We start from the raw sequence: 61880 nt of genomic DNA, 5'->3' as shown, positions 1-61880 counted from the left end.
CTGTTACTCGTCCCAGCTTCTGCCAACCTAGCAGTTCGAAAGCATGTAAAAATGCAAGTAGAAAAATAGGGACCACTACAGTGGGAAGGTAACAGCGTTCCGTGCGCCTTTGGCGTCTAGTCATGCCAGCCACATGACCCCAGATATATGGGAAAAATATAGGGAACTGGTGTTAAATTGTGTTATTATTTAAGAGATAGGTTTTACAAATGATGTATTGGTGGTATATAATCATCTAAAATGTAAAAAGGAACATGAAAACATAGTTGGAAATATGAAAAGGAAAAAGGGACTTTTTAGCATGCATAGTAGATTTGTGAAAAAAGTAAAGAAATGTTAAATACAAATTTATACAATGATGCAAAAGATGCAATGATGCAAATTTCTGGAGGAATATTTAAACTAAACAGCGGGGACAGTGAGTTAATTGATACAGAACATCCCTGTGCCCGGCAATCTAAAAATTATAAGGCTATCAGTGCATGTAACATGAATGAAGAACCTTTATTATCAAAGTACAACATGTATACAGTGAGATTGGCTGAGCCTCCCTTCGTGCCCCCCCACCACAACTCACAGTGACAACAAACCCACCATCTTGTTACACATGTGAGCTAATTGCACAACACACCAGCCTCACAAGTAAATCATACATAGAATTATTTCCCATTCATAGATGTGTGTGTGGATAAGAATATCAATCTCAATATCTGCTTGCAGTCAAGCAGAATCAAGCTTTTAATAGCGAGTGCCACACAAAGTGTACTAACCAAATAGGTGGTAAGAAAATAGGGAAACTCAGGCACCACACAGGTTATGTAGAAAGTAAACACAGGGTCAGTCATAAAAGACTCATGTCTATACATCAATGCACAGAGTACGAACAGCAAACAGGGTGAATTAGAAATTCAGGTTAATGAGGGCAGATATGATATTGTTGCCATTACAGAAACATGGTGGAATGAAACTCACAAATGGAACACACAGCTAGAGGGATTTAAATTATTGAAAGAAACAGACCAAATAAAAGAGGAGGTGGTTGCTCTCTCTATAAAAAAATAACTACACCTCTACAGAAATAGAGCACAACAATGATGAACACTGTCTTGAATGCATTTGGGTCAATATAAAAGGGGAGGGACATTGCCATAGGTGTATACTATAGGCCACCCAACCAAACAGGAAATAGATGAAATTTTTGCTAGTCAGCTAACTAAGGAATGTAGGAAGCACATCACAATAGTAATGGGGGACTTTAAGTACCCTGACATCAACTGGGAGACAAACTCTGCACCAAGTGGAAGATCAAACAGATTCCTGACAAACCTAGCAGACAACTTTCTCTCCCAAAAAGTAGAGAAGGGAACTAGGAGATCAGCTATATTGGATCTAAATCTCAGTAACAGAGATGAAATGATAGAAGGTGTTGAAGCCACAGGAACCTTGGGAGGAAGTGATCATGCAATATTGGAATTCAACATTCTGGAAGCACAAGCAGTAGAACACAGTCAAACTAGAGTCTTGGATTTGAGAGACCTAATTTCAATAAACTTAGAGAGGGCTTGGGAAGGATTCCATGGATGAGAATCCTCAAGGGGAAAACAACTCAATAAGCTTGGGAAATTTTGAAAAGTGAGATAATAAAAGGCCAGTCTAGCACAATACCAACAAAGAAGAAAAATAACAGCTCTCAAAAGAAAGCAGCATGGCTGCATAAAGAACTCTGATAAATTGAAAGATAAAAAGGACAAGTATAAAAAATGGAAAGGGGCACATAACTAAGGCAGAATATCAGCAAATAGCCTGAGCCTGCAAAGATGAAGTCAGGAAAGCTAAGGCTTGCGACCAAAGTAAAAAAATAACAAAAAAACTTCTTTCAACATGTAAAAACCAAGAAAAAGGTGAAGGAAATGATTGGTCCATTAGTGGGGGAAAGTGGCAAGAAGGTGACAAGCAACAGGGAGAAAGCAGAACTATTTAACTTGTTTTTTGCATCTGTCTTTACACAAAGGGAAAAAACAGTCCAACCTACCAAAACCAGTGCCATAAAAAACAGAATAGAAACACAAGTTAAGATAGGCAAGAAAATGGTAAGTGAACACCTGTCCAGCCTAGATGAGTTCAAATTACCAGGACCAGATGGATTACACCCCAGGGTTCTCAAGGAACTGGCAGATGTGATCTCAGAACCACTGAACTATATTTTTCAAACGTCCTGGAGCACTGGGGAACTACCAGAGGACTGGAAGAGAGCTGATGCAGTTCCCATCTTCAAAAAAGGAAAAAAAATGGATCCAGGAAATTACAGACCTATCAGCCTGACCTCAATACCTGGGAAGATTCTGGAAAAGATAATCAAACAACAAATCAGCAAGCACCTTGATGCAAACAAAGTCATCACTAAAAGTCAACATGGGTTTGTCAAAAACAGATCATGCCAGACAAATCTTATTGCATTCTTTGACCAAGTGACAAAATTAGTGGACCAGAAGAATGCTGTAGATACAATTTACTTGGACTTCAGTAAGGCATTTGATAAACTAGATCACAACCTACTACTTGATAAGATAGAAAAATGTGGGTTAGACAGCATCACCACCAGATGGATTCGTAGCTGGCTGACAGGCCGTACTCAGCGTATGGTCCTCAATGGAACCGCATCTACATGGAAGGAAGTGTGTAGTGGGGTGCCCCAGGGGTCTATTCTGGCCCAGTGCTCTTCAACATCTTCATCAACAATTTGGATGAGGGGATAGATGGGGAACTCATCAAATTTGCAGACAACACCAAGCTGGCAAGAATAGCCAATACTCCAGAAGATAGACTTAAAATACAGGAGGATCTGGACAGACTTGAACATTGGGCACTATCTAACAAAATGAAATTCAATGGTGAAAAAAGTAAGGTTCTACATTTAGGCAGGAAAAATCAAATGCACAGGTATAGTATAGGTGGTACCTTGCTCAATAGTAGTAACTGTGAGAGGGATCTCGGAGTCCTGGTAGACAATCACTTAAATATAAGCCAGCAGTGTGCTGCAGCCAACACAGTGCTAGGCTGCATTAACAGAGGGATAGAATTAAGATCACGTGAAGTACTAATACCACTTTACAATGCCTTGGTAAGGCCACACCTGGAATACTGCATCCGGTTTTGGTCACCACGATGTAAAAAAGATGTTGAGACTTTAGAAAGGGTACAGAGAAGAACAACAAAGATGATTGGGGGACTGGAGGCTAAAACATATAGGGAACGGTTGCTGGAATTGGGTATGTGTAGTTTAACAAAGAGAAGGGTGAGGGGTGACATGATAGCAGTGTTCCAATATCTCAGGGGCTGCCACAAAGAAGAGGGAGTCAAGCTATTCTCCGAAGTACCTGAAAGCAGGACAAGAAGCAATGAATGGAAACTAGTCAAGGAGAGAAGCAACCTAGAACTAAGGAGAAACTTCCTGACAGAACAATTAACCCAGACATGTCAAACACAAGGCCCGGGGGCCAGATCCGGCCCACAAAGTGGTTTCATGAGGCCCGCGAAGCCATCCTGGAAACAGTGAGGGAACGGCCCCCACAGCCTTGGCCCTGGCCCAGGTCTTCTGCCAAAGACCCTCAGATCTGTCCCACTCCTGCCCAGGCCCTCATAGGCACCCTTGATGCGAATGATGTAGAGCTGGCCATGCCCACCCAGTAGGCCACGCCCACCCTGGCCATACCCACCCGGCCCACTGAGGGCAACCGCAATGCTGATGCGGCCCTCAATGAAATTGAGTTTGACACCCCTGAATTAACCAGTAGAACAACCTGCCTCCAGAAGTGGTGAATGCTCCAACACTGGAAGTTTTTAAGAAGAGACTGGACAGCCATTTGCCTGAAATGGTATAAGGTTTCCTGCCTGAGCAGAGGGTTGGACTAGATGACCTCCAATGACCCTTCCATCATCATCATCATCATCATCATCATCATCATCATCATTATTATTATTATTATTATTATTATTATTATTATTATTATTACTCTCCCTGCTGCCATAGTCTGCTACAACAATAACCCCTTGAAGACAATAGCGGTGGGGGGGTGTTTCACTGATGGTAACTGATGATATGCTTGAACTTAATACCACCATGGTACATGAGAAAAGCAATTATTTTGCTCTTGCTTTTAATAGCTTCTTTGACTAACCTGCAGCTGCCATCAGATATTCCTCTTGTATTAACTGTATTTTGATTCACTTTTTTATGTACACATTCAGCAATTCTGGATATACGTGGAGGGCTAGAGTCACAAAAGAGGTTATTTGACAAATAACCCACAGATGCTTGTTTCTTCAAAACTGCCAACTATTTTGCACTTTTTTAAAAAAATTATTATTATTATTATTATTATTAAATTTTTATACCGCCCTTCTCCCGAAGGACTCAGGGCGGTGTACAGGGCAATAAATATTAAAAACGAAGTACAAAAGTTAAAAAACAATTAAATATTATGCCCAATATAAACAGTAATTAAAAAACCATATTAAAACCCCAACCCTTAACCCATCAAACCAGGCTGATTGCGACAGTTCAGGTTATACACTAACTTTGTTTGCACAACGGACGTAATTGAGTCAAACATTTAGACTAACTTTTATTGTTACCTTGGGACATTTCATTTCAACCTCCAAAAATGTTTTAATTCAGTGACTAATGAAGTATGCCTATGAATCTGATCATACTATGTAAGATGCTAAATATCTCTTCTTGTGTGTTTTCAGCAAGGAGCAGATACTACTAGATTGTGAGCAGAAGACTTTGATTTTTGAAACATTGTTTCAAATTTTCTGAATTAGAAATGAGTTTCTGGAGGCTATGAATCTTTGACATTGTTGCTTGTCTACCTCTTCTTATGCTTTCTTCCCAAACATTAAGGTTAGCTTTACAAATGCAGCAGCTCACTTTTTGCTTGGCATAAACACATCACACTTCAGCACCCACAAGATCCCATGCTTTCTTCAAAATGATACAAGCATCACTGCATAGATGCAACTTCCACCCCTGTGATATGCCAGTGGGGTGTCTTTTGTGATTTTCCCCTGCTGTCCACCAGAATAAGGATATTACTGCTAGTGTATGCTGAGCAATAAAGGCAGGGCTCTTTTTCTCATAGAACGCTCAGAACGGAGTTCCGGCACCTTTTTTGGATGGAACCTTGTAGGGTAGGCAAAGCGGGTTGTATGACATGTGTGAGTTCTGGCACCTTTTTCTTTTACAAAAAAAGCACTGAATAAAGGTACCACCGTTATCTGACTTCCCACAATTGGCTGGTATACAAACCACAATGGGGATACTAACAAGTCTAAGACTTGTGTTTTCATGCTAGGGGTCATGGGGCACATCTGATGACATCACTTGGTGTCTGGGGCTAAGTCTTTTTAATGCTGGAGGGCAATCACAGAGATTATGCATGCTTCATGTTTAGCAATAAAAATACTTCAATACCCTCTTTCCAAAATTAAGGTTTGGATAGGGAGCAAGAGGTTCTAAATGAAACATTCCCTATGGCAGGATGGTGATTTTTTAAAGAATGGAGTGGGGAGGGGAGGGGATAAGACTGATAAAGGGAGCAGATTTGTTCTCAAAGGTCTTTTGGTCTTGTTCTTACTCAGATTAAAAAAAAACCAGACCAGTGCCTCCTTGAGCCTTCTGGAAAGTTGGAAGACTTAACTTTGACCCCCAAACCCTCAAATAATGGCCATTCCTGTGATGGATGCTAAAGCAAATTGCAATGCTTAATGAAAATGAACAACCCAAACCACAGCTTGATTCACCCAGTATGATGGACTGGGCAAAATAGGGTGAATTGCCCAGTAGTGGAATTCAAATATGTGAACAACTGGTCCTCTGTGTGGATGCCGCTTCTGGAAGTTTGAGCAACAAAAAATTAGCTACTGGTTTTGCTGAAGTGGTGCGAACAGGCTGAATCCCATCACTGGAATAGCTTATGGTTCGGCATATTATTGGAATCCAAGCTTCATACCACATGAATTAATCCATAAGATTAAGCCATTATACAGTTAGGTTTTGGGAGCATAGCATGTTTCCAAATTAACATTAACATTAATTCCCACGTTAACACAATTCCCCTGAGCATGCTCTCTGACTTCTTAGTTCCCTTTTTCCATTTCTATTGATCTCTATAGTAATACTTTCTTCCAGAAGAGGTCAGACTAGCATCATCTTTCCAAGCCAGGCTTTAATTTATTCAGCCAGATCCTGCCAATCAGTTCAGGAAAACACCAAGCTGAATGGATTGCATCCCTTGGTTCAGATAGCAATCTTTCAAACTATTTCTAAAAATCTCAGACTGAATTTGGAACATGACTGAACCCTGAGATCTGGGCTGCAAAAATACATAGAACGGCTATGTGGCAACAAAAAGTTGGAGTTTATAGAATTTTTGCTGATCTCAAGAAGCTAAGCATGTTTAGAATTTGAAAAACAACAGAGGTGTAGTGTAAGACGAGTATTTGAGGTTTTTTTTCTCTAAGGTGGGTGCTATTTTGAGGATTAGTTTCCAAAGAAAGAAATTTTGAAAATGTCAGTAATCAATTGCCACCATATGCTAAGCGTGAGAAGAGCAAAATGTATCTTGCTTGGGAAAATGCATTGAGTTCAATTCAGAAGAAATTGACTGTTTCACATGACTTCAGTCTTCATAAATAAAAAAGGATTCCGTCCAGCAGTCAACATTCAAATAAGGGGGGATCAGATCAAGACAAATGATCAAGCAGAAAATAATATTTTAATCTAGGAAACTCCAAGGAGAAAACCACACCTCCATCAACACTGGTGGACAGGCTACTGAAGGTAAACAGGCAGTGAATTCCATATTTATTTGCACTAATGATGTTACCTAATTGGTTAACTAAACTTCTGCAAGCAGACAACCAAGTTCAGAGAGCACCAAGAACTCCGTAGTAAGGCTTGTGTACAAGCCGTGTCATGCCAAGTACATGGGAAGCTTCACCCAAGCTTAAAGGGAGGAAACCTGACATATCATCCAGGTTTATTCTGTGTCCACATAAGATACAATGTAGTCTGTTGCGTAGTCGGTTCTTGCAGGCATTGAGCGAGACGGAGGGTTTAAACAGCAACAAGCTTTATTGAAGATCAGAACATAACAGAAGCAACTAGGAGCTGCTGCACAGCTATTTATATGGTTGGCTGGTAGGTGGCGACCAATAGTTTCAGAGCAACAGTTTCCCGCCGAAAACCTACTTAACCGGCTGGAGACAGCCAGTCTAGACCGGCCCAGGAACCGTTACAAAACATACATGTGAATTAAGCAATTAACAAACAGTACAACACAAGCAAACACAGCATATAAAAGGCCAGTACATTACATAGTCCTTTCTGGAATTTTGGATTTTAGAGCTTGTATGGTCCATTGCATCCCACGTTCCTTTCTCTGATGGTAGTTCTGCATAAAACCATGATAATGTTCCAAAGCTATTTCTGGGCAACATCAGATAATTCCATAAGATTTCAAATTGTACTGGTAATCCTTGGTTAACAACCATTTGTTTAGTGACCTTTCAAAATAAAAATATTGAAAAAAGTTACTTACAACCGATCCTCGCACTTACAACCATTGTGGCATTCCCATGATCGCCCAGTGTCCCAGGTAATGTGATCACCATTTGCAATCTTTTCAGCTAATTTCTGAGATGCAGAATCAATGGGAAAACTGATTCATTTAATAATTAACTGCAGTGATCCGCTTAACAACCTTGGCAAAAAAAGTTCTAAAATCGGGCATGACTCACTTAACAACTGTCTTGCTTAGCAACAGATCTCTGATCTGTCTGATCTCAATTGCAGTTGTATATTGAGGACTATGTGAATATTATTGTACTCTTTGAAGCTCAGCCAGAAATGACAAAACAGGTGTCCTTCTGATTCCCCCCACCTTACTATTAATCTGACATCATTTCTGATATGATGGGTGACAAAGTACAACAGCTTCTGTGGCTGTCATGAGGATCTTGACTTACAGGGGCTTGTTAAGCAACCTGAACAGTGGAACAGCTAAGGATGACTTGAGCCAGTGTGACCTGTGGGTCAGAACAAGCTAAAGTCAACGTCATTGGGAACAAACAATGTTCCCAAGGTTAGGCAGAAGTGGGAAAAGTGCCCAATATATTGGGCAAACCCAGCCAGTCTTTTCAGTGTATAGTTCAGTGTGTTTTGCAAATCCAGATGATTGGGCTAATTCAATCATTCATAGCTCAGTTTACCACAGGTTAATGTATTGTGAGAAATTGGTGCAAAAATATTCCAAATGTTCCAAATATTCCATCTGTGGCTGCTTGTATAGTTACTTTGGTTTGCACCTCCCTCCATCTGTAGCACATCACTCAGATCTGTCTTATCTCCTGACCGGTTTAGTTTCCCATCTCAATGTAAACATCTTTCCTACTTCCAGTCCTCCCATCGCCAGCGTCTCTTCTCCACCCAGCCTTGCAGTCTTATTTCATTCCCAGAAAAATCAAATACACCATCTGGCAGGCTCTTGGCAAGCTTCCCCAACAGCCCTTGGCACTGGCTGTTGAGATCCATCCCAAGTGGGGAAAAGAGAGTTTCTGTTCCACTAACATGTGTTTATCTTCAGCAACATTTTCTGGCCTGGCCCAGGCAAACATGTCTTTTTAGGCAGCTGGGATGCCTTGATGCCTCAGCAGGATGTGCTTACTAGAAAAGAAAAAAAGAAACTAGGTTGCTTGACATGAACCAAACTTTTGTGGGGAGACAACAAACAATGGTGGGGAGACCACTCAAGAGGCATAGAATGAGAGTTGGCCTGTTCAACAGCAAAAGAGAGCAGAGGAATTGAGGGTCGATTCCTTATCTGTAGTTTTTGACTTTACAACCATTGTAAGCAGGTGGTCCTTGACTTACAACTGTTGTCCCCAAATTTGGATCTGAGCCTGGTGCCGAAGCTGAAGAAGACACCAAATATTTTCTTTTATTGAAGGACTTCAGCAAACGGGGTCCCAGCCAGCAAAATGCCAGGACCTAGAACAAAGGATTTAACAAGCTTTTTATACAGTTTCTCAAGGCAGGATACAGAAATATTGTTTAATAGGTACTTCAGGAATTATCTAACAGGCACTCTACTGACTCAGCTCCAACTCTACACTTTATCTTAACCTTATAGGCATTTGAGTTACTATCTAGCAGACCTTCTATTAGTGTAGAGTCAACTCCATACCTTATCTCTGTAAATGATACAGTATACCAGGCATCTGGCTTTTGCTATCAGCTTTTGACCCATTAGCGTTTAGGCAGGCTTTGCATGTATATATCTCTTCCTTCTTTCTGTTTGTGCCTATGCCAGAACAATGAAGGCCTGAATCATCGCAACTGGGCCTCACACCTACACACACACCGCATTAGCACAGTCAATAATAAAAATTGCAGTGCTTGGCAACTGACAAGCATCTGGCAACTATGGTTGTAATGTCCCAGGGTCATGTTCCCCCTTTGTGACCTTTCCAGCTACCTTCTGAGAAGCTAAGTCAATGGAAGAAACTGGATTCACTTAACAACCCTGTAATTCATTTAACAATTGCAGTGATTTACTTAGCAACTGTGATGAGAAATCAGGTGCAACTCGGTTAACAATCACCTTGCTTAGCAATAAAAATTCTGGTCATAATTGTGATTGTAAGTTCAGAAACACTGTCTTGAAGTCTGAAGGAGGTTGATCAGATGTTTTGAGTTATGATGTTATAGCTCAGAGGTCCCCAACCTTTCTGGCTTGGTGGCCTGGAAGGAAAGGGAACAGCAGAGAAACGTATGCGCACATGGCTCTGTGCACGCATGTGCAAATGGGCAAGTGCATGATGGTGGCACCAGGGTGTGCACACATGCACAAATGGGCCACGTGCACCTATGGTGTATGAGCTGGCACCTATACACAGGTGCAATGGGTCACATGTGCCACGGCTTGCATGCTGGTATGCATGTGCATGTGCAAATGGGGCTCCCGCACCCACGTGACATTGGCAGAGGTGCTAGCATCCCCGTGCATATGCAAATGGGGCTGCTAGTGCCTGTGCAGCGGTGCTAACGCAAGTGGGGTGGGGCTCAACAACTATTCCCGAGGCCCAATGGCTGCGGCCTGGTACTAGGCCATAGCTCATTCCCAATCTGACATCCTCCAGAGGTGGTAAATTGCAATCTGCAACCTCTCCAGACTACAGGAGATCAATAGAAGTTGCAGTTCATCATATTTAGGCTATATGAGGAAAAAAAATATGAAAAGGTCTACAATTGTATAGATGTGGAGAGTGTGTAGAGGTGACTAGTGGAGCAAGAAATACATTTTCCAATATTTTGTTTTGACAACTAATTATGGATGTCATTTTGCATTAGCTTTTACTCAGTGGTTCCTTGACATAGAAAGAGATAGAGTGAGAATATTGTTTCTTTGTGTGCTTGCTTGTTTAACCACACAATAAATGTAAACCACACAATAAATGAAAAGCCCACTGAAATCATAATATGGCGACCAGACTAAAATATACTGTAATTCAACAATTGGGACTCTTCTCTTTCAGATCCAAAGATGTGGTGAACAAGCCAATGTAATAAAATGTAGTAGTAGTAGTAGTAGTAGTAGTAGTAGTAGTAGTAAGGAAGTGGATTTCCAGGAGAGAGGGATTGCATTCCAGAGGAGTAAGAGGCAACTCAGTTCAGAGATTACATGTGAGAGAAAGAGAGCTCCCTAATAGTTCATTGACTATATGATAGATGCAGATAGTAGAAGACTCAGTCTGGCAAGATTTTGTGTATGGATGTGAAATAATAAAGAACTCAGCTTGGAAGAACGACCAGATGGCATTCTTGGTTTGGGGTCTGACATTAGGTCTTGACTGTCTCTCTAAAGACCATTTGGACCAATTGTATATTGGGAGTGCCTAAATTAGCCATTTCTATAACAACAAATCTATCTAATCTGTAAAACCTAAAATCAAACTTTCATTTTTTCCATCTCAAATACAAAGTCCAGAAACAGTTTCCAAGTAAAAACAAAAATAACTGCCATCTCTGCTAACTCCATCAACTTTTGCATCCATTCGTCCATTGTGGGAATTGAAATGTCCTTCCATTTTTGTGCATAAGGTAATCATGCTGTCCTTAACATACATGACATCAAAGTTCCAAATTCTTTTTCCAAGTCTTTTTCCATCAAACCCCAAAGGTAAAAAGTAAAGGTTCCCCTGCACATGCGTGCTAGTCATTTCCAACTCTAGGGGCCGGTGCTCATCTCCGTTTCAAAGCCAAAAAGCCAGTGTTTGTCCGAGGACGTCTCCGTGGTCATGTGGCCAGCATGACTAGACACCAAAGGCGCACGGAACGCTGTTACCTTCCCACCGCAGTGGTCTCTATTTTTCTACTTGCATTTTTACATGCTTTCGAACTGCTAGGTTGGCAGAAGCTGGGACAGGCACTCACTCTGCTACGTGGCACTCAGGATTCAACCCGCCAAACTGCCAATCTTCTGATCGACAAGCTCAGTGTCCTAACCCACTGAGCAACCGCGTCCCTATTAAACCCCAAAGAAAAGTTAAAAATTGAGGTTTGATGTTACGATCTTATTCTACTGCACCAAAGGGAGTCAGACATCAAAACCTTTTCTTTCTTTTTCCCTTCTTTTCTATACTTTTCCCTTCCCTTTTCCCTCACCCCTTTTTCCTATTATTTCAGACAAATGGTTGCCCAATCTCTTCTTAAAAACTTCCAGTGCTGGAGTATTCACAACTTTTGGAGACAAGTTGTTTCACTGATTAATTGTTCTGTCAGGAAATTTCTCCTTAATTCTAGGTTCCTTGTCTCCTTGATTAGTTTCCATCCTTTGCTTCTTGTCCTTAGGTACTTTGGAGAATAGCTTGACTCCCTCTTCTCTGTGGCAACCCCTGAGATGTTGGAGCACTGCTATCATGTCACCCCCTAGCCCTTCTCTTCATTAAACTAGACACATATGTTTTAGCCTCCAGTCCCCTGTTCATCTTTGTTGCTCTTCTCTGCACTCTTTCTAGAGTCTCAACATCTTTTTACATCGTGGTGGATGTAAAACAGGCTGCAGTATTCCAAGTGTGGTCTTACCAAGGCATAATTTGCTTTGTATTTTTTGTATTTTATATTATAAACTAATAAAAAGGAAATAAGTTACCCAATTGTATATTGGGAGGGCAAATCACTCCAAAAAGCAGAGGGCTACTACCAAAAAGGTATACCTCAAAGGTCTCATAAGCTGGCTTTCTCTCAGAAAGGAAACCTGTTAAAATATGTGGGCCTGACAGAGATCCTATGAACAGGTGGTTCTGCAAATAGCCTGGTCCAATGCCATGTGCAGGGAGATTTTTTTTCCTAGCTGTATTTGCTATCATTGTTGTTCCTCCCCCCTCCCCTCTGTTCAGTCTCCAACATAGCTTTGGTTCTCTTTATTTATTCACTTCCTGGCTGTCACACTCATCTTGTCTAGTTGTGGTTCTGCTTTACCCGACTATTCCTGGGCCATGAAATCACTGGCTGCTCTTGAAATCTCATCCTTTTTCCCCCAGCCCCGAGGGATGCAGTTGAGAATCTTATGTGCTTGCCCCACACACTATTTCCTCCCCCTCTTGTTTCTGACCCATCCTTGATAAGCATTAGCTGAAGACAGAGAGTACTTTAACGTTTCAATTAACAAAATCATGATTCTGTCAGAAGCAAGAAATGATCTGAAGCGATGGAGCTGAGTTGTTGCGGTGGGGTTAAGGGAGAGAGAGGAGATGGGGCCAGCACAAACCAAGGAAGGACAAAAATGGAAGCAAGGGATATGCCAGGGCCCCATTTCTTAGGGGTGCAGCACAGTGCTTCTGTGTTGCAAAGGGGTCAGAAGGAAGCTTTATTTCCAATACATAACTAGATTAGAGAGGGGAATATTGGGGTCTCTGGAGGTCTTGACAATCTTGGATCTGCAGTGGTTTACTTTTGCTTTTAAAAAGTGGGACAGGCACATTGCTAAACCTCTTCAGTTATGTAGAACCTACAGGCATCACCCTGCTTGTCACCTTCTTCCCTCCCCATCATGTCTTGCTGGAGTGATAGATGAAGCCTGACATTGCCTGGCTCCCCCCCCTCCCCCCCAAGCCCCTTCCACATGAGTCAATCTGCTTTGCATTTTTAATTGATGGCTCTGGCAGCAACAGAAATATGTACTTAGCCTCAGCCCCTCTGCCTCTGAAGTCATGTGGATACTCTTACCTCTTCACAAAGATGTTAAGGTACAGACCACGGCCTCTACTAGACTTTCTAAGAACTCCTATTTCCCTGTCTCCACACTTTTAACAGAGCAATTTTTGCCAAAAATGTCTATCAGTAGACACTTAGTTGAAGAGCAGAAAAAAACAGAGTTGGAAGGGACCGTAGAGGTCTTCTAATCCAACCCTTCTCTCCCACAGGAGACCCTAGACCATTTCAGACTAATGGTTGTCCAATCTTTTCTTAAAGACCTTCAGTGTTGGACCCACAACCTCTGGACAGTTTTAACAAAACAAGTTTTGTCAAAATGCCTATCGATAGACTCTTAGTTGTGACCAGAGGACTTCTCCATCCTTCCCTGCCCTGCCCTGCCATGCCATACCTTGCATTAGAACTTCTGTTTTCTTTCATTTAAGCCACAGGTAAATCTGCAGCCACTAGTAGATCTCAGATTGGTTTGCACTAGATCCATGAGGATTTCTGATTCCCAACTCTTATAATCATTGCAGCAGCAACAGGTTACGGAAATATCCTTTCCTCATAGAACTAGACTGTTGTAATAAAGCCAGCTTGGGATACCTGGGAATTTTAGTGGGAAATTGTTAGCTTTATTAATAAAGCTAATGAGTCAGTTCTTGGATTCATATATTTAATTCTGCATGGACTCATTTTTTTATCTCAGCTCCACTGGGCTTTAGATTGCTACAAAAAAACACAAAGTTCTATAAATCTGAAGTCTAACTTGGAATCACCCTATGATACTTATATCCAGTCCCCCCACCCCACCAAACCAGATTGCCTGATGGGAATTCTTTAGAGGCTCTGTTAACCATATATGCTTTATTTCATACGAGTTGGTAGATTCTGTCCAAGTTTTCGTGATTAGAATATTGGATTAGATGGGTGAGATCCTGATTTACGCAGTCACAAAAGTCACTAAATATCCTTGAGTCAGTCCTCAGCTAACACTTTATAAAATTTTTGTAAGGATAACCTGTATGGCACTTAAAATATTTGGAAGAAAAATTGTTTCTACATTAAATAAAGGAAGAGGGAAAAAACCCACTGTGTTTTGTTTTCTTTTTCTGCTTTTTTTTGAAACCAGTGGCAGATTACTCATAAATGCCCATACTTAGAGAGAATATATTACATAAAGTCAATTGCAATGGGAATTTCTGTTGCCTTTAACTACAGATTTTGCAGAGGCATCTAATCAGCTATTTATTGTCTGTTTTAGCAGAGTTTGTTTTGCCTTCCTCTCTTTCAATATACTCTCCAGTCTATGGCTCATAGCTCCAGTCTGCAAAACTTTAGAGGAACTCTAGATGGCAACAGATATGCAAACAATTACAGAATATCCTTGCTGCTATCTAGTTATAGCTGATTTTTTTTTTTTTGGTAATCTAGCTCAAGGAGCCTTATGCAGATTTTCCGTACAGGACCAACTTCTCCCATGTGAACCTACAAGAACCAAAATAAAATAAATAAGGACAAATCATATGTTAACAATAATTTGAACAAAACTCATTCAGCAGCTTAATGAAATGCCGCACAGAAAGCTCCAGAGGATAAATGCACCATTATTTCGAGGTACCATCTGATAACAAATTCAGTGGAATAGGGGACTCTACTTGCTAGCTGTCCCTCTACCACTTGTGTAAAAGCATCCCCCCGTCAAGCTAATTGTTTGTAATCTATTCAAACGTACTGTATTTCCCTCAGGTTGAGTTGCCCTATAGCAAATAGCTCCATTTTAATTGCTTCTGATCAAGGTCATCTCCTCATTGTTTTACCCTAAATCACCCTAAGGCACCATGATGCCCATTCTCAGCTTTTTGGTGGGAGAGCGTGACTTGGGGAATGGAAATCCTAAGGGAGATACAATAAAAACTGGTTTCATTCACGACATCTGAAAGGAAGACTGGGCAAGTATACATGCCAGGCATTGAAAATCAATAATCTGAGTTGCTGTAGTGGGAACTTAGATGTTCTAAGCAGAATTCAGGCTGAAGACTCCTTGGCTTTTTTAGATGAGCCTTTGGGGCCTCTTTGGTTAAAAAGGGAGAGACCTGACAGTGCTTAAAGACAGGAGCTAAGCGGGAAAGATGGGAAAGGCTGGAAGAAGATGGGAAGGGAAGACGGGAAGATGGGAAGGGCTAGAAAAAGCATATTGGTTTCTCTTCTGTCCCTGCAGCCATTTGTACAAGGTACATCTCATGCCTGTCTGTGGCATCTGTCCCATTTCCCCCCTCCCTTTCCTCACCATACCCTCTAGCCCTGACCAGCTCTGACAGGCTCCTTCTCTATGATTTCTGTAAGCAACAATACATGGCTATATAACTGGGGACATCTCTCTCTCTCTCTCTGCTCTACCACCTCCCACCCTTGATCCATTGGAGGGAATTAAGTTCAAATCTGACACGACAACTTAGCACAAATGTCATAGCAGTATTGCATTCCCCCCCAGCGCATCCCAGCCTCCCCCCACCTCAGTTTCCAGAAATGATATTTATTCCTGAACAATGCCCGCCCCAAAGTCATTCATAGCACAGAGTAAGAGTGAGTGGGTATGAACAGTAGGCACGCAAGGGGCAACGATTCTGTTTTGGGGGAGCCCACTTTGGGTGAGCACCCGGAGACAGTGGGCAAAACTTGAGGGGATGATAAGATCTCTATAATGCTGTTGCAAAGAAAGGATGTGTGTTTGAAAGGGAGTGTTGAACAAAAAGGCAAGATGCTAAAGTGTTAATAGGGTGAAAGTGTTAACAGTATTGGTGAAGATAGCATGAGAGCGGGGATATAAACTGGGCATCCCTGAGTGAATGTGTAAGAGAAACCAGGCACTCACCAAGGCACAACACGGTGGGCATTGTCTAGGGGAAAGGGAGGTTGAAAATCAGCTTTCCAAGGAAGGTTGGCAAAAGCACAGAAATTTACAAACTGGGGAAAGGAAAAAAAGAACTCCAAGGCGGGGCACATCAAGAAGTGCCACCAAGGAAGCAAAATTAAAACTGGGCAGCAGGCAAGTTAAACAAAGGATTGAAAAAGTTATGCCGGCACAAGACTACTTGACTTCGAGTAAACTGGTAGGTACACAGCTTGGGACTGAGAAACATAAGATGGGTGAGGAAGAGAGATGGGTGTGGAACAATACTGGGATTGGAAATCCGTTGTTTTAGGACTGTATTTCACACAAAAAAATTGAATGAATAATTACAAATGGTTTTGGATTTATATATATGTTTCTTTCTTTCTTTCTTTCTCATTTTCCTTATTGACCCCTTTCCCTTCCTGCCCTCATGTTAAGTTTTGGTTAATATATTTGGACACAATATTGCACATATTTGTATAAGTAGCCTCACTTGCATTTAACACTGGATTCTTTGAGAATATTCTTTTTCTACTTCTCCTCTCTTCCCTGGATAACATAATATTTTCAATCATTGCAGATGGATCAAACCTACTTCATACATAGCTAATTTACCCAATTACTGCCTCAGCATCACTTTTACTCAAGCATTGTCCTGCTCCGTTTAACTGCAAATTTCAGTATCAGAGGATTCCAGGTAATTATGATTATAATAATTCTGCTAATATGTATGTTATATGAAACAATGCAAAGAGAAGGAAGACAGCAAAGAAATAGAATGGAGTGAGGTGGGTTTTTTAGTTATTAAGAGACAAATGCATCCTCAGAGTTTGTGAAACTGAGTATGCCTCAGTTGTATGTATGCCTGCATAAGGGTTACCGGATTATGGAGTGAGATGTGGTTTCAATCTAAATAACTGATTGCGGAGAACAGAATTCACCCCAGCCAGTGAAAAGAAAGATTCATTTATGGGAAATTTGTTCAGGGGAATTATTGCCATCCAAATTTTCTTTGGAGCAGATACATGTGTGTGCAATTTACTTGTTATATAACCTCAAGTGCTTCACTTTGTTAAAAAATATTGTTATAGTATGATTTCTGAACCTTTACTTCTGTTCCTTTGCTACTTTTCTTTTCAACTCATAAGTTGTGATTTCCCTGCCAAAGGTCCATCATTCATGAGTTCTGCAGCAGAAACAGGGAAGGCAGCCATTTTGGGTTGAGGTGTTTATTGGCTTAAGAGTGATGTGGCATCTTCCCTTTCTGGTTTTCAATCTTGCGGTTGACTTAGTTTATGTGCATGTGGGATGGCTGAATTCAAAATGAATTGCAGGGCTATCAGGTTGAAGAAATATGAAAATATGGAGTTTTATGGTGTTCTTATGAAGTGTGACTGCTGAGATTTGTGGAGGAGGGAAGATTCCTAGTGGTGGAAGAATAACCTTCAAAAGCTTTGTTTTAAACATCTTCATTATTGGAAAATGGTGTACAGTGGATAAGATTTTCAGTATGATTTTATCTATTTCCTCTAATCTGATGTCCTCTAAAAGTGTTGGGCTATAAAATGCATAATCTCCTGCCTTCATATCAACACTGACTGTACCTTTGAGGAAAGCCCAATTAGGTGGTTTATACATTCTTATAGGGAAAGATGCATGATACATATCCAAAATGTGGCATAGTTCATACAGTGCATTGGCGTTGCTTGAATACCCACTTTCAGAGTAATGTTGACTGTGTTTGTAAATAATAATATTCTACATTTATCATAAAGAGCCTTGGTGGAGCAGTGGGCTAATGCCTCCTTAAGTAACACCAGCTGCCTGCAATTAGTGCAGGTTCGCATCTCACCAGACTCAAGGTTGACTCAGCCTTCCATCCTTCCAAGGTAGGTAAAATGAGGACCCAGATTGTTGGGGGCAATAAGCTGACTTTATAATAATGCCGCTTGGGGCCCCCCAAAAGCCCAAATAAGCAGGCATATACATAGAATGAAGGCTATTGCTAAGCACATTGATTTGTGCTTTAAATTGTAAGCCGCCCTGAGTCTTCGGAGAAGGGCGGGATATAAATGGGATTAATAAAAAAAAATAAAAAATAAAAAGACAGATGCAGTGGTGATACATGTACATGGTGTTTCTAAGCAAAGATATTGTATATTTATGAGAGAGAGAGAGAGAGAGAGAGAGAGAGAGAGAGAGAGAGAGAGAGAGAGAGAGAGAGAGAGAGAGAGAGAGAGAGTTTTTTCTACATGTGTTTATAAAACATCCGATACTGTTTGTGATGGGTGCTATGCAGGTGAACCTAAATACTTTAATATCCATTATATTGCATTATATAATATATAATATAAGAGGCAATATTTCTGAATGTGTGAGAGTAATAATTCTGGTAAGGTACCTCTGTGGTTTTTTTTAATCTATCAATCACATGGTTTACCTTTTCTAATGAGTTCATTCAGACATATATTTGATCTCGACTCACTTTGAAAGTGCTTTAGCATCAGAATATACTCAGACTATTTAACGCTTCATTGAGAACTTTGCTTGTGTGCAAGGTCCTCAGATATGTAAAAATGATTAGTTTTGTGTCCTTTTTTGCATCTTGTGCCTTGAAAGAGGCCAAAGAAAGATCAGCAGATTTTCTATGCACATCAAGTATGTGTCTGCTCATATATAGATCTTACTTTTAAGCAGGGCTTTTTTTCTCATAGAACGCTCAGAATGGAGTTCCGGCACCTTTTTTGGATGAAACCTTGTAGGGTAGGCAAGGCGGGTTGTATGACATGTGTGAGTTCCAGCACCTTTTTCTTTTACAAAAAAAGAACTGCTTTTAAGTACATGGACAATGGACAGAGGAGACAGGAAAAGGGTAATCCCAAAATTGGTCTGAAAGTCTATGATAGAAATCTATTTTAAATTTAAACAGGTTGGCATAGCCAGTATTCAGGTAGGAAACTGGCTGGGAAGCCCATCTCTGCTTGAAATGCTTGGACATTGGGTCTGGCATGGATCTAAGGCTGGCCTCGGGTGCCAAAGTTTAGAGGATATCAATTTTTTCTTTCCTTCCAAATCATCCTAAAAATGCACATCTTTGCTTCAAAAATGTGGCCTGGAGTAGTGCATATCTTGGAGACATAGCAAGTTAAATAAATATGGCAACAATAAGTATTTCTAGAGGGCTACTTGCTTTTCCTCCCCCTCTCCCCATGTATAAATACAAAACAAAACAGCAGAACTGCAAAACCTATGAATACTATATATTGTACTATAGGGCTACTGGGTGTTCATGTTCTCTCTCTGCTGTTTCTTCAGTTAACATTTCCCAATCTGTGTCCCTTAGATACATTGCTTTTGTGTTCAAATTATTCCCAGCTAAGATTATTTGGTCATGCTGGTTTTAAGTTACAGCAATTTAATTTGTTTATTTATTTATATTTATTATTTTTTACAAATAACTCAAGTAGCCAACATACATAAACTCTTTCCTCCTTCTATTTTCCCCACAATAACCTTGTGAGAGAGAGTGGTTCGCCTGAAGTCACCCAGCCAGTTCTCATGCCCAAGGTGACACTAGAATTCACAGACTCCTGGTTTCTAGCCTGGTGCTTTAATTCAAGCCCAGGTAGAGTGTCCAGATTTGGAAATATTAATTGATTAGACTTTAATCTGTGCTTACGGATAAAGCGGTGTCCTTGCTTGTGCAGATGTGGTAAATATCTTCATGGGATATTCTCACTCTCCCATGATTGGAGGCAGCAGCACATTTTGTTCAAGAAAGGTTAAATGAAAGATCTTGTTATGGCACAGACAGACAGTCAACTTAACATGCTCTCTTACAGTCCTTGAGATAGAATGAAAAGAATGCTGGCACAATTTGCTGTGTTCCAACAATACATCTCCATTCTCAATTAAGATGGTGAGGGAGTTGTCCTTACAATTTCAATGCAAAGGAGAACATCTTCAAGGATGCTGTGAGGAATACCCAAGGATAAAGTTGCTCGGATTCACTTGGAATTAACTGTAACTGGGAAAGTCCAGTTGAATTGACTGAATCACAATCTTGTCTTATCTAGGAAGTTTTATTCCTATAAGACATGGCTTATAACCAGAATTGAGACCAGATTTTCCATTGCTAAGCAAGGGGGTTGTTAAATGAGTTCAGTTTGATTTTGTAACTTTTTTTTTTGCCATGGATGTTGAGCAAACCATTGCAGATGTTAGGTAAATCATGCAGCTTTAAATGAATCTGACTTTCATCATTGACTTTTATTTGTAAGAAGCTTGGGAAGATTGCAAATGGCAATCACATGACCCCAGGATAATACAAGCATTGTAAATAGCTGCCAGTTGCAAGCAGCCAAATTTTGATCATGTGACTATAGGGATGCTGTGATAGTTGTAAGTGGAAGAGCCAGCCATACATCACTTTTTTCAGTACTATTGTAACTTTGAACAATCACTAAATGAATAGCTGTAAGTCGAGGCCCTTAAAGACCTCCAGGAAGTTAAACTGGTCCAGAATGTGAGGAATTATAGGCACATATTGGTATACCCATTTAACACCTATGCTACACAAGCTGCACAGGTGACCAATGGATGCACTTATGGATGCAATTCAAGCTATTAGCCATCATGTGAAGATTTGTTTGTTTGTTTGTTTATTAAATTTATACAGCCACCCATCTCCCAATAAGTGATTCCATGGCATAGGGCAGACAAACGCTGTGTGATGGAAATGTATCCTTGACGAATGACTAGCAAGATATCTTCAAATTACAAATAAAGGAATTTGTGGAGGGCTCTTAGTCCAGCATTTGCTCAAAGAGCAAGACAGCATAGCAAAAGTCTAGTCCTGATTTATACTCAGGTTCTGTCATTTAGTATCATTAGCAACTCTGAATCCAGGGGGTATCATACAACCTTCAGAACTAATTGCTTCATTCATTAGACATGAATTTGCTAATCTGCTTTTCAAGCCACTTAATTTGTTGGCCATCAAAATGTTTTCTGGGGTCTTCAAATCTATATGCTAAGCTTTTCCTAGTTCAAGGAAGGAAGGAAGTGGGTGAAGGTAACATCTTCAGCAGAATTTAGGGGATGTCAGTATCCGTGTTTTTTGTTTGCAAGAGCTTCATGTGATCAGTAGGTCTTGTGATGGTGAGGTCACATCAGGTCAGGGACTCATCAGGTCAGAGTCTTGTGATGGGTCAGGTGTGGGTGTGTCAAGTGAGGGTCTTGTGATGGGTCACCTGTGCGAGTCTTATGATGGGTCTTGTCCACAGGTAGGGTCCACTGAAGATGTTACCTAGTCTGGTAACAAAAAGTTTAGAAACCAACCCACAAGCCCAGAGAACAAACCTCCACCCTCATCCTCCACCCGAGTTACAGAGATTGGCCACTATTGTAAACCTTCATGGTTGTGCAATGTTTAAACTTGCCCACTGCTAGAAAACATTCACTGAAAGACAGTTGTCAAATTGCAAACAGCTGTACTTTCTCCATGAATGCCTCCACAAACAAACAACCCCCCAAAGCATACATTACTGACCACTGATCAGCCACCCACAAGCATGGAAGCTGGGCTTCCGAAATGGATGCAACATGCTTCAATTCATGATAACTAATGCCCACAACTGCCTGGAAAAGTACCAACACACCAATGATGAACAAAAAACTACATGTCTCAATTCCATCAGACAAGACCTGACAGATCCCTTAGAACAGGGCTTTTCAACCTTTTCACCCACTGTACCACTTTTAGGATATGGCAACATTCGAGTACTACCAGTCGTCTAGCAAGGTGTCAAAAACTTGATGACCAAAAAAAAAAAAAGGAAAAAAGTGATGAAGTACAAGTAGTCCTCAACTTACAACAGTTTGCTTAGTGACTGTTCAAAGTTACAATGGCACTGAAAAAGTGCCCCCCAAGCCACAGCCGAGCAAGACACCTGCCTGCCCGCCTGGCAGTGGTCTTCCTCCTGTCCAAGGTTTTCATTGTTGTGAGCATTTCTGTTGAGGATTGGCAGCAGGGGTGGGGTGGGTGGGGATGTTTGGTTTTTATTCCCCCCATCTGCTGGGTGGTTGCAGCAGGGTTTGGTCACTTCACATGACCCTGGGACACTGTGACCGTCATAAATATGAATCAGTTGCCAAGCATCTGAATGTACATCACAAGACTCTGGAGATGCTGCAACATTCCAGCTGATTGATGCTTCTTCTGGGCTCAGAAGCGCCAGGATCAGTGCCGAGCTCCAGCTGGAGCCTGGCCCTTCCACTGAGCCCTGACAGCCCTGCAGCTCTAGCTATCTCTTGCTCAGGCTTGTGCGGTGCTGCCACTGGTTCAGCTCCTTCCCCTCCCCTGCTACCACTTTTCTAGGTTGGTCGCGTACCACCTGCAAGGTGTCAATGTACCACAGGTGGTACCTGTGCCACTAGTTGAAAAGTCCTGCCTTAGAAGTCCCAATCCACAGGAGTGCCAACAAAATGCAAACCCAAAAATGTAACTCACCACAAGAGAAACTCAATACCATCATCCCGAAACCACAAGATGACAACTCAGAACTCTGTATCAGAAATCTATCCAGCAGACCTCTATCTGACGACGAAGAGACCGTCCTCACACAGAGCCTTAATTTCAACCAAAAAGATACTGACCTTATTGAATTCCTTGCCAATCTCAAATCCATTCTAAAAACCCACCGCCTGGACCAAGAAACACAAGAAGACATCAGACAAGGAATCAGCCCCAATGTGCAACCCAACAGACAAAATGAAACACTCAGCCAAAAGGCGACCTACCCAATAATCCACAATGATCCAACAAAACAGCTAGAGAACAAAATAAAAGACACCTTAAGAAAAATGGAAAAAGAAAAACAGTTAACATCACTACAGAGAAAGCACATGCAACCACAAGACTCCTCCATACCCAGGTTTTACGGACTCTCCACAATACACAAGAATGGGATCCCCTTACACCCAATTGTGTTTCTACCTGAAATACCGATGTACTAGCAAAAACCCTGCAAAGGAAATTCAGACACCTGGTCAATGACTCAACCCACTCAATAAACTCCCCAGAACAATTTCTCCAATGCAAGAAGCACACCAAGATCAACAAGGAAGAAATCGACTCTTCCTCTTCACCTCGATTGACATTGACCTGATTAAACCAACCATACATCACCTACTCACTAAATACTATACCCACAAAGGTGATGCCACCACAGAACACTCCATGACCACAGAAATCATCATGAAACTTCTGGATCTATGCTTCAACACATACTTCAAGTTCAACAGGAAAATCTATAAGGAAGTACAAGATACCCAGATGGGATGACTCATATCAGGCCTAATAGCAGAAGCAATAAGTCATGCAATGATTCAAATCCATAGCTCTATCCACCATCTAACCAAAATTCTGGTCACACAACATAAATGACACCTTCATAAACATTAAACACTCCCAAACTGAAGAAACACATCACCTACTCAATAACATATTCTCTGGGATCAAATTCACATGCATCCCATTCCTTGACATTGACATAAGGAGACTGGACAACAGAGAATCAGAAACCTACAAATCCACACCCAGAGACTAGATCCTCAGCTTCACAAACATCCACCCCACTGCACACAAAAGAAGCTGTTTCCAGACTCTCTTCAGAAGGGCCAAGGCACACTGCAGCACCACAACACTAAAAAAAGTGAAAGAAAAATGGCTGCTTGACATCTTTCTCTGTAATGGCTATCCAAAAACTTTGTATTCCAACACACAGCACCCAAACCATAACACACCACACAGCCAACCACTATGCAAAAACTAACTCTACTATACACAAAAGGGGTGTCAGAAATGACAGCCAGAATTCTCCAACCTCTAGGAATAGCAATAGCTCACAAACCCAGTCACACTCCACCAGTAATTATCCACAACCAAAGAAAAGATACAGAAGAATGAAAGAAACAGTGTCGAGTACAAAATCAACTGTAACCATTGCAACCAATTCTATGTGAGACAAACATCACATCAATTAAAAGCCACAAACACTGGCTGGCAGTCAAACGCCACAATCCTAAATCCTTAATCTCTACCCACCCCAACACCAAACAGCACCAGTTCAATTGAAGCAATACAAAAATCATCAGAGACGCTACCACCCACCATGCTTGTGAGTTCATTGAAGCCTGGCACTCCATAAGCAATTCCATCAGCAGACCTATAACCAGCCTACAAAACCCTCAGAGTCCAAATAAACCGCACAACCAACCAGAAACAGCACCAATCCTCAACCAACCTACATAAGCTCCCCTCAACCAGCACTTCACCTGCAAATGAACCACACCTGATGTTACCTCCCCATCATAAGACTCTCACTGGTGACTCACACCTGACCCATCACAAGATCCATCACAAGATTCTGACCTGATGGGACCTTAACCTGACGTGACCACACCATCACAAAACCCACTGACCACATGAAGCCCTTATAAATAGAAGAACACTGACATTAACATCCCCTAAACTCCACTGAAGATGTTACCCAGCCTGGTAATGAAACATTTGGAAACCAACCCACAAGCTCTTGAGAACGAACCTTCACCCTCATCCTATGCCCAAGCTACAGATATTCACCACTATTGCAAAGGAAGGAAGTATCTGGCAGCTGGTGGTATAGATCAGTGCTTTCCAACTTTTTCACCAATTGTACCATTTTTAGGATATGGCAATATATGAGTACCACCAGTCGCCTAGCAAGGTATCAAAAACTGCCAACCTTCTGATCGACAAGCTCAGTGTCCTAACCCATTGAGCCACCATGTCCCTTTTTTGGTAGGTTTAGCATGCGGTTATTCAAACTATAACAAGCAGTTATGGCTTGTAAAGCAGTTTTCTGGGAGAGCACTTATAACGAAGCAGTCAATTAGTGGCTCATTTGGCAAACCATGATTAAGTAAGATACAGCTTCAAATGATGTTTGAATGTGCATCTTATTCTTTGGAATGATGTTTTGCAAGGCTGCTGTTGTATACAAGGCAGAGCATTACAGACTTGGACTCCAAAATCTGGTTGATCATCAGGTGGTAGAAAAGCGAATCAGAAAATGCTGATTCTGACTTATAAAAAGAAAAAAAGATAATGCTAACTTCTTCACTGCTTACATCTAATGGTCATCCAGATTTTTTGCAGGCCAAAAAGAGGAGGATTGATACAACACTTTTTGTATTTAATTACATCTTACATGATTTTTGCAATTATGCAGTAGAATGAAATTTGAAAAAACGGTCATGGTGCTACAAAATTTAAGGTTTCCATTTTAAAAAATTCTTTTTGAGATATTTGGAAGTAAAGCATATTTCATAATAGGACTAAAACTTATTTTATGCAAGGGGGAAAAAGTGATAAAGTATAGGTAGTCCTTGACTTACAACAGTCCTCTTAGTGACTGTTCGAAGTTACAACGGCACTGAAAAAAGTGACATGGCCATTTTTCACACACATGACTGCTGTAGCATCCCCAGGGTCATGTGATTTACATTCAGATGCTTGGCAACCGATTCACGTTTATGATGGTTGTTGAGTCCCAGGGTCGCGTGATCCCCTTTTGCAACCTTCAGACAAGTAAAGTCAATGGGGAAACCAGATTTACAAATGTGTTACTAATTTAACAACTGCAGTGATTCACTTAACAAATATGGCGAGAAAAGTCGTAAAATGGGACAAAACTCATTTAACAAATTTCTCACTTAGCAACATAAATTTTGGGGTCAATTGTGGTCGTAGGTTGAGAACTATCTGTACACCCAATTACCATAGTTTTAATGGGAAAGTTGTGCCTGTTTCTCTGACTTTAATCTTTGCACTGTTCTATCCCCTTCTCTCCTTCTTCTTGTCTCAAAGAAGCCTCTTCTCCTCTCCGTCTCTCTTTCCTCATCCCCATCTCCGTCCCCTCTCCTTTTCCCACTGAAATCTCCTCCTTTTATATCATCTCCTCTCTCCCCGTCCTCCTCCTTTTCTTTTTGGTGCAGCTCCAGATGACTCCTCTATCCAAGGCTTTGTGCTGCTCCCAGTCAGCTGGAGCGACCTGCCGATCCTGTGCACTCAGCAGAGTCCCGGCAACACCATAGCTCCAGCTGACTCTCCCATAGGCCTGTGTGGTGCTGCCGCCACTTCAGCTCATCCCCCTGCTACACTTTTTTTTACCCTTTTTTACAGTGCTTTTCAACCCGTCATATGCGTATCACCTGCCAGGTGCCGAAATGCCACCAGTGGTAAGAGTACCACAGATTGAAAAGTACTGGTACAGACAGATAGGCAATAAGTGAGGCATCTCGATCCAGTGAAATGGTTTAAATTAACATGAGCTGAATAGATTTGGCAAAAAATAAATCCTTCTGAAAGATTAATGGCGTTTAATTTCAAACCAGATTTCTGGATACACGTGGTGGTATTTTGAAATATTAAGAAATAACAGTGGTTGGATGCTACATGGACATACAGTGAAATGATTCATGTAAGAATTTGATTATCTGGGGAAGCAGAATAAAATCCAGTCTCTGGGGAATCTCATTTCTGTACCCTAAACTTCTCATATATAGTCCCCTGAAGCAGAATATCATTTGGTAGGTTTAAGGTAAAGGTAAAGGTTCCCCCGCACATGCATGCTAGTCGTTTCCAACTCTAGGGGCCGGTGCTCATCTCCGTTTCAAAGCTGAAGAGCCAGCGCTTGTCTGAGGATGTCTCCGTGGTCATGTGGCCGGCATGACTAGACGCCAAAGGCACACGGAATGCTGTTACGTTCCCACCGTAGTGGTCCCTATTTTTCTACTTCCATTTTTACGTGCTTTCGAACTGCTAGGTTGGCAGAAGCTGGGACGAGTAACAGGCGCTCACTCTCTTACGTGGCACTCGGGATTCGACCCGCCAAACTGCCAACCTTCTGATCGACAAGCTCAGTGTCCTAACCCATTGAGCCACCACGTCCCTTTTTTGGTAGGTTTAGCATGCGGTTATTCAAACTATAACAAGCAGTTATGGCTTGTAAGCAGTTTTCTGGGAGAGCACTTATAACGAAGCAGTCAATTAGTGGCTCATTTGGCAAACCATGATTAAGTAAGATACAGCTTCAAATGATGTTTGAATGTGCATCTTATTCTTTGGAATGATGTTTTGCAAGGCTGCTGTTGTATACAAGGCAGAGCATTACAGACTTGGACTCCAAAATCTGATTGATCATCAGGTGGTAGAAATCAGAAAATGCTGATTCTGACTTATAAAAAGAAAAAAAGATAATGCTAACTTCTTCACTGCTTACATCTAATGGTCATCCAGATTTTTTGCAGGCCAAAAAGAGGAGGATTGATACAACACTTTTTGTATTTAATTACATCTTACATGATTTTTGCAATTATGCAGTAGAATGAAATTTGAAAAACCGGTCATGGTGCTACAAAATTTAAGGTTTCCATTTTAAAAATTCTTTTTGAGATATTTGGAAGTAAAGCATATTTCATAATAGGACTAAAACTTCGTATTTCATTTTCTTACAAGGCTCATAGGAACATTTTTGTGATAAAATTGAAGGTCCCATATTCATGTGTGTTCCTCTTTTTGTTAATCTGATTTTTTTTGTCTTTTATCCTTTTTTAAGATGTGGTTTAAATTATTTGCATATCCACTTTACAGTGATGCTGTTTCTCTGCTTCGCTGAATTGCTTGTTCACAAGTGCATGCTGCAAAATTCCAATATATTTCTTATGACCTTGTTAAAATGCTTTTGGTTTCTAATGAACAACTTACAGTATCATTCAAAAAGTTGTAGCTGGATCTCCATTTTTTTTAAGTTAAGAGCGACTAAAAAGAGAGCTCTTACTGATTAAGAGCACAGATTTTCAGATGGCTCCCATCTGCTTTTCCCCCCCCAGTTGAGCAAAAGAATGTGAAACAAAAACTTTAATACGTTTTCCCAATTGTGATTTTAATCAAGTGCTGCATGCCGCCGAAAATCACTCGGTTGTGAGATAGGTGGGTATTTTTAAAAATAAAATACTGGAGGAGAAATGACAACACTAAGGCTCTAAAGATCTGCTGCCGTTCAATATTTTATTTATAAAATTTATATGCTGAATTGCAGGAGGCAACTTCCATTGAGTGGTTTCAGAAAAGAGTCTCGTAGTGCTAATGAGTCACTGCTTTTCCCTTGTAAGCAGAGTCACAATTGATTTCCATTATTATCCAGTATACAAGACTTTTATTTTATTTTTATCCCATTCTACTCTATCTATGCCAATTAGTTTGTAGCATAACTAGTGGCTGGAGGATGAAGGAAGACCTTTGATGTGATCTTTGCCATCACTCAACATGAAAACTGTTCCCTTCCCCAGGAAGTTAGTTCCAGGAATTTACTGTTGCTCCTTGAAAAATATGAGCCCTCAAGAGCTTATTTTAATAATCTTTTCTTTCTTAATTAACACATTTAACTTCACATGGAAGATAGACTCACTCCAAGTGTCCAGAGGCTTCCCTTCTGGAAAGGTATGTAAAAGTGACATTGTCAAATGTAGCATTGCTTTAGGGCACAGATTCGTTGTTCTGTTGTCACATTAGGTCAAACTAGTTTCTCATCTGCCTGTAGAGTTTGTGACTTAGGATTATAAATCAAGAATTTTTTTAAAAAAAATCACATTGGGAGTATCAAGTTTTTAAAAATCATGGCAAAGAGCTACAGTACAGTGGATTTTTAAAAGCTTGTTATAAATGATATTATTCAATGCCTAAGTAAGTAAACATGGATGCCCAGGAGAAATCAATAAGATCTCAGAATATCTATGTGATATATGTTTGAGTCCTGCATTCATGTTTTACAAAAATTTCATTCATATGCAGTTTTGTTCCATTTGCTCTTTCTTACTTATCCACTAATTTTATCCAGCCACGTATGCTTGGACCAATTTCCTTCCTTTCTTAAGTATCCTGCCCCAAGCTTCTACTCCAATGTCCAGAGAGCTTGGCAAACTAGGATGGGGGTGGGAATTGAGTGTTAACAGTGTTTGTGTGAGTGTGTGATTATGTGTGCTTGCAAGTGCCTGGCTATGCCTTGACTAACACTCAGAACTTCCAAAGGCAAAAATGTTGGCCCATTAAACAGCATAACATAGGCCAGGGTGGGGTTATCAGGATGAAAGACCAAGCATCAATCCTCCCCACCCATGTACCTAACTATAGCTATTACCTGGATCTCAAGATTCCCCAAACAGCTCTTCATGGATGAGAAGTGAAATGTCTTCAAGGAAAAATAAAGTCCAGTTGCCTTTTGAAAAAGCATGAGTTGGATGACTGAGAATCTCCACAGACATACCAATTAGAATAAATAATAAGGTAAAGGTAAAGGTTCCCCCGCACATGCGTGCTAGTCATTTCCAACTCTAGGGGCTGGTGCTCATCTCCGTTTCAAAGCCAAAGAGCCAGCGCTTGTCCGAGGACGTCTCCATGGTCATGTGGCTGGCATGACTAGACGCCAAAGGCGCACAGAACACTGTTACCTTCAGACCATTGGCCTACCTTCTGCCACTCTTTCTCAAGTTGGACTTTCTTTCAAACAGTTCGAGCAGCCCACATCTTTCTCTTCTCAGAAATCATGTAATTTACATAATGGTGTCAGGTATTATTAAACTGATATAACATAATGTAACCAGTGCACACTTAAGTGATGCTTTGAGTCTTCATAATTCTAGAGTAATTCTTACATGCTCACAGAGTTACAGGCCCATTGCAAATATGAAGAACTATTAAAAATAGTAACATTTTCTTAGTGAAACCTCCTTCCTTCCTTCCTTCCTTCCTTCCTTCCTTCCTTCCTTCCTTCCTTCCTTCTTTCCTTCCTTCCTTCCTACAGGTTTATCCACAGCAGGGTGTGCAACTGCAGCTTGCAACCCTCCAGGTGGGGGACTTCTATAGACTCCACCAGCCTTCTTCTTGTCCCTCTGATCTTCAGCCCCATCCCATGGGGTTGGATGGCATGTATGAGAAGAGCAGAATGCTGAATATACAAAACAGCACATGGAGTAGTCGTCAGGAGTGGTACCAAGACAATTTGGTGACAGGACAACTCAACCCTGGTATGAAATCCCCCTGTATATATATGTTTATACGTGTACTGACAAACATATACGTGTTTTGCCCATTTCCCTTGAGTTTCTTAGAAGTTACATAGTTCAGTATGTCCAACTTTGAATCTGGGAATGTAGTGGGGCAAAGCAGAAGGGAATTTTTCTGTTGCTCCAATCTGCTTTTCCTGGGTTATGTCTACTTTAGCTTCCAAATAGACAATTCTGTGCTTCATTATAGGTAGGAGATATTAAATATAGCCTACCCAGCTGGAAGTCTTCTAGCCTTCTAGGATTCTCTGCAAACATTTCTTCATTAATTACCCTACCCAGCAAAGATCAGGAGTGGAGCAAGATCAGCTCACAGCCTTCTCCAACTAAATCAAGTTATTTGTTTCACTTCTGCTACTTGGTATTCTTTGGTGTTCACCAGAGCACAAAAATGTCTTGGTATGGACTACTGCTAACTCATGACTCAGGTCAGCATGACTCTATTTTGAGTCACAATTTCAATTGCCTAATGAAGAGTCAATCAAAGGCATTGTAGAAATGTAAATGGTAGCTTGCATTGCCATCTGATGCTGCTGCTGTCTTCCTCTTGATCAAGTAAACTCCTAAAGGGAATTTGTCCAGCCCTCCAAATCTTCTCATATCAAATATCAGTGCAGGAAATTCTCTTGGATTTCTCCTCCCACCACCACCAAAAAAAAATCTAGGCTCCCCAGGCCATATCTCTGCCAGGTAAATCTTTTTTTTCTCTTTCACTCAGCATCACAGACACATCTGTCTAATTATTAATTGACTGTTCCATCAACTAAGGAAAGAGCTCATGAGAATGTGGTTCACATTTTGGACAAACTCGCTAGAAAGAGTGCTTGATGGAGCAGTGAGATAAGATGTGCTTTGAATTCCCAAGCATGTGATTTGCACAGTCTGTGTTTGGACGCTTCAGAGACTCCGAAAAATGGGCTGAAGATTGTTGTGAGGATATTAGGACATATGTGGCTTTTCACTGTTCTAAACCCAGTTTGCCAAGGATGATTGGGAGGGGGGGGTACTTTATGCCCTAATTGACTGACATGTGAAATAACCACTGAGATTAGATATATATTTGGTTTAATATAGCATGGCTTTCTTATCTGCCAAAACTGAAGACCTACACTTCTTTGCATCACTTCCTATGTGCTCTAGAGTGCACTGGTGAACCACACCACAATATTCAGAAGTTATCACAAATTAAAAGCAAATCTTAATGTTACAATGAAATTTTAAAGGTGATGTGTCATTGAATTCTCCTTTCTGAAGATGATTGTGAAGGATAAAAATGGAGAATGGATGTTTTCATGCCTGGCTTAGGGGTCTCCTGGAATTAAGAATCATGAATTAGTACACATTTTATTTTCTTATGTTGCAAACCTTAAATAATTACTTCAATTTACTTTCAATTAGAATAACATAGGCTAATTATCCCATGGATGAGTCAACCCAATATGTATCTCACATATCTTCCAATCTATTATTTGGTTCTTAAGAATTCCTCAAAGCTCACTTTTCAGTAAAGCGTGTTGCTAATTCTCATTGCAAGAGAGAGCTGAGCATGCAAGCACACTGCACCTTCTCATCCCTCTTGAGCATTTATTTCCAGGTAGAAACTTTAGATGAAACTCTAGACTTACTCATCTTCCTTTCGCATTTTTTTTTAGAACCTTGGTTGCTGACTTCAAAATCAGAGCTAAGGGCATTAGCAGATACTGTAAGATAAGAAGGTGGTGGGACTCTTCTGCATAAAAAGATATGCCTACTAGAACTGAACTTTATGCTTCCTTGCAGTACACAGACAAGGTTATCCATGGAAGGAGTCAGAAAATTCAAGATGGAAATCACGATCATGCCACTGAAGTTCTGTCGCTCTTTGTGCATATAAAATGGGTGGGGCTTTCATCATATGGTTATGGTCTTGACATCCCCTCCCTCTTATAGTCATTCCAGTAGAAACACAGTTCTTTGCACTCCACTTTTTCATAGTCTCCACTGAGATTCAAAAAGACCTTTCTTGCATTCTGACAAAGTCTTACCTATCTTTATGAAATATAAAACAGAAAATTATTTGCTTATTTATTAAACAGACTTATATGGACGTCAAATTCACACACATTGATTCTGAGTGGCTTAAAACAATAACATTCCATAATATAAAAATCCATAATCTCCCCCCATTCAATAATCTCTAGAGTAATCCCTAGGGAAACAGATGGCCAGAATGTTGGATTGCTTTAAGGTAAGCAGGGACCTTAACATTAGGCTCTTATGGCTGATATTCCAAAGTCTTTTCACCTCAATAGGTTGCTCCTGTTGCTCATGGTTCTGTGGTGAGGCAGTTCATAAACTGTGCTGCCACTCTATCTCCAACCACAATAACCCTTGTTGCCTATTGCTACCAGGCGGTCAAATCACATGGGATGGCTTTTCCTCAAGTAGCAACATTCAACAGCTGAACGGAACATCTAATAAAATTAATAAAAAGCTGTAGTGCTGTACTACATTGGGCCTTCTGCCCATTCACCACTGGGGACTTTCCCCACAGCTGAGTTGACATCTCCATCCTCCGTGACATAGCAAATATATATAGAGAGAACACAGTCAATTTTCTTAAAAACACGCCTGATGATTGCCCTTATTGTGTGACCTGGCCTGGAGGTCCATAGACAATCCTGCCCACTTAGAACCTGGGGTACAATAGATGTCCTTATGGATGTTGTCTAATTCTAGATGCCTTTGATTGGTTTGGTCCAACCTGGAGCATTCAGCCTGGAACAGAAGTTCCAGAATCCCTAGCCAACACAACTTGCAGATCCTGAGAATAATTGCCCAAGACACTTGGGAACTTACAAGTTTGGGAAGGGTGTACTAGCTGTCATATGTATCCTATTCTAATGTTCTCAGTCCCATTTATATGACCCACATCCTTAGAGAGAGCCATGGCTGTTGCGGTTGCCAAAGCATAAAAGCTGGAGGTCCTCCTTCTGCCCAACTTCTCCATTTGTGGTGATTTCAGACGCAGTTCAAAACCTTCTCCCCCTCCCCCTCCCCCGCTCATTTCCCTTCTCTCCTCCATCTTAACCCCCTCCCCCCCAGCCCTCCTGCCCCATTTCCCCTTTGGGTGTATGCAAGCGTGTTTCCTTCCTTTGCATTTTGCAAAGATATCTCAGCAAAAAATAGAACTGAGGGCGATATGGCAGGATGGAGGGGGGTGGGGGGAGAGAGAGGCAGACTGGTTCGAGTGGCAGGGGTGGTGAGGACCACCTCTGACAGCTCTACATCTGGGCCAGGGCCAAGCAGAAATATTCTTCACCAACCAGGCATTTTGGATCTCTTTGCTGCAGGGACTGCAAACAGTTAGAAGAATAAGGGGGAGGGAGAAGGCTGTGTCATCTCACATTAAGGCACTCTGGCTGATGCTGTGGCTTTGTGTTGCCTGCGGAAATCTGAGTGCTTGGCTTCGCAGAAGCACGGAAAGGTCATCGCTCAAGATAGAGCTCCCCTTGGATAAAAGGTTAACCTCTTGTGGGTTCCCCCAGACCGTCAGTTGCCACCCCTCCATTATCCCTTTCTCATGGGCTCCAAGGCCTCAAGCATCTGTCACCAGTTTCCCTGCAGCCCCTATTTTAAGCCAAACAAAACTTCCTGTCTCGGAGAGATCAAGATTCCCGCAATACACACCAGATATCCAAAACCTACACGCTATCCTGGAAATGAAGTCTTCTTCCATTCTCCCCCCCCCACTTTTCTGCCAGAAAAAACTGAAACTGTTTTCATGTCTTCCCGTTTGTTGTCCCTTCTGTTCTTGAGTCAATATGCATGCGTTATATTTTGTGTGTCGTGTGTCACGGATGGCTCTGCCACTGTAGTGAATTAGAACTAGACAGAAGAATTTATCTCCACTGTGAGTGTGCAGTCATGGATTAACAATTTCTTAACACACATTATTCAGTGACTCCTTATAAACTATTAATAAACAGTTGTCTCACCACAGAGTCAGACAGGAAGAAGAAAAGGCTTGTGGTGGGGGAAGAAGCTAAGAAGCCAGAGGAGAATGTCAGTTTTCCATCAGGGGATGAAGCAAGACACCACGTGAGGTTCAGGGACCCCATGGTCTGGACACAGTTTATTGGAAGAGAAAGTTCCAGCAAATAATACTGGCTAGAAAGAAGGCTACAGCCATAGCACAGGAATTCCAGTGCATATGAATTCCCCACAATGCCGTGAAGCTCCCTCACACTCAAAGCTACTAATGGCTATGTCTATTGATTCTAACTGAAAAGCAGAGCATTGTGGGAAGTTGAAATGGAGGCTTGATCCAGTTACTTGTTGCTTGGACCATGCAAAAATTAATGGGGAGCTGAACAAACACTCAGAGCTACCAACCCTGACTGTAGATGCTTCTCTTAAGAATTTCCACAGTCCATTCCTTTAAATTTCAAACACACCAAGAAAGATGTCTATGATTTTTTGCAAGGCTTTGCATTCTGCACTAAAATCTCACGGTCTGTGGTTGGAGCAAAATTATGCAGATTTCTGTCATGTCTGAGTTGATGAGTTAGATAAGAACAAGTTGAGTTGGACATTTCTCAGCTGGACCCTAATCTTACAGAGGAAAGGGGAGAAAGAAAAGTAGTGGTTGGAAATGGAAGGAGAGCAGTTGTGTTTAATATAGGAGTGTGTAGGGATTCCTAACCTTGCAGCACCTTGTGGCTACATTTTCCCTTTTGCCTTTTTCAAACAAGACGCTTCCCCGCAGATATTGTACAAATTGGTCATCACGTGAAGCTTGGCCAATAGTGGTTAACGGTGGCCCCAACTCAATCATTGGAGCAAGTTGCTATGCAGGATAGAGGAGTAACCTGGAATAGGAGAAAGCGGCAAAGAAAGTTAACTATATTCAAACCAGCACAATTTTTCAGGATAATTAGGGTGGCACTGAATCCATTTATTTCTATCTCAGCTGCAGTTCAGCATCAAACACACTGAATCCAAATCTACATGCAAAGCTTTGGAGTGCCTGGGGGGAGCAGTCTAAGCCTCTATACTTTGTCTACAATACTGATGCCGAACAAAACAGATCCACAACTGGGGTGGGGGCTGGTTTGATGCTGATTGGCTCCTACAGCATTTGTGGGTAGTCCCCGACTTGCAATTGGTCACTTAGTGAACATTTAAAGTTCCAATGCCAACCCCATGATCACATTTTGGCCACTCAGCAACCAACCCACATTTATGGCTGTTTGCAGTATCTAGCAGTCATGTGAATGTGATTATCAGTGTTTTTGCCAAAAATTGGCATTTACTTCATTTTTCAGCAAAAATGCCCCATGGTGAACAATGGATTCATTTAACCACTGTGGTGCTCAATTGACAATTGCTACAAAAAAATGTCATCCAGTCACATAATAACCCACTTTATGATTATTGTAACTTATAACCATCATGGTCAGGATCCATTATGGTCATAAGTAGCGGACTACCTGTAACGACTGGTGCTGGTGATAACCACCATGTTTCTGAGGGGTTGGAGAAACAGTTTGGTGCAGTGGTTAGGCACAAAAGCCAGTTAAGTTATTTTGGGCCTCTCATTTTCAGCCCAACCTGTCTCACAGTTATTGTGGAACAAATAAAAAGAGCTCATTATTACTTCACTTTGAATCATAAAAATAAAGACTACATATAAAACTCATGAATAACAAAAATTAGCTGAAATGATGTCTCTGCTTCCATCTTTGCTCCTAAACCCACCATTTAACTGCTTATGGTCTTAGAGGATTACAACTCCTATATCCCAGAGTCAATGTATCTGTCACTGTCAGGCATATCTGAAAAGCACCAATTTGGGGGAAGAGTGTTATTAACTCTTTGCTGCTCATGGTTCTCCACCCTGCCTCCTCAGACAGCTGTCAGCAGCTAGAAAGTTGTTTGGATTCTGAGCACCCACAAAGTGGTAGCAACCAAGATCTGGATGACTCCCAAATCCATTTGCAGCTGAAGCGCAAATTGCAAAGAAACAGAACTTCTTTTACGCAGGAGCAAATAGAGGCATTGGAGAAAGGTAAGGCAAAGAGGAAAGAGGGATTGTGCTGTAATGTGAGGGCCATTAGGGTGGAATTTCTTTTCTGGGGTAATTGGAAGAGGAGGTTGTCAGACTAGGCATGGGGAATGTCAATGTTTTTAAAACCAACATGTAAATGCGCCCTGATACATTCTGAGCAATGGCAGTAAGGGGCTGATTCAAACAAACACATAACACTTTGCTAGCATGTGGCCTTTAATAAAAGATGTATGAAGAGGTTAGTAGTTAGTTAGTCTTCCCAGGTGCTTGTTGCCTATCACAGATGTAACCAACCCATCAGGCCCAGGCACACAGCTCAAGAGAACCAGTTGCATAGTTGCTCTGTTTTTGAAACCACCTGACAGGTGAAGCCTGAAAACAACGTTTCTCAATCTTGGGAAAGTTAAGATGTTTGTATTTCAACTCCCAGAATTCTCCAGCCAAGCGGAAATGCTCCCCATACTGGCTGAGGAATTCTGGGAGATAGTTTAAAGTTCCCAAGGTTGAAAAACATTGCCTGAAGATCTCAGAAACAGGAAATTACTTTTTATTGCATCAGATTATCAATCCATCTAAACTAGAATTATGGCTGGCAGTGACCGTCCAAAGATCACATAGGAATTTTTTTCAGTTCTAATTTAAAAATATCAGGAAATGAATCTGAGGATTTTACCAAAAGCCGGGGGCTTTACACATTGAGCAAAACCAAAGGTGTTGGAAAGCCTTTCAGTAGGATGTCAGCCACACTATTTAGAAATTATATATTGCAGCCTATGTACGAAACTGCATTTTTTGCCACACTTTATAAGCTATGACATTTTTAAATCATATATTGTATTAGAAGAATTGGAGAGCACCGGATTATACATAATAATTTCACTGACTTCCTCTAACCTCTTGTTAAGAATATTGCTGTGTAATAACACTGAGAGGTATAATTTATTTATTTTTTTTGCAAACCCAGACATTAGCATTTTTTTTAAAAAAAGTAACAATAACGCCATCTGTTTAGAGGCATTCTCGTAATGGGGTCCGAATATTTAACATCCAGAATTGGCAATCCCGTTTCAAAGAGAGAATGGGAACGGGAATAGACATTCATGACCATCTGGTGGTCATAAACTGTATTGCAGCCTTTGCATCAAGGTGGGGTTTTTTTGTTTTTTGTTTTTGGCCATGTCATTTTTAAATCATAGGTAAAGGTAAAGGTAAAGGTTCCCCCGCACATGCGTGCTAGTCGTTTCTGACTCTAGGGGCTGGTGCTCATCTCCATTTCAAAGCCAAAGAGCCAGCGCTTGTCCGAGGACGTCTCTGTGGTCATGTGGCCGGCATGACTAGATGCCAAAGGCGCACGGAACGCTGTTACCTTCCCACCGTAGTGGTCCCTATTTTTCTACTTGCATTTTTACGTGATTTCAAACTGCTAGGTTGGCAGAAGCTGGGACGAGTAACAGGCGCTTACTCTGTTACGCGGCACTCGGGATTCGACCCGCCAAACTGCCGACCTTCTGATCGACAAGCTCAGCGCCCTAACCCACTGAGCCACCGCGTCCCTCTTTTTTTTAAAAAATCATACATTGTACCAAAAACATAGAATGCATTATATCTGTGTTTTTCAAACTGGGCCACTTGGAGATGTGTAGGCTTCAACTCCTAGAATTCCTTCAAAGTGGAGTTGAAGTCCTCCCATCTTAAACTGGCCCAATTTGAAAAACACTGCAGTAATAGATAAGAACAGGGCTTTTTTTCTCATAGAACGCTCAGAACGGAGTCCCGGCACCTTTTTTGGATGGAACCTTGTAGGGTAGGCAAGGCGGGTTGTATGACATGTGTGAGTTCCGGCACCTTTTTCTTTTACAAAAAAAGCACTGGTTAAGAACACAGGGCTTCCAAAGAGTATGGCTCTTAGAACAAAAAAAAAAAGAAGACAACTGATGTGAACAGTAAATGGGTAGCACTGGACATAACATTTGCAGTCTTCCTGAATCCCTATGGAAGTCTGACACTGGAATGGCCAGATGATAACCTAATATTGAAAGAAGACTGCCTTTTAAAATACATGTTTTATTACTGGTCACTAAAGAAGAACTAGAGGAAAGAAGGATCACCTATGAAAGAACTGTACTTTTGAATCCAAACATCAAAGTTACAAGGGGACGTATGTACCTTTAATGTGGTGTGCAGAGTATGTGTGCTTGAAAATATATTTTGCTAAGATCTACAAGTGTTGGTAAAGAGGAGGATATGTCTTTAATATCTCGACACATTCTAACTTAAATCTTCAGAATTTGAGCGTACTCATTACCCTGATGTCTTTGCACGTGAACGCTTGGCAGCAAAAATTGATCTGCCCGAAGCCCGTATCCAGGTAAATAAGATGACCTAGTAGCCATTTAACAAGAGAGAAATGGGCAGGGGCTTTCTACCACTACACTCCTTGTTCTCTTGGGCAACAGAGTTCCTTTTTTAAAAATTTTCCAGGTCTGGTTCTCCAACCGTCGAGCTAAATGGCGTCGGGAAGAGAAACTGCGGAACCAGAGGCGTCAAGCAGGTGGCACTGGGGGGCACCTGATCATAAACAGCACTTTTGGCACTGTAGGCAGTGGTGTCTACCAGTCACTCCCCCAGCCCTTAGGGTCAGGTGAGGGCCCTGTCCCCAACCAGATCATTCATTCCCCACCTATTCCTGGGGTTTCCTCAAGCAGCATAATTCATCAAGGTATCATGTACCCTTTGGAAACATTGGTGCCATGAGACACTTTTAGATTCTGGACTTAAAAGATCGCTTGTTTGGATAGTAATGCCTGTTATTCATTCATTGCAGAAATTGAGGAGCCAGCTGAGCTTTTTTTAAGAACACACTTCCTCATTCTATTGAAAGCTTCATGGGCTATTTCTTAATTTGCTTCCTCAAGGATACTGCTCTTCTGTATCACAAATCTCTTTTCCTTTTTTTTCTCAGGTGCTATGCTGGGCCATACAGAAAGTGTCCTCAGCAACAACTATGGTTCTCTCCCACCTTTAGCCCCCTTCTCCATGGCCAACAACAGCCTCCCTATTCAGGTGAACTTAAAAGGAACAACAGAATTCTTGAATGGTGCCAAGTGGGGGTTGCTGATGACCGGGGTTGATTCCCCAGCAATATTAATATCTTTTTTCTTTCTTTCTCTGTTGTACATTCTCTGGTACTCATTAGCAGGCAGTGCCCCCAGTTGCCAGCCAGTCGTCATCTTATTCCTGCATGGTCCCTGGCAGCCCGACAGTGCGAAGTTATGATTCATACACACCCTCCCAGCTCCCCACTCACAGTCTGAATGCCAGCAGTGGGACCTCTACTGGTAATGTAGCAGAAACACACGGGGAAGTGGGATTGGGACAGGGTGAGATGGAAGCAGAGCACTTGGGAAAACATAGCTGACTGCAGGAAAACTTGGCAGGAGGAAATGGGCGATCATAATGGCCACAGCAAATGCAAATGAAGAATCTGGGAATCTGGGAAGTAATTCTTACACTGTGGTGGGTAGGATATGTTCACTTGTGTGAATTTCTTTTAATATTTTTGAAGACAAAATAGGAGAAGCCTCTTTCTCGCCTTGTGGTCATGGAAAAATAATTCAATGTTCTAGTTTCATTTTTCTTTCATTAAGGGCAATATTTACTCATCAGGCATCATTTTAACTACCATATTGGGTATCCGAGTCTTGCTTTACACTTACAGAGACCACAAAGCCATTTTCAGCCTCAAGAAAGACAATATAGAAGTGAACAAGCAATGTCAAAATCTGCCAAATAAATTGGACAAAGAGAGAAATTATTTTTAGAAACAGATTTGCTACTTCATCCCAAAAGGCATTGCCTGTTTCTTTTTTTTTTCTACTCATTTTTCAGTTCATTGTTTTCAACTCATTATTACTAAATTTTACTAGCATCTTTGGGGGGGAAATGGGAAGGGAAGGGAAGAAAACTAAATGGGGGTCCTTGGTGCTCTCTGAGTTTGGTTGTTTTCTTGCAGATGTTTCATAACCCAAACTAGGTAACATCCTCAGTGCTAGTAAAGAGTGGGATTTGCTCTCTTTTTATATTCTGATCCAGTGGCTTGCCCTGTCAGTAGTGGCTTGCCCTGGTGGAAAAGGATTGGATGGTTCTTTGGCTGGTCAGTTTACTGTTAGCTTACTTGGTAGTTCCTTGATTGGGATATCGTTTGCTTCTTGTTGGTCTAATGTTAATCTTGGTGTTAATCTCTGCTCATCTGGGTGTTGAAAGATAAGCGGAACTTTTGCTTCTGTACATCACCTGTATCCATCTGGGATCAAAGCAAGAGTATTTCTGTTTTGCAAAAGCTGAGGCTCTTAGAAATGCATATTTCATCTCCATTCTAACGCAGATAGTCTACCCATTCTCTTAAATAGTTGTTAGGAATGCAAGGTAGTAACCAAGGAAGGACGAACACACATTATATTCCAGGGCCCAGAAGTGTCTCTGGGGCTCTGCCATCTCTCTAGCTTTTAAAGAAGCAACCTTTTTGTTGCCTTTTCTCTAACATTCAGAGACATCATATTAAAGGAATCTGAAACAGCCTTGGCAGTCTGTGAACAAGAAACATTAGTACAGCAGGATTGTTCAACTTGTTTCAGTTTTTGTCCCCAACTTCCACAGGGTGTTTCCTACAGTTGCTGAGTTGAAATCCAGGGTTCAAAATTTTGCACTCTGTAACGTTCTGGCAGGATCCATCTCCCCAACCCCCACTGACACTTTGTCTCTCTTTCTAGGGTTGATCTCTCCGGGAGTGTCAGTTCCTGTACAAGTCCCAGGTGGGGATCCTGATCTTGCCCAGTATTGGCCACGACTGCAATGAGCACAAAAGTGATGGAGGAAAAAAAAGCAAACAAACAAAAAGGAAGGGAAGATTAATGGAGAGAAAAGGGCTTTTCCTCTGCAAAGGGAAATGCAGGAGTGGTGAAAAACTTTCAGGGAGGGGATGGCACACAGGGAGAGCTTCCCTGCCCTTCCCTCTTTGTGTCTTTAAGTTAGGACTGTCTTGCTTCTAATGCAATGTCTTTCAACCTTGGTAACTTTATGAGCTGTGGACTCCAACTGGCAGAATTGCCCACCCAGCAGGGGAAATTCTGGGAGTTGAAGTTGCCAAGGTTGAAGAACATTGCTCTAAAGCTTCTCTTGCCTTCTTCAACATCTCTGAGCATCTATAGCTGTTCTATTGCCTTCCTTGCCCAATTGGCATTCTGTCCCATGAGCCTCCTCTTCTTGTTTGGCTCTAAAGTATCTGCAAGGTCTACTCAAAGAAGTCAAGATGAAGACCAAGCTACAGTGAAACTGCTGTATCCTCCATCTTGATTCTTTTTTTTTTAACCAGACCTTGCAGACACTCTGTTTGGCTCCCAGCGAGAACAGTGAGAATCAGAACAAAAAACAGGTCAGGAAAAAGATAGGAAAGGAACATCTTTGGATGAATCCAGCATAAAGGACTTGGGGAAGAGGGGAGAGGGGCAAAGTGCCCCTTGCAGGAATAGCTGCAAATGGCAGGAAATGAATAATGAAAGATATAAAAGAAAGTTGGAACCTTGGACAGTAATGCTTAGCAAAATCTGAAAAGGGTGGCAATGATTATCATTCATTTACTTTCATACTATTTATTTATCAGACTTCTGATTCCCACCTTTCATATGGGAATCTTGTGAAAAGATGGAATTCATGTAGTGGGAAGCACAAGAAAGTTAATGGGAGGAAAAGTATGCACCAATCCTCTTTTGACCTATTGCAAAAGTCTGTAGGGAAAGCATAGCATTCCTACTATGGGCAAGTTTTGCAAAGGATTGTGAGGGTGAAAAACCCTCCTGTAGTGCCATGCAAAAATTAGGTGGTGCAAAGTTTACTAGTGTTACTTCACTGATGTGTGATTTTTTTTTTACAAAATTGACCTTTAACTCATTTCCCATAACCTAGTTTCTGCTATCTCCCCTGTCCCACATGTTTTCTCTCGTGCATGCCATTCATTTAGCTGAATTTTACATGGGTCTCAGAGCTTGGGATATCTGCCCTCCCTCTAACCACTTACACAAACACACATACTACCGGTACTTGTAAATTCAAACTGTTTCATGTGTGCTAATAAAGGACCTATGTACATAATACTCTGTATGTGTGCGTTGTGTGTCCACATGCATGCATGCTCATGTGAACAATATAGTCACATCATCCCAGTTTTATGCAATATGGTCTTATGCCAGAACTGGGGTAGTGGGGTGGAATGGGAAAGATAAAAGAATAGGTAGGGCGAGAGAGAATGTATTATTACAATGCAAAAATGTAGTAAACATCTATTAAAGCTTCATTAAAAAACCTTCATTAAAAAAACTCAAGGTCAACTTTTCTGCAAGTGCATTCAGTTTGATTTCAGCTTTGGATGTTGTGGAGGAGATTTAGAACCTGTCCATTATAAGTTAGTATTAAAGCTGCCTCTTACTCTCTCTCAGCTTTTTTCAGTGCCTCCTCCACCTCAGTTTATCAGGAATGTTTTCTCTTGTATTACCCTATCTTTTATTCAGCAAACATCTCCCACCTTGGTCTGTCTTGCTTTTAGTTAAGGCCTGTGGTTTGGGGTGCTGAACAACAGAGAGAGCTGTATTCTTTAGGCTCTAAACCACATGAAGACTGTTGTTGATGCAAGACATAATACTTGAAGGGCTGAGCAATTGTAGTCTGCTCCAGATATTTTTTTTAATAACAGAAAACAAGAATAAATGAGGCAAGAAAAAAGTTATGAAATTATGCAAAGATAATGGGCTTGTATCCAGGATGAAGAACACAGAAAGGGTGATGGAGAACTAAAATATTTTCCTGGTTTTAAGTGTTAAGGCTAGTTCAGCAAGGGTCTGATGAGTTCACACTGGAGATTGGATGCAACAAGAATAAGAAGCCATTGCTATCTGGCTATGGAGTTCTGAAGTTGGGTGCAGGTATGGCAACCCAATGGGCCTCCAGACATTAACTCACATTGATCTCTGGGAGTGGAGAATCCAAGATTAGAGGGAGAAATGGAATAATTTTCCTCATCTTTATATATTGTAATCATATTCCATTTCCATTTCTGATTTAAAAATAGAACCCTGCAGATCAATTCCTTTGTGAACTGCAGACAATGCAACAGCCTTTTTGATAGCATAAGGGAAGGTTAAAAATCATTGTGAAATGTTTTTCTTGCCTTAGAAATTAATCTCTCATCAGTGAGGATCTTTCCACTGAATAAGGCATAGGGCTGTTTCCTTCTGATTCTCGTCTGTAAAATATATATCTCCAATGAAAGTGGGGGTGGGATGGGTGCCAGAAGCATTATTTATGGGAAAAGCATATTACGTTTTTGTGAGCATTGTGTTAATTGTTTTTTCTAGACCAAATGTTGTTCAAGGTCTTAAGTGACTGGTTAGGTGCCATACTCTGAAAATAGTAAGAGTAGGATAAAAAAGTGAAACATTGGTGTTAACATTGGTGTTATATTTAATTAAATATATTGATAACTTCGAATTAGGCTTAACTTGACCTGGCAAAGTTTTTTTGTTATAAGGACCCTCTATAAAATTCATACTGAACTCTCAGAGAAAAATTAAGACATGAATACCACAACATCAAATTAATTTTTTCCCCTTTATTATTCACACTTAAAATTTCAAGGACAACTTTGGGGAGTCTCTAGGGGTCTTGCTCAAGATTTTCCTTAAAGTTATGCATCTCTCTTTTAATCAAATTAATGGTTTACATATGCATAGGACAATAAATGGAAAGCTAGCATATGTGCATATCTCTGTGTTTTGCATTTTTATTAGATATGTTCTGATTTCAACAGCTAATGCTGAACCAGTTTCTCAGCTATCATTTTTTTCAAGAACTTGTATTAAAAATTACTAACATTTTTTTTAAAAAAACATGTTTAAATAATTGAAAATGTTTTCCTTGAATTTTCCTTGAAAATGAATTCCTTGAAAATACACACTGTTTTAAACTGATTAATCCAGCTTTTTAAAACTTGGTGCCATCTGTGTGTTGAATTATAAGCCTCCCTCCATACTAGATCCCTAGCATGATGCTTTGGTAAATACTTCCAAATTGTGGATTCTCAAGTTATGTCCACACTTGAGCCAATTTTCTGGCCAAGGAAATGTGGTTCTGTTTACTAAGATTTTTTTTTTCTCAGAGTTGGCTCTGTTCTTAGTTCCTGTTTATTCAGAGACCCCACCCTCTCCCAAGAGCTAGTTTGAGAACCACAAGCCACCGCACCCTCCTGAGATTGGAGCACCTGCACGAAGGAAGTGGTTGGAGGCAGTTGGCCAAGGGTGTGGGATGTATTTTTGAGCATCTGCCAAGATAGGCTGGAGGGGGGAGGTGGACAGCAGCAGGGATTGGGTACCAACTCCCATAATGGCATCAAGTTCAGTTGGAGCTGCAGTAAATAAGGGTGAGATAAGTGTGTCCTCCACCTGCCCTCTTGAGAACTGGAGCAGAGGCTTATGGGTAAAACATCTGCCGGATCTTTTAGGAGATTGCTAATAGATTTAAAGAATAAGTCTCTTTACCCAAGAGCCAGTACAATGCTCTATTTCAAAAGTAGACCACTTGGACTACCACACTAGCACAATCTCCTCCTCCTCCTCCTCCAATCATGTATATTTTGATTTTGGAAGACTGGCTCCAGGTCTGCCAGGAGGTTGATATTAATAGGCAAAACTAGAGACTCCGAAGAACTCAAGATGGTTTCCTACCTCCCCAATGAATGTTTGTAGACAGGCTGTCACTCTCCTATTTTCATGAACATGTAGTCAGTTGCCATTTCTTCAGCAAGAATAATCCTCCTCTGGTTGCTTGCTTGAGCCTTTGATTCCCAGAAGGGAAATCCTGTTCACTGCAGAGTAATGTACTGGTATTTGCTTCAGGCTGAGAAGCAGCTGCTGCTGGCTCTCTAGCCTCCACTCAAATACATCCAATGCCTCCCCCTCAGTACTTCAAACTGCTCTTCCTTTTAGTATGTTGTCTCAGACATTCGTTGGAATATGCCTTCCTGTCACTTAAACCCAGTCTTCCACATTTTGAGCTCTGGAATGGAGGAACTATTTCCCTGATAATTTTATCAATCTGTTTCCCAACTGCAACAATCACAATCTTTTAAGAAGCCATGGCATATTGATCTTTCTATCTCAGGAAAGATAGAAAGATATGGAAGCTCAAGAAATCAGTATTTCTCTTGGAGATAAATTTAATAATAAATTTAATAATAAATTTACACTCTGCTGTGTAAAGTCCCACACAGATGGGCAAGATCGAGAATCAAGAATGACATGGATTTCACTAAGATATCTTTGATGCTAGCCTGGGGTTAATGCATGCCTTAGAAACTGTAAGAGGAATTTCTAACCCTCATTTAAAGACAGTTCGTTATGGCAGAGCCTCTTTGAAGGATCTGAAACACTTTCTCTCCACCTGGGCCAAGTGGCTGTTTATGAGATAAGATGTCAACTGTTTTACCTGTTGTCTATGGATTGTTTTCTCTCCCTTTCATTCCTCTGAGAGCCTCTCCACAAACTGTCACTCTTGGCAGTGACTTCCCTTTCAAGGATACGTTGGGTCCTGGAGTTAATTAGAAATCTGGCCTTTGAGAGAGAACTGCTTTAAAATCCTTTCATTCCTATCATTCATGGCATTCCAAATTAAGATTCACTGGAATTCAGAAGTAGCATTTTGCCTTGCTATAGACATGATCTGGTCTCTCAAAGTGATCTGACCAGGCAGGAAGAATGCATGGAAGAACACATGATCCACAGAGGAAGTATGGAGAACATGTACAACTTGATCACCAAAAAAAGACTGAAACATTATAGGGTGTAGATAATCCCAGGAGAAATACAGCACTACAATAATAATTAGTCATAAGCCTTGGTGCTAAAGCTTGCCTCTCCCAGTTGTGTGGAAGGGTAGTAATACCACAGATGTCAAAGCAAGTTAAAGAGAGCTGCCAATATTTGAGGCATGATTTGCAGTTACAATTTGGCAATTATTTTGTCAGATGTTGTGGCCCAAGGCTTGTAAGGATGCTGCCTGGACCAGTAGCCAAGGGATTTAGATGTATGGAGAAAATTAGTCATCCAGAATACTCCCCCCACCCCTACCATCCCCAATAACGAAGCCTAGGATCAGTTTCTCTCTTTGAAGGAGAACAGAATAACTCTTTCCTCTCTCCCAATTATCCTTTCATCTGCTTTTTGCTTTTTCTTTATCTAAAATATATAGGGAGAACTTAGATGACAAATGACTCTATGCTAGGTATCATATTCTAATATACTGCAGAACATGTCACAAATCTTAAATACAGATTAAAGGGTTTAGGAGGTTGGTTATTGTCTGGAAACTGGGAATATTGGTTTCACAAGATCCACATTCAATTATCTGTGAGATAAATATTCCTATATAGGCACGCTGGCTGAGGAATTCTGGGAGTTGAAGTCCACAAGTCATAAAAGGGCCAAGTCTGAATACCCCTAAAAGGTAAAGGTAAAGGTTCCCCCGCACATGCATGCTAGTTGTTTCCGACTCTAGGGGCCGGTGCTCATCTCCGTTTCAAAGCTGAAGAGCCAGCGCTTGTCCCAGGACGTCTCCGTGGTCATGTGGCTGGCATGACTAGACGCCAGAGGCGCACAGAACGCTGTTACCTTCCCACCGGAGTGGTCCCTATTTTTCTACTTGCATTTTTACGTGCTTTCGAACTGCTAGGTTGGCAGAAGCTGGGACGAGTAACAGGCGCTTACTCTGTTACGCGGCACTCGGGATTCGACCCGCCAAACTGCCGACCTTCTGATCGACAAGCTCAGCGTCCTAACCCACTGAGCCACTGCGTCCCTTACCCTACTATACCCCTACTATATAGCAATAGCACTTAGACTCATACCACTTCATAGTGCTTTACAGCACTCTTTAAGCAGTTTGCAGAGTCAGCATATAGCCCCCAACAATCTGGGTCCTCATTTTACTGACCTTGGATGGATGGAAGATTGAGTCAACCTTGAGCCAGTGAGAATTGAACTCCTGGCAGTGAGCTGAATTAGCCTGCAATACAGCATTCTAACCACTGTGCCACGAAACCTCCTTTCCAACCCTTTATCATAAAGTGAAAATGGCCAAGGAGGTCAATGCCCACTGAATGTCCTGGGTGGGGCATGCCCAAAGCAGACTTAAACAGCTAATAAGGAATTGCATAGTTTGCAACCCCTAACCAAATCATCACCAATAGCATCACCAATGTGCTATACACAGTCTCTATGGCAATATTTTGGAGAAGAAGGAAAACTTTGGTATGAATTGTTTTACAAGGGAACAAATGAAGCTAAGAGATAAGATGAAAGCAACTTCATGAAGACGTGTCCCTCAAAAATTATTATTAAAGTATCTTCATATTGTTGGTTGCTTGAAAAATACTATTATATTTCTTCTCATCTGCCATTCAGTCCCAGTACATTAAGGTTCTCCTTAAAGGACGTATTTGTAGTCTTCTCAAACCTTCTCATTGCCCTTTTCGGAAACTGTCTTCTGAATCTTCTTAAAGCGTGGTGCCCCAAATAGCATTTTAGATGGGATTTGGCTAAACAAAATAAAGGAGAATAACTGCTTCCCCCCCCCAATATATTTATGAAGTTGGAAGAATTAATGTTTTTGATTGTTGTATCTGATACTGAATTAATTATAAAAAGGTTGGGTTACATAAATTATATGGAAATTTTATATGCTGTGATTTTTATTTGCATTGCTACTGTTATGTATCAAATAAAAATAGTAATACTGTGATTCGGAAACATACTTTTATGATCCAGCCTGAAATTGTATTTGACTTTTCTGTAGCCACATCACAGCTGCAGCTCACATTCAGTTTGCTGTGATTTATTATCCTACCTGTGACAGCTTTCTCATAGGTAACCTGTACCATGTCAGGTATCCCTCATCCTGTATCTGCTTATTTAATTTTTCTTTTTTTTTTAAAGAAAAAAGAAAAAAACATTTTCTATAAATTCCTTCCTGCCTTTGTTCAGTCTCTTAAAGATATTTTTAAGATTATTTCGGTCTTGTAGAGTATGGGCTCCAGTAGTTATGTATGTTTGTGAAAGGCTGAGAGCTGAAGAGCTGGTGCTTTCTAACTGTGGCACAGGTAGTCCTTGACTTATGACCACAATTGAGCCCAAAATTTCTGTTGCTAAGTGAGACATTTGTTAACTGAATTTTGCCCCATTTTATGACCTTTCTTGCCACAGTTGTTAAGTAAGTCACTGCAGTTGTTAAGTTAGCAGCACGATTGTTAAGTGAATCTGGCTTCCTCATTGACTTTGCTTGTCAGAAAATCGCAAAAGGGGATCACGGGCCCGCCCCAGGACACTGCAACCTGTCATAAATACGAGTTAGTTGCCAAGCAGCTGAATTTTCATCACGTGACCATGGGGATGCTTTGCGGGTTGGTTGTAAAGGTGAAAAATGGTCATGTCACCTTTTTCAGTGCTGCTGTAACTTTGAATGGACACTAAACAAACAGGGACTACCTGGATTGCGAGGAGATCAAATCAGTCAACCCATGAGGAAATCAACCCTGACCATTCTTTGGAAGGACAGATACTGAAGCTGAAGCTCAGATACTTTGGATATCAAATGAGAAGAGAGGACTCCCTTGGAGAAATTCCTGAAAGCTGGGAAAGATTTTGAAGAAGAGAAGGGAGAAGAGGATGGCAGAGGATGAGATGGTTACACGCTGCCATTGATACAGTGGGTGTGAATTTGGCTGGACTCCGTGAGACAGTGAAGAACAGAACAGGAAGGGGGGGGCTGGTGTGCTATGGTCCGCTAACATGATTTAGTGACTGAACAACAACAGGGTATAGACCAGGGGTAGGCAAACTTGGCTCTTTTATGACTCGTGGACTTCAACTCCCAGAATTCCTGAGCCAGCTGGCTCAGGAATTCTGGGAGTTGAAGTCCACGAGTCATAAAAGAGCCAAGGTTGCCTACCCCTGGACATCCCTCTCAATTTGTGTAATCTGTAAAATTCTACTTCCTTCATCCAAATTATTAATGAAAATTTTAAAATAAAGTACAGGTAGTCCTCGACTTATGATCACAATTTAGACCAGAATTTCTGTTGTTAAGCAAGGCAGTTGTTAGTCATTCCCAATTTTATGACCTTTTTTGTTGTTAAGTGAATCACTGCAGTTGTTAAGTGAATCATGAGGTCATTAAGCAAATTGGCTTCCTCCATTGACTTTGTTGCTGGAAAACAACTGGGAAGGTTTCAAAGGGTGATCACACCATCCCAGAATGCTGCAATTGTCCTAATACATGCCAGTTGCCAAGCACCCAAATTTTGATCAGTTGTAAGTGTGAGGACTGGTTGTAAGTCTCTTTTCAGTAGTGTTGTAACTTCAAATGGTCGCTAAATGAATAATTGTAAGGCCAAGTCTACCTGTAACAGAAACTGAGAGCCAGTGTGGTGTAGTGGTGAAGGCATGAAGCTAGAAATTAGAAGACAAAGAGTTCTAGTCCCACCTTAGGAACACAGCTACCAATGTGACCTTGGGCCAGCCACTCACTCTTAGCCCTAGGAATGAGGCAATGACAAACCATTTCTGTGAAATGCTGCCAAGAAAATTGCAGGGACTTGTCCAGCAGCCTCTGAGAATCAGATTTGATTGAATGGAAGGGGGAAAAAATATCTTTTCAGGATCTCGTTTGCTATCCGCTGTGATAAGCAACTACCCAGAAGCTCTGAGTATTATTTTCAAGCCTGCTAACTCACACTTAAGCAGCTTCCTAGCCAAAAAAAACACTATGGTTTGCTGATATATCAAAACTTTTGCAGAACTTTGGATGTTGCTTTTAGCTTGTCCACAAATGTAGCTCATGCTCAGACGGATCATTTTCCCATGTGATTATAGGCACAGGATGATGGTGGGGCTGGGAAAGTGAGAATGTCTTGCAAGCAAAGAAAATGAACTTCATAAACCTCTGCCCTAGCCAACTAAACTCTGAGTCTTGTATTTGGGATGGAAAGCAAGTCATGCTCCCATTTTCAAGCAAAAATGAACATATGAAACTATTTAAAACAGTCCATGCTGGCTTGGTGAATTCTGGAACTTGAAGCCCACACGTGTGAAAAGTTATTTTTGAAAAACATTGATAAATATTGTCTCGTGACTGGGCAACAGTGTTGCTCAAACTGGTGGAAATTAAAGCCCAGCATATCTAAAGGTACTAAATTAGGGGAAACTACTCTATGGTTTCAGAAGCATAACTTTACAGTCTTGCCTGCACATGACTAGAATTCACCCTGGGAATATATAAGCACAGCCTCTAAATTTTAAGTACAAGTTACAGCTTGACTCTCAGCAATGTGGGTTCTTAGGTACAAATTGGTACTTTATCATAGCCTTAGACTGGAATAAAACACAAGCATTTATCTGCATTTTGTCCGCTGGTAGCTCAGGATTGAAATTAATCCAGCTTTTAAAACAGGTTTTTAGAAAGCGATTAGTATCCATCCATTTATCTCTTGCATTATGTATTTGTCAGTCAGTGAGACAGATTTTCCTGTATTTGGTCAGGGGCTTGTGCAACACGATGAAAAAAAACCCTTATAAAAGAAAAAAGGGAGTAATTGTGGAAAAATTATTTTTTATTTTATTAAATTTGTTTGCTGCCCATCTCGCCATATGGCGACTCCTGGGCGGCTTGCAACATTACATTTATGTAAAACGTATTCGGAACGACAGGACACCAAGATGAGTTAAAAGTTTGCAGACCCGGATCCCAGATCCCCTGAACCTCAATTCTCTCCCTCCCCCGCCGTTTGATGAAAATTCTTGGGAGGACCCAGTTTAACCCCACCCTGCCCTTGACCCCCTCCCGCAAGTAATCTCTCCCCACCCTCGACTGCTGTTTCCTGTTTACAAACTGGAGCGGGAGCTTTCATCAGTGGGTTTCTGAGCTCACTTCCCCCCCAACAGGAAACCCTGCAGGACACAGCTTCCCGCCACACCGCGTCGACTGGGGTGGGGTGGGGTACAGGGCAGAAGAGAGTGAGGTGGGGGGTGACTTTAAAGGGCTGCGCGCCGAACCTGCTGTCATGTGGGGGGAACGCAGCAAAGACGCAGGAGGCACAAAAGGGTAAGAACAGGGAGCCGGGAGGGCAGCAGGGTGTGGGCGAGCCTTGGAGATGGGTAGTTTAGGAGATTTTGGCGTGCTGTTTTTCCCGTTTTCTTCTACAGAAAGGATCCTACCTACCCACCATGGGCCTCTCTGCTTTGTATTCCTAATTTAGCCATACAAATATCGCATTCATTGCTAGACTGGGGGTGGGGGGGTGGGAGGTTTCAGAACCCCCCTCCCCAAAGCTGCATGTATGATTTCTGTAGATTTTAATCTATGACATTGCTGGGAAGCATGTTCCGCTCAATTCAAGGGAAAATCGACTTTACTTTTAAGTATAATGTGCATCCTTTTTTTTTCTTCCTCCCAAGAAAATGAGCTCTCCCCCCCCCCGCAAGTATACCCATAGTTTATTAAATTGGTGGTGTAGTGGTTAAAGTGTTGGACTAGGACCCGAGCGGATCATGTTCAAATCTTTCCTAAGTCGTGGAAATTCACAAAGCAATTTGGGGCCAGTCACTTTTTTAGCACACCCTACCTCACAGGGTTGGTGTAGGGAAGGATTAGAGGTGGCAGAACTAGATAGATTGGAGAAACGGTTGGGTATAAGTATAATAAATGACCCTTCATTAATCTGATGTACTTCCTATACGATGATGAGGGTGGGCTTAATTGTTAAACATACTTGGAAGGTGATCAGATTGAGAAAAGTCTGTTTATAGCCTGTTTTTTATCTTCAGAAGAAAATCCCTACCCTTATTCCCTTTTCTTAGCTGCTGATAACTCTTTGAATAGAGCTGCACATGCTTTAAAAATGTGCTTTAGAGACCTTTATGCTGCCCCTTAATATAGCCCAACGTCTTTCAGGTACCTCCATGAGCCTAAAAAAAATGATGTTTTTTTTCTATGAATCTTCTCATTAATTTTAATCCATGACACCTACTTTCTTTGCCATAAATAGAAACCTGAAAAGAGTCCAATTTAGCAGAGAGATTCTTTGCTCATCAGCTGTCCAATGCGTGCAGAGATGATCTTAGGACCCAATTCACATTTTCAGTCCTATTGTTAAGATTTAACAAGCAAACAACCATTTCAGTTAGAAGTACAGTGGCTGTATTTGCGCAAAATGCAGTGCCTGGATGGTTTTAATTCTTGTTTTCCTTGAACAGTTGGCTTAGCATGTTATGTGAACTCATTTGGTTAATTTATAATTCAGTGTAATTTATTAACCCAGGATAAATAAATTCTGTGAAACCAACTGCTGTGAACTTCATTTATAGAGGAGTGCTACAGGAGAGAAAATTTTGGCAAAAAAAGGGCAAATTTTGCCACTTCTTTGAACTATGTTGAAAATGCTGCTTACAGATATTCCCTTGTCCTAATTAAATGCAAACGAATGCCAGCCTATTTTGTAGCTGTTCTGTCTGATATTATTTTTCCAAAATGAGTATTAATATGTTTCTCCAATTGGGACATAATTCTATTGGGACAAATTCTTGGAATATTACTAAGTAAATTTCATTCACAGTTCTAGAATCTCAGATGATTCTTGATTTCCTGCCTCCTTAAAAAAATACAGCCCTAAAATATTAGGGTGTCAAATTGCCTGATTGCCTCTCAATAATTAAATTGCCTTTATGAAAGTTACTTGTTAGACACCAAATTGGTCACTCCTGTCGAGCTGCTGAGAGTCAAATTGAAGATCCATAATTAGAATTCTATTCTCTTAACTACAGATTGCATAAATTATTATTGATGGGGGGAAAGCAGCTTAATTAGCATGAATTATATTCTTCTAAATTACAGTTATATGAAAGTTAATGCATCTACTTTTCCCAGGATTGCATGGTCCAAATTCAATTGAATGCCTTCTTCGAGATGATTCGTACAAATGAACAAATAAACAGAGGCAGGTTTGGTTTTCATTGTTTTTAGTAAAAAAAATTTTTTAGTATAACTCATCTTTAATAGCAAAATCATTTACTCCATGAATTCTAGGGAAAGTGTTAGTTACTAAATTATGTGTCAAATAACAATTACAGATAGTTGACCAAGCCAAATGTAATTTTCCAAAATAAGTTACCGGTATTTTTGCTCTAACATAAATATTTGTAAGATTTAAAGTGAATGCACTTTTTATTGAGCTGAATCTGTGATCAGAAAGATCTTGAAGAATTTAGAAAGCCCAGGATTCCCTCTTAGACTAGCTATTCTTTTCCTGTAGCTAATTAAGAAAATAGATTGACGAGTGGGGTATAATTCCAGTTGCTTTGGATAGTGAGATGGGTGGCATATAGATTCAATGAATGAATGAACGAACGAATCATCTGGAGAAGAAAAAGTAAAACAATTACCCTCCACCCATTTAAAATGTTATCGAAATTCGATAAGTAGAATGACAGCTGTGTTAATCTAGGCAAGAAATCAAATTTAGTAGCAGCTTTTCAACAAGTGTATTTTCTTAAAAAGCTTATGCCTTTTAATCAAACTTGTTTAGTGGAGAAGATGTTATTAGATTGCTGACAAATAGCTAAGGGCCATAGTCACCAACTAACAAATGTTGGGCTGGTGTGTTACAGGCTCTGATCTTAAAAAATTAATTCATGCTTCAGTCATGCAGTTCAGTCAGCTTGCCCTGTGTATACAGGTGACCTTTAGAATAAGAGAAGATGCTACTGCATGTTATTTAAAGAAAGGGTGTGCATTAAAAAGCAATAGTGAAGTACTGCCCAATTATGTATTTGACTAGCAAGAGTCCACCACTGCATCTTCTCATCATTTCTTTCCTGATGTATAAGATGCAACTATTTCCTAGCCTCTCAATCGGCTTTTTTAAACCAGGCATCTAAATTACAATTCCCATCATCCCCAGTCAGCACAGTCATGCCAGATCAGATGATGAGAGGTACAATCCCTAATATAATCATAAGGTATATAGGGAGGAGCCTTTCTGAGGAAGGCTCCACAGACAAAATGTTAAAATACAATGACTAGAAGGCCAGATGTTATTGAACTACAAACATTCATTTCGTTGAATTAAATATTGATTTTTCTTATTCCTAGACATTGCAGAAGTAAACCACGTTGTCAAAGTCAAAATTTTCAGATTCCTTGCTTGAATGATGCACATTGCATTTGCTCACAACTAGCCTCCTCTCCTATGAATAATTGCTCATTTGAAAACCTTTAGCTGGACAGAGTGAATTTCTGTGCTGCAATTCAAAAAACAACAACACACGATTAAACCAGTGTAAGCATAGAATATTATTGAAGTCTCTTAGGCAGTGTTTCTTGACCTCAGCGACTTTGAGAGGTATAAATATCTAGAATTCCCTAGCTAGCATAGTTAGCTGGGGAAGTCTGGCAGTTGAAGTCCAGACCACTTAAAACGGCTGAGGTAGAGAAAGACTGCTCTAATGGATTTGTAATACAAGTAGTCCTTGACTTACAACCATTAATTTAGTGACCATTTGAAGTTACAATGGCACTGAAAAAAATGACTAATTACTGTTTTTCACTGTTGCAGCATCCCCTTGGTTCCATGATCAAAATCAAAATCGTTTGGCAACTTGCATATAGGGTCTTGGAATCGGGGTCACCATGTGTAACCTTCCCAGAGTCCAACAAGCAAAGTTAATGGGGAAAGCCAGATTCACTTAATGAGCACATGGTTCACTTAACATCTGCAGTGATTTGCTCAGCAAGTGTGGCAAAAAAGTTCATTAAATGGGGCAAAGCCTACTTAACAGTCTTGCTTAGCAGCAAAAATTTTGGGTTCAACTATGTTTGTAAATCAAATGAAATGAACATTGGTAAGCAATGCTGGTATTTAAGTAGCACACTAGTAATCTTAAATATAGTAACTGTTTCCTTGCAGAATTTCCACCCAGCTTTTCAAACAGATGCCATTTGGCACAAATATATTGCTTGGAATTGCAGTAACTTACACTGAGCAGCATCTGGAGGCAACAGCTTCCACACTGTTGCTTTATAATACCCTCTCTAGAATAGCATTTTTGGCAAATAATTTGTTTGATGATCATCAAGATGAGGCACGCTGGCACTATCAGCTAACTGGGAATATTAAAATATTAAAAAGAAACTAGTGCAAAAGGGGAATGTGGTTGCAATTGCAATTTTTTATTGTATATTCAAAGATAATGACCTCTGGGTCAAAACGGATGTGGTATATTACATTTCTTGGCTGTCTCTTGTTTTAATAACATAGTTGGTTTTCCCTCCTTCTTTCCTTTTCCTGATCTAAGCCTCTCCATCTTCAGTATTGACAGTACAGGGTTAGGTATAATCATGTGGAGGAATACAGATAGATCTCTCAAATCTGGACAACAAACCTGGCTGATGACCAGAAGGCAGTAATGAATTCTTTCTATTTCTCTTTAATGCCCCCTATTTTGCAATTCCATATCTGGTAACTCTACAGTATAAATAGATTTCTCCAACATAACTGTTCTGTTAAGGTAGAGTATAACTTCTTCATAAAGAAGTCCCAATATATGTCTAGTCAGTTTTAATACGTTTAGTGAGGCTGAATGTCCAATAAATACTGTATGTAAGGGACAAATGGGCAGACTTGAGGTGTAATCCCAGAGCTCTTCCAAAATAGATCTCTGAACTGTCATTCAGGATCCAGATATTCAGGGCCAGAAAAAACATTAACTGCTATTTAATTTTAATTAACATTAAACGGTTCCCCATGCTGCTTTAAGAATCCAGTCCTTAATGGTGCTATTAAAGCCTTTTTTCAGGCTCATAGTGTACTTGAACTGTTTTGCTAAATAGCAGAGATGTTGCACATGGACGGGTCCAAAATTTCTTCTGAATCATTTTTGAACATGAATAGCTTTAATGAATAGGTCTCTGCAATCGGTCTGGAGGTATGAAAAGCAAACAGTAGCTTAGAAGACACACTTGCATTCTACTGTGGAAAATTATCCTCATCAAATGTGTCCTGCACAAAGGAGTATTTGAGGAGACAGGGTCAGAGATGTCACTACTCATGTGTGATTCTTTTGGATTTTCCTAATAGCTTTGCCATCTTTCCCCCAAATAAAGTCCATTAAGGAGGAAAGAAAAAATAGCAGCACTATATATTAAGATTGTCTTGATAGGAAAAAAAAATCTGAAATCACTGCCAATCCCTCACTGCCCACTAAGCAGTTACAACTACAACACTTAACAAGCTGCCCTTGCATAGGACAGGGTGAAAGATTATTTTAACACTGCTACATCTAAGAATGACTTACTGTCTCACTTATGAGCTGGGAAGAAAATGAAGACAATGTCATGGGAAATGGCAGGACATGTTTTGTGCTGTGGTTAGAGGCAAGTAGGAAGCGACTGTGCAGTGCAACACCTTCTAGGTCATCCAAGCAGGAAAGACAGCCCTAAAGCTTCTGCAAAAGATAGATGTCTCTGCTTGCTCACATCCCACAATTATCATGGTTAACACCTCTTCTAATTGTCAGACTGCTCTTTTTAACAAGTTACTCCAAACACTCAACTAAAATGTCCTCTCTTGGACATTAAGGTCATTAGCTCTAGAGTCTTATGATGATGAAGAGAACAAAAACTTTACTTTTTTGATAGTTCTTCAAGTATTGATGTTGTGATTGCCTTCAGTTCTTTCATTATTTTCCAAAAGTTGACTCTCCCCTCCCAAATAGTTTATCATACATAGCTAAGCCTCATTTATATCTATGTGTTTTTTGTGGACAATAGGACTAATCTGAAATTTGCTGGAATATATTACTGGAATTACAGTAATGGGATATATAAAATGATGTTTGTTTGGGTTTATACATACTTACTCATGAGGTATATGTATTCATATAAAATGACTTGCATTTTTCTAGGACTGTAAAGATCAAACTTGCCAACTACTGTCAAGCAATTTATTCTGCCTTATGATAGAGAGAATCCTGATTATTATAGTATATTCCTAGCTCTTCTTGTTTTTCTTGTTTGTTTCAGGGATTAATGTGCATATACTGTTTTTCTAGTGAGCCAAACAGGTCTTTAAAAATTATCCTATTAGCAATGAGAGCTGGGAACCAGAGTTACTGCTCAGAATCAGATCTAGAGACTTTGAGCAAGCTTTATTTATGGGATTCCTCTGGATTAGGCCAGTGACTTCTGTAGTTCAGCTTCTCGTTTTAGGCAGTTTCAGAGAAAAGCTTCTATCTCTGCTGCTGATTTCTGCAGATGATATTCCAAAAGATACAGCAGGTAACATGAATAATTGCCTTTGATAGCTTCATGGCCCCCAAATTGGTCCAATTTCATTATTGTATATTGTTTGAAGAATATATATCTTGGTTCCCCATTTTGAATTTACTTCCAACCAATTTCATTTAATAATTCTGAGCAGGGGCATCTTTCTCTATCAAGTGGTTCAATAGCATGAATTATCAGTCAAAGGGTCTTTGACTGATATATTTTTTTTCCTTCTCCCAAACCAAACAGGCAAAGCTCAAGGCTGAAATCTCCCACACCTTTGGCTGAGATCCTCATAGCCACTCTAAAAATTTGATTTGTAATTTGTAAAGTGAGAGGAGGGGAAAACCAAAACGGATTTCAGCCAGTTTGGGATAGGGAATTACTGTAAACCCACAAGTGCCATCTGCATGGTAATCACGCATTTAGAATTATGCAAGGCACCCTCACTACATTGGAAAAGCCTATGCGTTTTGAACTATTCTGCTTGCAAACATTTTCACACATTAAATGCATGGTGAATGGGAGCTGCTAAACCCCATGTCACATGAAAATGCTGCAGGCTGAACCTTCAGAAAGCCTTTCCTAAACAGTGTTCAACCTAAAGTGGGATTATTTTTCCCCTCAATGTGTGTTAACAGCCATTGATCCTGAGGGTTGGGGAGGGGGGAAACAGCTGCTTTAAAAAGCTGTAGACACTAAATTTCTGCCTTCACATGAGGTGAAGCATTTTTAAAAACTGAATCTCCAGCATTGCACAAACTTAATATTTAATTGATCAGTTTAATTAATCAGATCAAAAGTTGTGCCTAATTTTTTAAAATTACACAAATACTTACAGAATGTACAGATGGCAAGCAATATCAAATGAAAGGAATGTTTGTGGTAGTGAATTAATGGATATGTTTTTTATTAGTAGAGTAATACATGTCTTCTCAAAAACAAGTCCTGATGAGTTAACAAGATTTTGTCCCAGATAACATGTAGGGTTGCAATGGAAAGATTCTACTATTTGTGAATTGATTGATCTTCTTTTCTTGTATGAAGATACAAACTAAAGCTATTTGCAAAGTATTAAATCTCCAGAATGAAAAGAAAGACATGTTTTTCTTTTGAGTATCCTAATAATCTCCCCCCTATGTATATTTTACTGAATCAAGCAAGTGACCCACTAACTGTTTCTTGAGCCACATGAATGCACAATCCTCACCTTCTTTTGTAGCACCATGAAGATGGTTTCCTGCTCCACTTCAAAAATTATATTTTTCAGCTTCAGACTTCAAGGTCAATCATTCCTATATTGAGTTTTTGAGTAGGGACTTGTTCTGATGGTACTTTGCAGGCAGTCCATTCCTGATTTTCTGTTGAAATTGATGTCTGTGGGGGAAAGGACTCCTCAGCACCCACCTGCGCTACAGCCAAAGCAGCTGTACTATAAAAGCAAGGCTACAAACCCATGAACTGCAGGTGTCTGGTTCTCTGTGATTGAGGCCCTTCTGTGCCAAACTGTAGGAGACATAAATCCACAAGTAACTGTCAAATCCAGCCATCATCCCGCAGTTTCTTTTTGCTGTTTTTCCTGGTGCCTGCTAGTTGATGATGTTGGTCTTTCCTTAATGATCATCTTGTAACTGTCTCCTGAAATGCTGTTTTAGGAAAGGTTGGAAAGCAAGGATGAGAATGTGTGACTTTCCCAGTGTAGCTGAGCTACAAACCACCATGATCCCAGGCAGCATAGTCTAAGTAAAAGATGTTGTCCGATGGAATCCAACAACTTCTGGAAGGGTCCAGCTTTTGAATCCTATACATCCATGCAGGTGGGTTATGCTAGCAGAAGAATTTAAATTTATAATTTAATTTTTGGGGAAAATAGCAAGACAGTTTTGATGTAGAATAGCATAATGGCTGAAAGTGGGATGGGAGATAGGGAGGGCAGGGAAATTGTTATTACATTTAAGAACTAACGCTGCTTAAAGATGACTGCCAACACTCATCTCATTTGACTTTCTTCATCTTTACTCTATTATGAATCCCTTACATAATTACCTTGGTCAAATTGCAGCACAGAAATTCATCCTATCTAGTTAAAATTTTGCAAATAAATAGTCTCTTGTAGGAGAGGAAGGTTACTTGTGAACAAATATGATGCACAACAGTCAAGCAAAGAAGCTGATGTGGTTACCGACTTCTGCAGTGCCTAGGAACAAGACATTTCTTTGCATTAGCATACTATTAAAGGCAGAAACAAACACAGCCTTACCCAAAGAAGGAGGTAGAAATTTATGCTCAAATATATCTTCTCTTATTATTATTATTTTTATAAAAATCACTTGTGAAGTAGGGAAGCTATCTGAATCTGGTCCATGGAGTGCAGAAACATACACAGAAACTTACACACACACACACACACACACACATTTACCCTTCAGATAACTATAATATAGAAGAAAAAGCTCATGGCAATCAAGCTGCTCTTTTCACCATAAATTGCAAAATTACAGAATAATAGAATTGGAAGGGATCTTAGAGGACTTCTAAGTCCAACTTCTGTTCCAGCTGGAAACTATATGCTATTCTGGATAACAGCTGTCCAATATCTTCTTAAACACCCCCCCCCCAGCGATAGAGTTCCCACAACTTCTGAAGGCAAGCCGTTCCGCTAATTAATTATTCAGAAACTTGCATCCAATAAATTGCATTTGGACTGACCGAATGGATATACTAAAGATCTGTTTCAATGGTGCAAAGACTCCCTCCCAGAATTCCCCAGATAGCAAAGCTACTATGGCTGGCTGGGGAATTCTGGGAGTTGAAGTGCATGTGTCTTAAAGATGCCAAGGTTGGGAAACCCTGATTTAGATGTTAGGCTAAACCAGGGGTAGGCAACCTCGGCTCTTTTATGACTCATGGACTTCAACTCCCAGAATTCCTGAGTCAGTCCATGAGTCATAAAAGAGCCGAGGTTGCCTACCCCTGGGCTAAACTAATTTCTAACCTCCTGTGGAAAGCATTTGATCTTAATTGAAATCTGTTTTATGCTTTTTACTGAAAAGTCCTTGTGCGGTTTTTATTTTTCATATGTTGTTTATTTATATAGCCTCTTTTTATTGGTTCATTTGGGAAAACATGATCAAAAGACAAAAAGAAATTGGTTTTTTTTAGTAAGCACAATGTGCAGTAAATAGGCAGAAGTGGGGAATATAGTGGTCCTGATCCTGCTGACTTTGAAAGAGTACAAATAAAAACAGATCTATTTTTCTTTCCTTTGGCTAAATTGACTCTTTACAGACTGCCTCTCTAGACCAACTTTTCTGAACCTGGAATTTTAGTTTGAACTCCAACTTCACCTTCCCCATCCAGCATCCAGATTTGCTACTATTTTCCCCATCTTTGTGCCCTTCCACAGAAATGATGGGAGTTGTGGAAGGCATGGGCTTTATTATATTTTTGTACTGTATAACATAAAAACAGAGCAAGATAAAAATATAGTACAGTATATGTTTTAAAAAACCAAAGAGGTATAGCGTAACATGATTTTCTGTGTGCACGCGCCTTTGAGTCCTGACAAATGCCTGAACAAGTCCCTGCAGTTTATCTAGCAAGATTTTGATATGGTTTGAAAGAGAGTTATCTGACTTTGTGCCTAAGATGGGACTAAGGCTTATGTTCTGCAAATTTCTAAGCTGTGCCTTAACAAGTATACCAAAAGGTGGGCAAAATGTGACATCCATTGTCCAAATGTTACCCGGAATAGTTCAGTATTACATTACAAAGACAGAATTTGAGTTTTCTTGTCTGCCATCCTGAAGATGAGTTTCCAGTACAGTTTCTGGTTTGAACTTCAGCTGAAGAACATTTGGACATTTTACATAAAAAAGGGAAAGTGTGGGGACTGAAGATATAAATTTGCTCTTCCTTTCTTAAAATTTCTGGCACTTTTATCTAGAACTTGAAAGAACCCTCCCTCTGCCCCCTGGAATAAAGGTATTTATTCATGGCAAAGGTAACAACAAATCTGTGGTTAGATTCACTGATTTTTCAGTTTTTCAGTTATTGTACTGTAAACTATTCTCTGGAAAGTTATTGTACATCTT

General features: G+C 40.6%; 1 protein-coding gene across 1 annotated transcript; it reads left to right on the top strand.

Annotated features, from left to right (window-relative positions):
* Positions 1-30169: 30169 nt before the first annotated feature.
* On the top strand, positions 30170-41272 carry LOC310648410 (paired box protein Pax-6-like; the record flags this gene model as incomplete). Its single annotated transcript, XM_083376229.1, has 7 exons — positions 30170-30284; positions 36214-36372; positions 38658-38740; positions 38854-39013; positions 39335-39435; positions 39569-39710; positions 41142-41272. The coding sequence occupies 7 exons, from the start codon at positions 30170-30172 to the stop codon at positions 41225-41227; spliced, it is 846 nt and encodes a 281-aa protein (XP_083232355.1). The 3' UTR covers positions 41228-41272.
* Between the last annotated feature and the right edge of the window lie 20608 nt (positions 41273-61880).

Source organism: Vipera ursinii, assembly GCF_947247035.1.
Source record: "Vipera ursinii genome assembly, chromosome: Z".
In the NCBI taxonomy this organism is placed as follows: domain Eukaryota; kingdom Metazoa; phylum Chordata; class Lepidosauria; order Squamata; family Viperidae; genus Vipera; species Vipera ursinii.
This window is presented reverse-complemented; position numbering and strand designations above follow the sequence as displayed.